This window comes from Panthera tigris, chromosome B4, assembly GCF_018350195.1.
Source record: "Panthera tigris isolate Pti1 chromosome B4, P.tigris_Pti1_mat1.1, whole genome shotgun sequence".
NCBI lineage: Eukaryota > Metazoa > Chordata > Mammalia > Carnivora > Felidae > Panthera > Panthera tigris.
In genome coordinates this window covers 41,483,900-41,545,242 of record NC_056666.1, presented here as the reverse complement: position 1 = coordinate 41,545,242, position 61,343 = coordinate 41,483,900, and the positions used below count along the sequence as shown (strand labels likewise).

At 46.1% G+C, this 61,343-nt stretch overlaps 3 protein-coding genes across 5 annotated transcripts; 2 read left to right on the top strand and 1 right to left on the bottom strand.

Annotated features, from left to right (window-relative positions):
• Nucleotides 1-1,418: 1,418 nt before the first annotated feature.
• C1RL (complement C1r subcomponent like) lies at nucleotides 1,419-14,555 on the top strand. The gene is made up of 6 exons (XM_007089578.3): nucleotides 1,419-1,842; nucleotides 2,332-2,560; nucleotides 8,524-8,713; nucleotides 10,169-10,282; nucleotides 10,420-10,494; nucleotides 13,451-14,555. Exons 1-6 carry the CDS (start codon nucleotides 1,742-1,744, stop codon nucleotides 14,221-14,223), a joined length of 1,482 nt encoding a protein of 493 aa, XP_007089640.3. The 5' UTR covers nucleotides 1,419-1,741; the 3' UTR covers nucleotides 14,224-14,555.
• Nucleotides 14,556-19,019: 4,464 nt separating this feature from the next.
• Nucleotides 19,020-28,849, top strand: C1R (complement C1r). Its single transcript, XM_042991695.1, has 11 exons — nucleotides 19,020-19,154; nucleotides 19,886-20,114; nucleotides 21,673-21,865; nucleotides 22,190-22,336; nucleotides 22,435-22,631; nucleotides 22,920-23,067; nucleotides 23,175-23,296; nucleotides 25,014-25,092; nucleotides 25,448-25,603; nucleotides 27,424-27,498; nucleotides 27,957-28,849. Coding segments are annotated over exons 1-11 (2,127 nt in total). The 5' UTR covers nucleotides 19,020-19,152; the 3' UTR covers nucleotides 28,736-28,849.
• Nucleotides 28,850-49,311: 20,462 nt separating this feature from the next.
• On the bottom strand, nucleotides 49,312-58,694 carry C1S (complement C1s). Of its 3 annotated transcripts, none has more exons than XM_042991694.1 (12): nucleotides 58,520-58,694; nucleotides 57,455-57,643; nucleotides 56,997-57,204; nucleotides 56,688-56,865; nucleotides 55,688-55,813; nucleotides 55,044-55,243; nucleotides 54,679-54,832; nucleotides 54,124-54,239; nucleotides 53,632-53,710; nucleotides 53,009-53,137; nucleotides 51,891-51,965; nucleotides 49,312-50,560 (listed from the first exon to the last, which is right to left on the bottom strand). In XM_042991694.1, the coding sequence occupies exons 2-12, from the start codon at nucleotides 57,475-57,477 to the stop codon at nucleotides 49,761-49,763; spliced, it is 2,088 nt and encodes a 695-aa protein (XP_042847628.1). In that variant the 5' UTR covers nucleotides 57,478-57,643; nucleotides 58,520-58,694; the 3' UTR covers nucleotides 49,312-49,760. The 3 variants fall into 3 exon arrangements, with proteins under 3 accessions (XP_042847628.1, XP_015396332.1, XP_007089642.1); XM_015540846.2 differs by having other exon boundaries at nucleotides 57,455-57,621; XM_007089580.3 differs by having other exon boundaries at nucleotides 57,455-57,566.
• Nucleotides 58,695-61,343: the final 2,649 nt, after the last annotated feature.

Sequence of the window (61,343 nt, the reverse complement as noted above, 5' to 3'; positions counted from 1 at the left end):
GGGACCTGAGTGGTGTGCGTGGGCCCAGAGTAGACGTTCCTTCTGAAATGGGGGTGAGAGGGATTGCCTCCCAAGCTCCCCCTTGGACTGAAGGTGGCAGAGGGATGCTCCAGGAGAGAGGGTAGCCCAGAGGGATGGCGCTCGAGAAGGAGCCTGGTCATGTGGGATGACCCAGGGAGAGCCTGGAAGGAGCTGCTTGTTGCTATCACAGGATTACAAAATATCACAGAGGTATACCATTTTTAGTATGTTTTGTACCTTTAGATTTTTCTCACTCTCTTATTAGATGGCTGTGTTACAGCCCTGTGTGTTTTGTTGCCTGTGTGGGGTAAGGGAAGTATCCTGCAAAAGAAGGGGAAGCAGGAATAGTCAGGTCCCCAAGACTGGTAGCAGAAAAGCACTTGGCAAGGTGATAGTGGGGCTGGAAGAAGGGGAACTTGAGGGTTAATGTGGAAGGGGGAGAGAAGAAGCCGGCTAAGGACCTTCTACCCACAGAGTCAAGTTTCAAGAGCACGGGTAGGCGGCGTGTTAGCCATCAGGGATGGTGAGCCAAGTAGCCACAGTCCCTGCCTTAATGGAGCTAGTAGCTGGCCCAGTGCACTGCTTGGGAGTGTCCCTAAGGGTTTCTGGAGAGTGTCTGGAAAGCAGAGTGGACCAAGAGCACTGGAGTGAGTGAGGAACCATTCTCGGCATACAGCAGCCTTTGCGGCTAGCAGAATGGAGGGGGAAAGGGTAAGTCCAACTATTTGACAAAACCATCATGTGTTATAACTCTGAGCCCCAGAGGTGTGTGGGCATGCCTAGACGGGGCACACACACACAGAGGTGTGCCCTCCACGGGGCTGGAGTCCACGCCCAGCACGGGACCCTGTGCCGGTGCTGCAGATTCACCCCACGTCTGCCTGTCCCCCCCCGCCCCGACCCCTCCGCTTTGGGATCACAGCAGGGCTGCTCTGGGCTGGTTTTGAGGGCGGCAGGGCTCTCCACTGGGCAGCCCTCCCTGGTCAGTGGGAGTTGTGTCCTCCGCATACTGGCCGTCCACATACCTGCCTCTTTTGAGGACAGGAACATTGGCCTCCGCAAGGGCTTCCCGCCCCCTACCAAGCCATGGGTGAGTGTCCCCCCTGGAGGCGCAGGGAGGGCGGCCTCTGCCCCCAGCCATGGCCTCTGGCATCTGTCGAAAGAAGCGTGAGTCTGGGCCTGACCCCAGACCTGCCCCAGCATGACCCCACTGGACAAGCAGCTCCCAGGGGTTGTGGGCAGAATTCAAAAGACAACCTCAGCAAGTGCCCCCACCCATCCTGGATGAGGAGAGAGGAGGAAGGAGTAGCTCCAGTTCATGGGCCACAAACTTTCATTTCTACAAGACGCAGTCTGGTAACATAAATGAGTGGAAAAATCAGGGAGGGAGACATATGGCCATTAAAGGTGACAGCCTTAACTCACAGGGAGCCACCCTACCGTGTGATACATGCATGAGGCAAAAATTAGTTTTAAGTAGTACACAAGAGTCAAGAGTCAGCGCCTTCCCCAGCCCCCGATGTCTTCTGAGGGCAAATGTGGTTTTGGAGAGGTCTTTCCTCTAAATCGTGGTGGGCAAACTATTCCTGAATCAGACAGCAGGTGGCGCGCAACTCAGAGAATTGAAAAAAGAACTGTGGCGAATTACTTAACTCATTTCCAGTAACTTCTCCCTCCTCCCCCACAAGGCCTTCCCCAGCCCCACCTCCTGTTCCCCGGCATGGGCCAAGCCTCCCAGATGTCCAGTTCCAGATGCCTGGTCTCAGAGTGGGGAAATTACCTCTGGAGAAGCCCCCACTCCACAAGCTGCCAAGGCAAGATGTGAGTGTGCCCTTGAAGAGGCCTGGAAGAAAGGGAAGTGGCCCTGGGGTGGGGGAGGGGGAGGCAGACCCAGGGACACACACAGACACACACACAGACACACACACGCACACACGCACACACACACACAGCCAATTAATGCCCAGGGAGCTGGAATTTGCCTGTAGCCTCTAGCAGCCTTCCCCAGCCTTCCTATCCGAGCCAGGAAACTAACATATTAAAATGTCCCTCCCTCCTACCACCATTGCTCCCTCAGATCCCGGGGGGGGGGGGGAGGGGGTTGAAATTTGCTGAATCAGGGAGCAGCCCCCTACTTTGATTGAGACTCGCTAGGGAGATGAGCAATGGTGGAAAACTCACAGTCCAAGCTCAGGCTGGCTAGGAGGCTCGGGGTGAGGAGGGACAATGAGGGAGTGGCCAGCAGGTGCCGGGGCCCCAAGGACTGAGGCCACAGCTCTGTGGCCACATGTTGCTCTCACCCACGCACAGGTGGTGGCTACTCCTCTGGGGAGTCCTCCAGGCTTGCCCCACACAGGGCTCCGTGCTCTTGGCCCAGCAGCTACCCCAGCAGCTGACATCCCCCGGGTATCCAGAGCCATATGTCAAAGGCCAAGAGAGCAGCAGTGACATCGAGGCTCCAGAGGGCTTCGCCGTGAGACTTGTCTTCCAGGACTTTGACCTGGAGCCGTCCCAGGACTGCGGGCAGGACTCTGTCACAGTGAGCTGTGGTGGGGGTCCTGGAGGGACTCTGGGGAGGAAGGCTCCTGGCCTGGAGCCCAGAGGCAGGGGGGTGTGGCTGTGCCCTGAATGGCAAAAGATGGCTGAAGAGTCCAAGTCAGGGGCTCAGGCAGCTTACCTGGGAGGCCAGGATCTGCCCCAGGGCACAGCCTTCAACCAGCGGCCCTGTCCCTGCCCGCGTTACCGTGTGGGCCCCACAGAGCAAAAGAGCAAAAAAGACTTCCCTGCCTTTGGAAGTCGTACAGAGGGACACACAAGTACCGCCAAACTCTGGAGTAAAAGAGCAGGGACTCGCATATCAGTCGTTAAAGATCCATCGAGTATTGGTGGAGTGCAGGCTCTGTCAGATCAGGAGGCTGGGCGTAAATAATCACAAAAGACGAGGTGACTATACAAGTTGCAGAATAAGAACACTCTAGAAATGGCCCCTTATCTTGTCTCTTGGGTTAAATTTTATTCCTATCGAAATAATACCGTGCACATAGTTCTTTTTAAAAATGAGTGTAGTCCAAGGCTTATCAGGAAAACAGCGTCTCCAGCCTTCTTCCCAGCCCCACTGCCCCTCCCGAGGAAGCACCTACAGTTCATGTAGCTGCTCCGTCTGGCATTTACGCCCATATGTATAAATAGCATGCTTATTATGTTACTTTTTTGCATCTGATCACTTAATATCTAACTATAGAAGATGAGGACTCTATTTACCTCTCTTAGACCTTCCACATGTCCCCACCCCCGTCATCCCTGTCAACCACCATTAGCATTTCTAGTTAACTCTCTACTCATTATTTGCATTCTCTTGACTTTAAAACATTCACTTCAGGGGTGCCTGGGTGGCTCAGTCGGTTAAGCATCCGACTTCAGCTCAGGTCATGATCTCATAGTTCATGAGTTTGAGCCCCACCTAGGGCTCTGTGCTGACATCTCAGAGCCTGGAGCCTGCTTCAGATTCTGTGTCTCCCTCTCTCTCTGCCCCTCCCCTGCTCCCGCTCTAACTCTCTCTCTCTCTCTCTCTCAAAAATAAAGAAAACATTAAAACAATTAAAATATTCACTTCTGAGCATATGGTGTACCATAATTCTATGTCCTTGTTTCTCCAACTTTTGGGTCTCCCAGGAGTTGGTAACCACATGGAATTTTAGGGGTTTTCTGTTTGTTTTTGATTTGATTTTTAGTTTGTTTAGTTCTGTCTGTAACTAATCTCCCCAGACTCTTAGCCAGGACAGTAAATATCCTCTCTATATAATCGACACAATCAACCACACATCTCAATCTCTAGTCCTCCTTTGTACTGGTGACATACCCCTGAAGAGCTCTTGGTGATTTATCTCCTCAGTCTGAGTCCCCTGCTGTCTAGAGCCTCAGGCATTCTGGGAGTTCCCTACCATTCCTTCTGGGCATTTCCTTTACGTGTCCTGTGTTGGAACTGAATCCTGTATCATTCTCTTCTTGGTATAGTACCCCATTTGGGGGGATAACATTCTGCTCCAGAAAGAGCAAGAGAAAATAACTTGTAAAGGATCGTACATACCCTGAATGTCTCAGCTCTACCCTCACCATTGATGGACAATTGATTTGGGTTGCTTGCTGGGTTGGAAGTCATTTCCCCTCAGAATTTGGATGATACTGTCTACTTGCTCTAGTGTTGTTAGGCTGGTACAATTATGATTCCTGGTCCTTAGTTCTTTCTCTCCAGAACTTTTGGAACATTTTCCTTATTGCCAATTTTCTAAATTTTCATTCTGATGAGCCTTGATATGAGTCTTTTTCTACTCATTGTACAGATTTTTTTTAACCTAGAGACTTTTTATTATTTTTATTTGTGTTTGTTCACTTTATTTAGTTAGTTAGTTAGTTTCAGGGGTGGCGGGAAAGGGCAGAGGGACAGAGAGAACCTTAAGCAGGCTTCATGCCCAGCATGGAACCCAACATGGAGCCCAATGCAGGACTCAATCTCACAACCGTGAGTTCATGACCTGAGCCAAAATCAAGAGTCAGTCACTTAACCGACTGAGCCACCCAGACACCCCTAATGTAGGGACTTTTTTTTCCTTTTTAAATGTTTATTTATTTTTGAGAGAGAGACAGAGACAGAGTATGAACAGGGGAGGGGCAGAGAAAAAGGAGACACAGAATCCAAAGCAGTCTCCAGTCTCTGAGCTGTCAGCACAGAGCCCGATGTGGGGCTCAAACTCACAAACCATGAGATCATGACCTGAACTGAAGTCAGATGCTTAACTGTCTGAGCTACCCAGGCACCCTCTAATGTAGAGACTTTTCAAATCTAATCCTTCAATTCTGGGAATGTTCTTGTATTTTTTTTTTTTTTTTACTGAAGTATAGTTGTCATACAATGTTATCTTTGTTTCAATTGTACAAAATATTGAATACACAATTCTATACATTGCTCGGTGCTTACCCCAATAAGTGTAGTCACCATCTGTCACCATACAATGTTATTATAATATTATTGATTATTGATTACATTCCTTATGCTGTACTTTTCTTCTCCATCACTTCATCATTTTTTTAAGTTTTTACTTAAATTCCAGTTAGTCAACATGCAGTGTAATATTAGTTTCAGGTGTACAATATAGTGATTCAACACTCAACATACAACACCCTGTGCTCATCACAACAAGTGCCCTCCTTAACCCCCATCACCTATCTCCCCACCCACCAGTCATGTATTATTTGTTAAATAAGTTCCAGATGTCTGCTTTCTGTATTTTCTCTTTCTGGAACTCCTGTGATTAAGTTGTTGTAGATTCTGGACTGATTATTTCGTTTTGTTAATCCATTCTGTTCTGTTTTCCGTCTCTTTTTCTTTTTGTTCCACTTTCTGGGAGATTTCCTCATTTTAAATAACATATTAATTAATTTTTTTCTGCTAACATATTTTTTCACGTCTAAAAGCTCGTTCTTCAAACCGTGCTTTTTATAGAATACTGTTCTTGTCTCATTGAGGCAATATCTACTCCTTTCCCTCTATGGGGATTATTTTTAAATGTTTCTTCTGTTCCTTGTATTATCTCTGCTTCACCCAAGTTCCCTTTTATTGTTCATTTGTTTTGGTCTCTGTTTTTTGTGTTAGAAACCATCCTATAATGTCTGATAATCCTTGGCTGTCCATTCATATTTAAGGGTGAAATACTTGGCTGGCACTGGATTCTCTGTGTGGGTGGCTAAAATTTGTGCAGCGACAGGTTCGGAAATAGAGTTATCAACACGGTGACCTATTTGTGCTATTGGGCGCCTCCCAGATATTAGCTCGCAGAAGTATTTTCCTTGGGGACAGCCGACCTCAGATCAGAATCCTCTGGCCTCCTGCTCAGGGTTGCTAACATTCTGGCAAACAAGCAGAGAAGGGAATCTCATTGTTTGACACGTGGGTTTCCACCTAATCCCTCTGCTCTCAGTCGTGGTTTTCACCTCCTCCGTCAAGTGTGCTGGTGGACCCCAAGTCCAGGCTGTCTGGCTCATGCTCAGGTCATCTGCCAGGATGAGCCAGAGGAGTTGCCCAGATGCACAGCGTGGGCAAAGGGATCCAGAGTTCTGAGGTCTCCCCGCATAGGCTTTCCATCAGCCCTTCCTTCATCCTCATCCTCAGGGTCTCCTGGTTACCCCAGTTTCTGGAACCTCCCTGGGTTGTGTGATGAGAATCTGCCCGCTCTGTGTTGGCTTCTATCCTTGCAGACTCATTGCCATGGTCCATCTCCATTCTATCTTCCAAAGTGTGGACAGCTCTCATCTGCTGTCACGTCGTCCTCTCTCTTTTTTGTCCTTGCTCGCGTAATACCATTTTATCCCTTTGCTGTCACGTTGGTGGGATTTGAGGTGGGAGAGGAGATAAATGCGTGTGTGTAGTGCTTCAGATTTAACTGGCAGTCGGGACTATACTTCCTTCAATTCAGCCTTTGTCCGTTGAGCACCTACCGTGAGCCCTGCTCTTCTCAGTCACGGACAGTTGTGATCTTGGCCTGACTCTTCCCTTGTCAATGAGGGACTTTAAGCTCAGGAATAGGACTCTTCCTTCCTCTCTGCGTCCGGAGCAAAGCACACAGACACCTCAAATGCAGAATTCAACACCCTGTAGTTCAGTTCCGTTTTTACTTGTCAGTGTACTCAGCGAGCCTGTGGGCTCCTCGGTAGCAGAACTGTGTGTTTGTATCTATACCCCCCCCCCAACACCTAGCACGGTGTTCTATTGCCTAGCACATAGAACATAGCCAATAACTCTTTATTAAAGGAATAAATGAGGGGCGCCTGGGTGGCTCAGTTGGTTGAGCGTCCAACTCTTGATTTCAGCTCAGGTCATGATCTCATGGTTCATGAGATTGAGTCCCGCATCGGGCTCCATGCTGTCAGCGTGGAGCCTGCTTGGGATTCTCTCTCTCTTCCTCTCTCTGTCCCTCCCCAGCTCATGTTCTCTCTCTCAAAGTAAATAAATAAACTTAAAAAAATAAATAAAGGACTAAACGAAAGAATGAGTGGAACCCAAGCCTCTGTAGAACACACAACAAAATGAATTTTGAATGAGCAGGTGGCTCCGCGTGCAGATGCTGGACAGCTATCATAGGGCATGATGTTGTCCTGGCTAGAAGAGGCCTTACAGGCCATTTTATAGGAGGTCTCGCTTTATAGGAGGAAACTGAGAGCTGGGGTAGTTAAGAAACCCACCCACCCACCCCACCCCCGCCATGTCACACGGGGAGTTGGAGCAAAGTCTGGAATTTAACACAAGTCTGATGACTCTCAGCCGGGTCATTCTACGTTGCTAGTTAGACTCTTAAGTGACTTTAGTTAACCAACAGCTCGTAAGGAAGGGGAAGAAGAAAACTGGAGCATTTAACAACAAAGTATATCAGTAAAGGACCGTTTTCTAGGGTAAAATGCTTCTTCCCCAAGAGGTAGGTCTCTGAAATAAGGAGATTAGTTTTGTTGATGTTCTAAGGAAGCAAAAGCATTGGGACAAAACTTTTCTTTGTGCCAACTTCCACCCAGCTGCTGTGACCATGAAGAGACAGGCTGGATGGGGTCTTAAGGGAATTCGAGATTCGGAGAGAATGAGGAAGCAGAGAGCTAGCAAGAGCCCAGAGTATGTGTGCCAACATGAAGGCTCAGAAATCAAATGAGCTGACCAGTGAGCAGTGCACCCAGAACAGAGATTAGGCACGAAGCATGGGCCAGGGGGACTCCTTCCAAGGTGCCCTTCCTTGGATTGGGGAACCCACAGGAAGGGATTTGAGCCGGGGGGAGGCAGCCAGAAGGAACAGAAACAGAGACAGCCTGCTCAAAGAACATATTAAGCAACAATAGCCAATGTACACACACCGTGTCCATAGATTTCACACCGTGTCAGTGGCCACAGTTAAGTTTATGGAGTATAGGTGGAGGAACATTCCAAAAGAAGAAGAACAGGAAAGCGAGGAACCCAAGGGGCTCAGTCTTTGCAAAGGGTCTTTGCCTCACAGACGTTGGTCCTAGGAAGTTACCCGAACTGGAAGGTGATGGGAGTGGAGGAGGCTGGATGGGAAGGACTTACGTCTGTATATTTGTTGATTCAAGGCTGTGGCGCTTTATGTACCATGTGGAGCGTCAGAGAGTCAGTGGTGAGCAAAATAGATGTAATTCCTGCCTTCTTAGAATTGAGAATCCAGTGGACTGTTTGGAGAAACCCTGGGGTTCCCAAGGAGCTTCTTGAAAGGAGGTAACTATGGTGGGCTTTGAGGTAATTATGGTAGGTGAAAGAAATGTGCGAGGTATCTGGTCATGGATGAAAGAAACCTGGGCGTCAGTAATGCAACAGAAAGCTACTTGAGGAAATCTCCCCGAGGGACAGCTTCTGGGCCCCAGAGGTGGGCAGACCTTCTAGAATCTACACCCAGGACGTGACCCTGTGGTGCAGATTCACCCCACACCTGCCTGCCCACCCTCCCCTTCCAGATCACAGCCAGTGGGATGGATCCGAACCGGTTCTGTGGGCAGCAGGGCTCCCCGCTCGGCAGCCCCCCTGGTCAGAGGGAGTTTGTGTCCCCAGGGAATCGATTGCGGCTGACTTTCCGAGCACCCGCCTCCTCTCAGGACAGGACTACTGGCCTCCACAGGGGCTTCCTGGCCCTCTACCAAGCTGTGGGTGAGTGTCTGTCCCAGGGGTGCAGCCTCTGCCCACAGCCATGGCCCCTAGTATCCTGAAGTGACAGGTGGAAGCTTGAGTGACTACTGAGGCAGGGACCAGTGATCCCTCCCGGCCCCACCTGTGCCCCAATTCAAAGAGCAGCCGCTGCTCGGTTCCAGCACTTCTTTCCATGCAGACTTCTAGGTCAAATGCGTACAGATCATCTCATCCTTCAAATGAAGCCAAAAATTCCAAATTTTTAAAAAATGTTTATTTATTATGGAGAGACAGAGACAGAGCATGAGCATGGGAGGGGCAGAGAGAGGAGGAGACACAGAATCTGAAGCAGGCTCCAGGCTCCGAGCTGTCAGCACAGAGCCTGACGTGGGGCTCAAACTCACAAATTGTGAGGTCGTGACCTGAGCCAAAGTCAGACGCTTAACCGACTGAGTCACCCAGCCACCCCCAAAATTCCAGATTTTTAAGTGAAATTCTACATTTTCAAATGGTAACTCGGATTTTTTTGAAAAGATAATGCTAGCACATGGTAATTTTTTTAAATAACATAATATGGTGAATAAAACTAATGTAGTACGGTAATAATATAAGAAGTAAGTCTTCCTCTGATCTCTGGCCCTTAGTCCCTGGCTACCCTGTCCAGAAACAACCCTGTTGTCCACTTCCTGGTATCTTTCCAAAGACATCTATGCCATTCAATTATACATATTCTTACAGGGAAGGAAAGGATTGCCTGATGAAACGTCTTAAATGTAGTATTTTTCACACAATAATATGTCTTAAAGATCATCCCATGTACATGTGGTTAGCATTGCCTAATTCTTTTTAATGACCACACAATATTCCTTTGATTGATGCCTGCAGTGTATTTAACCAGCCCTCCACTGATACTTTGCTGCCACAAACATTGCTGCTAAGGGTATCCTTCCTTGTTTATACACCTTGAGCACGTGTATGAAGGTAAATTCTTAGAAGTGTACATGTTAGGTGAAAAAAAACGCTTGCAATTTAAATCTTGGTATTGCTAAATTTCCCTCCAAAGAAGTCTTGCTCATATATACTGACTAGCCATGTCTGAAACTACCTGTTTCCCTATACCCTATTTATCATGGTTATTTTCAAAATTTATCATTTTTTATGTTCATTTCTTTTTGAGAGAGACACATAGACCACGATCAGGGGAGCGGGAGGGGCAGACAGGGAGAGACACAGAATCCGAAGCAGGCTCCAGGCTCTGAGCTGTCAGCACAGAGTCCGACACGGGGCTCGAACTCACAAACCACAAGATCATGACCTGAGCCGAAGTCGAACGCTTAACCGACTGAGCCACCCAGGCACCCCATTTCGGTTGTTCTAAATAAAAGATTGTGTAAGTCAAACTAAAATATGGCCATGGGCCAGAATCGGTCCCGGGGTTGCCAGCTCTAGGTCCTTATGACCACTGTTTTCCTACAGGGGTGAACCACAGTCGGCCCAGTGGGGGCTCTGAGGCCATCAGCATAGCTGAAGACAACTCCTCCAAGATCCAGAACCACTGCCAGGAGCCCTACTATCAGGCAGTGCCGGCAGGTAAGCTCTCACCTGCTGGGGAACTGGCTCCTACTTGCCTCACTCCCACCAAGAGGCCTGAGGCCTTCTGGGTGCCCGCCACCCACACCTCCCAAGGCTGAGCCTGTTTCTTTGCCTCCTGTCTTTTCACTCCTCAGGGGCACTCCCCTGCACAACCCAGGGCCTCTGGAAGGAGACACAGGATAGGGAGGAGCTTCCTCGCTGTGAACCTGGTGAGTAGTGACCTGCCAGCGCCCCTCCGGTGGCCACTTCCCAAAGAAGTCTCAGCTGCACATGGGGCCTGTGGGAGCAGGACACGGGGGTTTAAGCCTTGGGGTAGAAAGGGAGAGATAAAGGCAGAAGTGCAGGGGGAAAGGGGAACCAGGAGGGCCCAGACAAGGAAAGGCAAGGATCTTGTCTCTTTTTCTTCAGGATCAAGAGATAACTGAGAAAGGAGGGGCGGCTGTGTGGCTCAGTCGGTTGGGCATTCAACTTCGGCTCAGGTCCTTATCTCACGGCTCGTGGGTTCGAGCCCCGCGTCAGGCTCTGTACTGATAGCCCAGAGCCTGGAGCCTGCTTCGGACTCTGTGTCTCCCTCTCTCTCTGCCCCTCCCCGGCTCACGCTCTGACTCTCTCTCTCTCTCTCTCTCTCTCTCTCTCTCAAAAATAAAGAAAACATTAAACAAAATTAACGACAACAACAAAAGAGATAACTGAGAAAGGAAAAGCAGGAAGGAAGTTCATCAAGTGGGACAGTACAGGAGAAGAGGGGTCCGCAGAGTGGAAATAAGGGAAACCCGTCTCTTGGGATGGTCTGCTTGAAGCATACATAGACAGGCTCTCTGTCCCCAAAATATCTCCCTACCTAGATGTCACAGTGCCAGAAAGTCCACCATTTTTTTTTAAAGACTCTTTATTAAGATACAATTTATGTAACATAAGATTCACCACCTTCACCGTTTAAAAATTTCCAATGCAATCATTTTTAATACGCTTGCAAGCTCGTGCCACCATTCCCACTAGTTCCAGAACATTTCCATCACCCCAAAAGGAAACCCCGAACCTCCATCTACCCTTCCCCCTCCCGTGGCAACCACTAATCTACTCTCTGTCTCCATGGATTTGCCTGTTCTGAACGTTTTCTATAATGGGAATCCTACAGTATGTGGCCTTTTGCGTCTGGCTTGTTTTACTTAGCATCACGTTTTCAAGGCTCAGCCATGTGGGAACAGGCATCGGGATTCCATTCCTTTTGGTGGCTGAATGGGAGTCCGTTGTCGTGGGGATACCCTGCCTTTTGCTCACCCATGCATCACATGAAAGACATTTGGGCTGTTTCCACATTTTGCCCTTTATGGATCGTGCTGCTATGAGCCTTCGTGGGCACGTTTCTATGTAAACATATGCTTTCTGTTCCCTTGGGTCTATCCCTGTGAGTGGAATTGCTAGGTCCCATCATACTTGTATGTTTAACTTTTTGAGGACTTGCCAGACCGTGTTCTGCTGTGGCTGCCTCATTTTACACACCCACCAGCAAATACAAGGGTTCAAGTTCACCGTTTTTGAAACCCACTTTTTTGAGTCCAAAGCATTGCCTTTCTAACCCAGTCTGAACAAACTTCTCAGGTCTCACTCCTGACCCTCAGAAGGCTCTCGGGCCAGCCTGAGCACTGTTTTGGGGGGTGGGTGGGAGGGCCGGTAATAGTGGAAGATGTTAAAAATGAAGGAAGGTCGGGACGCCTGGCTGGTTCAGTCGGTTAAGGATCCGATTTTGGTTCAGGTCATGATCTCACAGTTTGTGAGTTGGAGTCCCACATCAGGCTCTGTGCTGTGACAGCTCAGAGCCTGGAGCCTGCATCGGACTCCGTGCGTCCCTCTCTCTTTCTCCTTCCCCTGCTTGCACTCTCTCAAAAACTAAATAAACATAAAAATTTTTTTTAAAATGAAAGAAGAATATGCTAACTAATTTGGATGTAAATTAAAAATATATATAATTAAGTATTATGTTGAAAATAAATAAATAAAAATTACAAAAAAAAACTGAAAAAAATAAAATAAAAAAATGAAGGAAGGGCACAGAAAACAAAGACAACAGACGCTGAGGACAACCTCGGCTTGCTGCATGATTGTGCTCAGGCTGGCCCCACCAAGAGTCTAGAGAAGTGGCTTTAAAATAGCTGAGGGACTTGTTGGGAAAAGCACTGGGTGTTGTATGGAAACCAATTTGACAATAAATTATATTTTTAAAATTTTTTTAAAAAAATAGCTGAGGAATGGGTGAAAGCAGTGAAGGGGATCAAGAGTACAGTTCACCCTGATGAGCACTGAGTAATGTGTAGAGTTGTTGGATCACTATATTGTACACGTGAAATTAATTACACTGGAATTAAAATTTTTAATCCCATTATTTTTTTATTATTTTTTTTTTTTAGCGTTTATTTATTTTTGAGACAGAGAGAGACAGAGCATGAACGGGGGAGGGTCAGAGAGAGAGAGGGAGACACAGAATCTGAAACAGGCTCCAGGCTCTGAGCTGTCAGCACAGAGCCCGACACGGGGCTTGAACTCACGAACCGCGAGATCATGACCTGAGCCGAAGTCAGACGCTTAACCGACTGAGCCACCCAGGCGCCCCTTTAATCCCATTATTAAGGTAAAATAAATAAGTGATATTTTTTTGAGAGAGAGAGACCAGGGGAGAGGGGCAGAGGGAGAGAGAGAATCCTACACAGGTTCCACACTGAGTGTGGAGCCCGACACAGGGCTCAGTCCCATGACTCTGGGATCATAACCTGAGCCAAAATCAAGACTGGGATGCTCATCACCCCAAGAGTGATTTTTTTTTTAAGTATCTGTGGAGACAAGAGAGAGAGCACTTCACAGAAGCAGGTCTTTCACAAGTGTATCTTTTTTTTTTTTTAACGTTTATTTATTTTTTGAGAGACAGAGAGAGACAGAGCATGAGCAGGGGAGGGGCAGAGAGAGGGAGTCATGGAATCTGAAGCAGGCTCCAAGCTCTGAGCTGTCAGCACAGAGCCCAACATGGGGCTCGAACTCACGAGCAGTGAGATCCTAACCTGAGCTGAAGTCGGACGGCTTAACCGACTGATTGAGCCACCCAGGCACCCCGTTCAACAAATGTATCCTGATGCAGCTGCTGATGTCACCCGTACCCCTCTTCTTTTCCAGTCTGTGGCCGGCCACTCACCCCCATCGCCCAGAACCAGGAGGCCCTCGATTCCTCCAAAGCCAAGTTGGGCAACTTCCCCTGGCAAGCTTTCACCAGTATCTACGGCCGTGGAGGGGGGGCCCTGCTGGGCGACAGGTGGATCCTCACCGCCGCCCACACCATCTATCCCAAGGACAGCGTCTTTCCCTGGAAGAACCGGAGGGTGGATGTCTTCCTGGGCCACACAAGCCTAGACGAGATGCTGCGGCTGGGAAGTCACCCTGTGCGCCGTGTGGTCGTGCACCCCGACTACCGCCAGAACGAGTCCCACAACTTCAACGGGGACATTGCCCTCCTGGAGCTCCAACACAGCGTCCCCCTCGGGCCCAGCCTCCTCCCGGTCTGTCTCCCCGACAGTGAGACCCTCTACCGCAGCGGCATGTTGGGCTATGTCAGTGGGTTCGGCGTGGAGAGGGGCTGGTTAACCACCGAGCTGAAGTACTCCAGGCTTCCCGTCGCCCCGAGGGCGGCCTGCCAGGCCTGGCTCCAAGAGAAGCAGAGGTCTGAGGTGTTTTCGGACAACATGTTCTGCGCTGGGGATGAGACGAGGCACCAGAGCGTCTGCCAGGGGGACAGTGGTGGCGTCTATGTGGTATGGGATGAGCGCGCCCATCACTGGGTGGCCACGGGCATCGTATCCTGGGGCATCGGGTGCGGCAAGGGCTATGGCTTCTACACCAAAGTGCTCAACTACCTGGACTGGATCAAAGGAGTGATGGGGGGGAAGGACTGACCCTGGGGGCGCTTGAGCAGTGACCCTCAACTCTGGAGGCCCCCACCCCGAAAGGAGAGGGTTGGGAGCTCGGACTGGGCTCGGGGACGGGGATGGGGGCAGAGAATCTCTATTCGAGCTCCTGCTGCCCTATCCCTCATGCGACAGAACTCCTCCTCCTTCCCAAGGCCCCCTCCTCTTCATCCTCTCCCTTCCTTCCAGTTTGCGAGTTTGTGCTCCGCCCAAGGAATCCCTGTACATCTCAGCTGGTTGCCTTTAAACCTCATCTTCTGGGCGCTTGGGTGGCTCAGTCTCTAAACCTCATCTTCTGGGCGCTTGGGTGGCTCAGTCTCTAAACCTCATCTTCTGGGCGCTTGGGTGGCTCAGTCTCTAAACTTCATCTTCTGGGCGCTTGGGTGGCTCAGTCTCTAAACTTCATCTTCTGGGCGCTTGGGTGGCTCAGTCTCTAAACTTCATCTTCTGGGCGCTTGGGTGGCTCAGTCTCTAAACTTCATCTTTTGGGCGCTTGGGTGGCTCAGTCTTTAAACTTCATCTTCTGGGCGCTTGGGTGGCTCAGTCTCTAAACTTCATCTTCTGGGCGCTTGGGTGGCTCAGTCTCTAAACTTCATCTTTTGGGCGCTTGGGTGGCTCAGTCTTTAAACTTCATCTTCTGGGTGCCTGGGTGGCTCAGTCATTAAGTATTGGATTTCAGCTCAGGTCATCATCTCACGGGACTTCATGAGCTCCAGTCCCATATGGGGTGAGCTCCAGCCCCATTTCTCTCTCTCTCTCTCTCTCTCTCTCTCCCTCCTGGGATTCTCTCTCTTTCTCTCTGTCTGCCCCTCGCTCACTTGCGCCCTCTCTCTCCCTCTCAAAAAATAAAATAAAGCCTGGGGGGACTCAGTCGGTTAAGCGTCCGACTTCCGCTCAGGTCATGATCTCACAGTCCTGGAGTTCGAGCCCCGCGTCAGGCTCTGTGCTGACAGCTCGGAGCCTGGAGCCTGCTTCAGATTCTGTGTCTCCCTCTCTCTCTGCCCCTCCCCTGCTCTCTCCCACTCTCTCTCTCTCTCTCTCTCTCAAAAATATATAAAAACATTCAAAAATTTTTTCAATAAATAAAGTAAATAGTAATAATAAACTTCATCTCCTGCTGACATGGCTTCTTCTGTACTCTCCTGGGAGTCTGTCACCTTCTCATCCCCCTGTTCACGTTGAGTATGAGGGATGTGGTCCTAAATGCTTTCATTTCTGAAACATTCCAAAGCCCCTTTCGTGGACCTTCCCGCGTTCAAAGTTTCGGCTTCACCCCTCACCCTATCTCCTAGCTGCAGTTACCGAAGTGAATAGTTCGTTCTGTTTGACATCTGCCGCACACCAGGTGCTTCCCATGTTATTTCATCGACTCCTCACACCAGGTTTGCCATGGATGTGTTACGGGCCACATTTCACAGATAAGGAAACTGAACCCCAGAGAGAGAAAGTGGCTTGCCCCAAACCCCCAGCAGATACCGGACAGCGAAGGCCGTCTGCTTTCTGGTACACCATGATACCTCCTGATTGTCCTCCAGACCTCCTGTATCTCCCCTACCCAGTCCCCACATCCTTACGGACGCCCCCTGGGAGTTCCTGCTTCGGTGGGATGCTCAGCCAACTGAGCCACCCAGGCACCCCAAGAGTGATTTTTTTTTTTTTAATGTCTCTGGAGACAGGAGAGAGAGAGCACTTCACAGAAGCAGGTCTTTAACAAATGCATCGTGATGCACCTGCTCACACTTTCCTGCCGGCCGCACCTCCTGCGGACCCCAAGCTGAGCCCAGCCCGGGGCTGGATGTTTCTACAGACAGCCTCCAGCACCACGGGACACCCCGGTCCAGGCTCCACCTGAGAAGACCAACTCTTTAACTTGTAGTAAGGACTCGAGGTGATTTACAGCGCAAGACCCAAGTAAAGTACAGTTGTTCACATGGAAATAGGAAATTAATGCCAGAACACAGAAGAGAGCCAATGTGCTAACATTGAGGTCAAGTTAGCTATGTGGTTAAAGGTTGAATTGATCTTGAAAAACAGCAGGATGCAAAGTTGTACATACAGGTGGTTACGTCGATTTTTTAAAACCATTTTCAAACCTATAGTATAAAAGACGATTAAAAATAGCCTAAAAGTTTAAAAAAATACCCAAAAATATTAATCAGAAGTTAATTTTGGCTGTTTTGTTTTCCCCTAGTCTTTTGTGTTTGCTAAACTTTGCTAAACTGTATTTAATGAGCATATATTAGTTTTATTTTATTTATTTTTATTATTGAAAAAATGAGGGGTACCTGGGTGACTCAGTCGGTTGAGCATCCAACTTTGGCTCAGGTCATGATCTCACAGTTCATGAGGTCAAGCCCCGCGTCAGGCTCTGTGCTGACAGCTCAGAGCCTGGAACCTGCTTCAGGTTCTGTGTCTCCCTCTCTCTCTGCCCCTTCCCTGCTTGCACTCTGTCTCTCTCTCAAAAATAAATAAACACTAAGGCTATTATAAATGGGAATACATTTCTTTTTCAGGAACTAGAAAAAGAAGAATAGAGAGGTAGCAGAAGGAAGAAAACAACAAAGATTAAAGCAGAAATAAATGAAATACAGACCAAAACAACAACAACAACAAAAAAAAAGATCAGTGAAACTAACAGCTGGTTTTTTGAAAAGATAAAAAAAATTGGGGCCCCTGGGGGGCTCAGTCAGTGAAGCGTCTGACTTCGGCTCAAGTCATGATCTCACGGTTCGTGGGTTCGAGCCCCGTGTTGGGCTTGCCAACCGTCAGTGAGGAGCCCGCTTCAGATCCTCTGTCCCCCCACCCCTGTCCCTCCCCTGCTCATGCTCTCTCTCTCTCAAAAATTAAAATAATTTTTAAAAGATTTTTGTAAAAAATGATGTTTCTCCCAGCCAAGCCAAAAATTATACACCTATATCTATATAGAGCCATCTGTCTAGATCTAGATATATCCACAGAAGGAAACTTACCATAACTTTAGGAAAGAAACTTTTTCCTCCCAGAATCAAATCCTGAGAGGAATGAACAATAAAATAGACCATCTTCGATACCGGTTTTTAGGCCAGGGCAGAAGCAATCTTCATTTGGCTGTTTCTTTCTATCCTTGGTGTAAGTTAGTCAACGGTTCCTTTCAATGGTCGGGCAGTGGGGAGGCAGGGCTGGGACTGAGCTGATGCGCCCCAGGTTTGTCACTTTCCAGTCATGTCGTCTACATCAGGACAGAACTCAGGATCCCTGGGACGGATGGAAGAGCTTCAGTTAAGACTTACCTTCTTGGACCACCGCTCCTTAACCCGTAACCTCTGCTATTCTGCCTCCACTGTGAACACCACACGAGACATACGCACAGCGCTGTCAGCCTGCTGACGCGCAATTCGCTAAGCAAGGTTCCCCGTCTTTCTTGTCTTCTGGTCTGGTCCTTATCCCTCTTCTCTATTTTTTTGCCTTTCCTAACCTGACAAGGTCATGGGTCATGTCAGGGATTAAGTCATGGATCAGCCCCGCCATCAGATCCATTCCTCAGCTCTGACGTACAGGCCTGCTGGAGGAACCCTCCACACCTTGGTTGACCTTGCATCTTCCCTGTGCCGGCTCTCTAAGTACATTCAATGATGACTTGGCCACTGCCTAATGGGAAACTGCCCCATCTTTGTGAGTCCTTGCTATCCGTTGCCTGGGAAAGTGCCTGGCACATTAAAATAGGTAAGTCCATACATGGAGGAATGAGTGGGTGTAGGTGGAGCGGGTAGGTACAGGGATGGAGGGATTAATCTCATTGGAGAAACAAGCGGGATACACTCCGAAGGTCTAAAAACTCAGATGACTGCTCTGCCTGAGCTGCCCTATAAAATATGGTGCCATATTGGTATTTTGGTTTTGCCACATACGGTATTTGAGCCATGGCGAGTTGAGAAAGAAAGGCTTCCACAGAGAGCATACTTTTAAATTAGGAGACTATGCCCTGGAGCACAGGAAAGATAAGAGCCCCCCACCCCCCCACCCCCAGCCCCGCCCCAGGGCCTGGCTTTCTCTCAGAAAAGGCCAAGTCACTGTTGGTCCACAGCCACTCTGTTGTTTGGCTAGCCCTAGGCAGCCATGACTCTCAGGGGCTCCAACACTTGACCAGATGCCCAGGAGAAGAGATGTCACTACCCCCACTCAGCTTCCCTTGCCTCTCTAAAAGCCAACTTCACTGGCAGGCCTGAGCTCATTGAAGTGGGGAGGACGCATCTTAAAAGAGTCCCTAGTGTTGCTTTAGGGTCACCCTGACACAACAAGCCCTGTTCAGTGTTTGTCATTCAAGGGTGAGTAGGCCAGGGCCCCAATGCAAACAAACTCCATTCTCTTCTGTCCACTCCTGCAATGCCCTCTTCTACCTCGTTGTTCTTGGACATGAAAATCCTAGCCATTCCTGGACCAGGGCCTTTGGGTGACTAAGGGCAGGACGAACCAGATTGATGGAACAGGCGATGCAGAAAAGAGAGTCTCCCTCAACAGCGATTTCCACTGCCTTTGGTGTAGGAACCTTGTAAAGACAATGGCGGTCCCTGAAGAAAATGAAAATTCAGATCAGATTTAGAAACCAAGAGGTCTGGGTTTTCCAAACCAAAGGCTGTCTCCACTGGAGAAACCCAGGCCCGTCTCCCTAGCCCTTCCCCAGATCGGCCAGCAGGTGGCGCCACCATCAGGGATTTCAAAACCAAAACTCTACTCAACTGGAAACAGACTTTTTTCTCATTTTGTTTATGCAAATAGTTCATTCCCTACAACATTCCTCCGGGAATGGTTCCCACCCCCCTTCCCCTCCACGCTCATTCCCTCCCCCTTCCCTCCTCTGCATGACCGCTGTCTCCCTCAACGCAGAGTGGATGAAGACGCTGTCAGGAGAGTCTAGGATCCAAAAACAGGCCTGGAGAAATGTGAGTAAGGCGGATGGGGACCCAGGGAAGGAGGGAGGGAGAAGCCAGAAGGGAGAATCCTGGGCAACTCTGCTCCCAAATTTATTCAGGGAGACAGGAACACCCTTCCCCTCCCCGTATATCTTACCTTATGCCAGTATGCACACGCGGGCACACGCAAACACATACCTTCCATCCCTCCTCATGAGGACAAAAGGAGACCTTACACACGTGAGGTGATGGCCACGCTCTCTTCTTCCTCCCAGCTCATAGCCCGGGAGCAGCAAGATGGGGAGACCCACTCTGCCCAGGAGGGGTGCGCTCTGTGTGTGACTCCATATTCTATAGGCCGTTTCTCCCAGAGGCCTTTGCTGGCCCTTGGGAGCCATATCAGAGAGCCATGACTGGAAACCCTCACCCTCAGTTAACTGGTCCCAAGCCAGCCCTATTCCGGGAAGGGGAGGGGAGTGTTGCGAGAGGGCAGGGGAGGAGGATGGGGAGAGAGGACAGGGAGTATGATGAACCTTTGGACTGCACATTGCCCTGGGGGAGGAATACCCAATGCAGCGGCTGCAGAGACCAGCCTCCCCTCTTCACCCACCCCCACCGAGAACATCTCTATGAGGTCTAGAATGGCCAGAGTGGAAAATGCCGAGCGGTATGACCATCCCAGCCCCCACCCCAGTCACTGCCAAAATGGCAAGGGTGCTGCACCCCTCCAGCCCTACAGACACCTACTTTCTTTTCGGCAGGTGGCTCTTATACCTCCTGGTGATGATCCTGTTCTGTAGGGTGGAAGGCTCCATCCCCATTTCTCAGAAGCTCTTTGGGGAGGTGACTTCTCCTCTGTACCCCAAGCCTTACCCCAACAACTTTGAGAAAACCACTGTGATCACGGTGCCCACCGGATTCAGGGTGAAGCTCGTCTTCTGGCAGTTTGACCTGGAGCCTTCTGAAGGCTGTTTCTATGACTATGTCAAGGTATGGGATCGGGTTGGGAGGGCAGAGGGAGAGCTGGGTGTCTCTGGAAACTGAGGACTTGTGTTCTAACCACCCTGGATAGTATTCCTCACACATGGACAGAGCCCTAGCCCTTCAAGAGCTGATGGCCAAGTGGAGCTCTGAGAGTCAGGTGACACCCTGGATGTTGTGGGGGGGGGGGGTCCACTGGATTTAGAGGCCCTCAGTGAGCACTGAAGGGAGAAACATGGAGGAAGGAATGTACAGGTCCCACTTCCAGGAAATGTACTGTCCATAAGAGTCAGAAAAACCTTCCACATCTGCTGACTTTCTGGGAGTCTTTGGAAAACAGCTGTGCCTCAGTTTCCCTGTTTCCATGTAGAATATCACCATGGCTGCCTGCCTAAACAGGAACATGGGGAAGAGAAAAGTATGCAGTAGTAGCTGAAACATAGCCCTCAGCAAAGTCAATGGGCTCAGGCTCCTCACCTTTGAAACAACCAAGAAGGCCTTCCAAGTCTCAACTTTCTATATCCAATAAAAATGAGATTCAAGGTTCAGGATCCAAGTAGAGCCTACACACATCCGATAAATACCATTCCCAGGAGGGTAACCATCTGGAGGCTATGAGAGAATGATCGGAAAATGATACATCTTCCTAACCCAGAGGACTTGAGAAGTTTGCAGGGTTGGGGGGGAAGGGTCTCCAGGGTAGGGATAGAGAGGGATGGGGTGGGGGCAGGATGTCTTCCACTTTTGAGGGGTTAAGGAACCTGTGAAGAAAGAGATAAGGTGGGGGGGGAGCGCCTGGGTGGCTCAGTCGGTTAAGCATCTGACTCAGTTTCAGCTCAGGTCATGATCTCATGGGTTCGTGAGGTCAAGCCCCGAGTCGGGCTCTGCATTGACAGCATGGAGACTGCTTGGAATTCTCTCTCCCACTCTCTGCCCCTCCCCCACTTGTGTACACTCTCTCTCAATTTCTCTCTCTCTCTCTCAAAATAAATAAATAAACTTAAAAAAAATTTTTTTTACGAAAGGAAATTTAAGGGAATCTAGGCGATGCTTGCCGATATGAAGGCTGGAGAGGCTCACTCTCAGCTGAGTCTATCAGGAAGCATGAGGGATATGAATGGTTTGCATAAGGTGAGGTGGAATAACTAGACAGAAAATAAAGCAGACCTGTCGGGCTCTCGGAATGAAGGAATGCTGAAGACTTGGGTAGAGACAACCAGGATTCCAGTGGAAGACGAGCACGGGAGGTGGTGGAAATGAAGAAAGGCCTGAAACGTGCTGGGGGACGTAGAACAAGGAAGAGATGATGTACCAGGCACAGGGTGACATGCAAGGAGTTACCCACTGGGAGACTCAGATGCACCATGGAAGTCCCGCCAGGGTGGGGAGAAGTTCACAACAGCCAGAGCCCGGCAGGCAGAAACCAGGCAGAGGCTGTTCCACCGGTAGAGTGGAACTCTTTGGGACACTCGCTCTTTGGGACAAGAGGAGGACCTTCACTGACCTTCCTCATGGGACGTGTCTCCTCAACAGCTCCTCTTCCCGCCCCTTCTCCTTCCTCCACCAGATCTCTGCTGACAAGAAAACTCTGGGGAGGTTCTGTGGGCAACTGGGTTCTCCACTGGGCAACCCCCCAGAAGCAAAGGAATTTATGTCTGAAGGGAACAAGATGCTGCTGACCTTCCACACGGACTTCTCCAATGAGGAGAATGGCACCATTATGTTCTACAAGGGCTTCCTGGCCTACTACCAAGCTGTGGGTGAGTGGTCCCTGGGTGCCTTTTTTCCTGGCCTTAGTCATATGGACTAGGGACCAGAAAAGGGGAATCTTGAATCCAAAGGAGTAGGAAGCCTGTCCTTCCTTCCTTTTCCCCTCAAGAGAGCTTTGTCCAAAAGGGGCCTGCCAACCTGGGTTCTGTCACCATTGGGGGATTTCCAGAAGACATTATTAGACAGGCCTGGAAGTCCAGGTGGCCAAGAGATGACTTTGTCTTTCGGCCTCTGGTGAGTGATCTCTCTGAGAGCAAAGCCATTACAGAAATCCCCGGCAGGAATTTAACCTCTCCTTCTGGAATCTCTTCCAGACCTCGATGAATGTGCCGCCCAGCGCAACTCGGTTGAGAAGAATCTCCAGCCCCAGTGCCAGCACCTGTGTCATAACTATCCTGGTGGCTACTTCTGTTCCTGCCGTCCAGGCTATGAGCTTCAGAAGGATGGGCATTCCTGCCAGGGTGAGGTTGGGGCGCTGTGGGAGGGAGGCAGGGACGGAGCAAGGGCTTGCTGGCCAGCCAGAGTCTCTGGTGACCCCCGCCTGGCTCTGCTCCCACAGCCGAGTGCAGCAGTGAGCTATACACGGAGCCATCCGGCTACGTCTCCAGCCTGGAGTACCCCAAGCCCTACCCCCCTGACCTGCGCTGCAACTATAGCATCCGGGTAGAGCGCGGCCTCACCCTCCACCTCAAATTCCTGGAACCTTTCGAGATCGATGACCACCAGCAAGTGCACTGCCCCTATGACCAGCTACAGGTACAGCCGTCCTACTCCCTGAGAGACCCCCTTCCTCTCCTTCCCCTCTTCACCCGGCACCCCTCACCCCTGCTTCCCGCTAGATCCTCTGGCCAATCGGGACAGGAATGACCAACGTCACACATGGGCTAGGCAAGTTCCCACACAACTGGGTGTGGATCCTAGGGATCCCTTTCCCCCTCCAGCTGAAAGCATACACAAAAAGCAGACTTCCCACCACCGCCGCCCTCCTGGCTCTGTGGGGAAATGTCTGAATTAGAGAGATGGCCCTCACCTCTTCCCCACCAGATCTATGCCAGTGGGAAGAATATCGGCGAGTTCTGTGGGAAGCAAAGACCCGCTGACTTTGACAGCAGCAGCAATGCCGTGGATCTGCTGTTCTTCACGGATGACTCGGGGGACAGCCGAGGCTGGAAGCTGCATTATACGACTGAAAGTAAGATTTCCCAGGGGCCTCTCCCATTAGGCAGCACTGGGGCAGAATCAGATGGGTAGAAGAGACAGTGGCTCTGACATGAATATGTCCTCTGGTCTCCCCAACAGTCATCAAGTGCCCCCAGCCCAAGACCCTAGACAAGTTCACCATCATCCAGGACCTGCAGCCTCAATACCAGTTCCGTGACTATTTCATTGTCACCTGCAAACAGGGCTACCAGCTTGTGGAGGTAAGAGCCCGAGACTGAGGGAAAACAGCTGGCCCAGCCTTCCAGGGGCAATTCACACGGGTAGCTCAGCGCCCCCCGCCCCCATCAGATTTAGGCTCAGTCCCGATTGGACTCACAGATGCTTGAGCTGGAAGGGTCACCTGGTCTACCAGTTCTCAAACCTGACTATACGCTGGGAACACTTGGAATTTTATGAATACTGATGTCTGGGTACCCTGTAAGAGACTGATTCCATTGACCTGGAGATTGATTCTTCAGCCTGGCACCTAGGGCACCAGGATCACTCGAAGCTAACGTGCAGCCAAGTTTATGAACTACTAACCTTGCGCAGTAACGGTAGAATTAGGACCTGAAAAGGCAGGGTGGAGTACAAGGAGTGACTCGCTCAGCATCACAGATTTTGTACAGGAGGGACTGGAACCAAATCTCCCGCCTCTTGCCCCAGGGCTTTTTTATGTACGATGAGGTTCTCAGCCTGGGCCCACCACCCTGTTCTCAGCTTTGCGGGTGCAGTAAAGAACGTGGTTTTATTGGTTAATCTCACAAAATCCGGTAAAGTAAAATGCGGTTCTGAAAGACATGAAAGTTAGAGTGACCCCTGGGCAGGGGCACGGGACTGGACATCCCATCTTTGTTCAATAGATCCACTTGGAAGACCTCATCAGAATCAGAGAGAAGATCTTTGGTATGCCCTCAAATAGTAGTTAATTCATTCAGCAAACATTTTATGTGCTTACCGAGGGTCAGGAGGTGTTCTAGATGCAGGAGGTCAGTAAAAAGAAACGCGCATATTCACGAGAGCCTTCATGCAGCCTACCTATGAATGTTGCATCAAGCTGAGCTAGCCAGACGAGTTGCTCTTTACCCCTGGATGTCTCCAGCTACATCACGAGGACTGGCTGTCCCAGGCCCAGAAGACTGGAGACTCCCGTACTCTTTGCTCACGTTACAACCCTCCCTGTCTTCTGCTGCCGCCACCCTTACCTTGGCATGTGTGACTCACATCATAGAATTTAAAGCAAGCCACACAGCTTGTCTCCCGTTATTTGCATTTCACTCAAACATCCTTGTTCTCGTACGCACTCTCTTGCAATCTTTTCCAGGGCTAACTCTCTGGGATGGTTGTTGGCCTTAATAAAACTCATTCATAGGGTCCGGTTAATTTTCAACTCAGAGGGTGCCATTTTCTTGCTTTGTGCCTGCTATCTACTCAACTACTATAGCACCTGGCACGCATCAGTATCTCAAGCACCCTGGAAAGTGGCTGGGCCCTTGCCCTTCAGAAAACTGCGGTCTAGGAGAAAGGAAGTGATGCAGGCCGAGACCGGTGGGTACTCCAAAGGAGGAGAAACATGGTTCTACTTCAGGGCACGGTGTTTTGTTCCAACGCAGAAAACACCCAGCCAGTCTTGCTGTTTTTTTAATCTAAACCTGTGGAGTCCAAATGGGCCTCTGTGGAAAAAGGCAAGAGTCTAGAGAGAGGATTATTGGGCCTGACAATGAGTCCTTGCTCTGACTTGCTGCTTGTGACTCGGGGCTCCCCTCTGTAGCCCTGGTCTGAGAAGGACAAAGGAGCCGCACCCACAGAGGTTCTGAGGTCTGCGAGTTTGAGATGTTCTTGCACTGGCTGCTGCTCTGGGGTGGGAAAGGCGGGAAGGGAACCGCAGTGCCTTCTTGTACTAATGACACAGCTACCTCTGTCCCTCTTCTCACACAGGGAAACCAGGTGCTGCTCTCCTTCACCGCTGTCTGTCAGGACGACGGCACATGGCACCGTGCCATGCCCAGATGCAAGAGTAAGTCACAACTCAGGAGTATCTGCCCCTACTCCCACCCCCTGGCCATGGGGACCTGGGATGTGAAAGGAAGAGGGGGCCTGGGCTAAGCCTCTCCCCAAAGGACTTTCCCCCCCACTTGTCCTCTGAAGCCTATGGCCCACAGCAGGAACCAGTCGGCCTTCCGCTCAGCTGTATGGGGGGCTGTACCCAGAACTGAATTTCACTCCAACCAGTTCCCATCCGTCATAAGTTCCCCCCACTGACCGTATTGCCCTGAGGTTCTCAGCTTGTTCTGTGGGCAGACAACTCGTGGTCCCTCCGCTGAAGTTCCAGTACGTTCTCAGCTCTCATACGGCCCTGTGTTCTCTCCAAGTCAAGGACTGTGGGAAGCCCCAAAGCCTGACTAACGGGGACTTCAATTACACCACCGCAAAGGGGGTGAACACCTACCAGGCCCGTATCCAGTACTACTGCCGGGAGCCATATTACAAGATGCAGACCAGAGGAGGCATCAGTGAAACCGAGCGAGGTAGGGACCCATGCAAATGGCAGCCTCCTCCCTTCCATCTTCTCGGGACATCTTCCGAGATTTCTTCCAACATAACCCCTCGAGAATGGATGCATATTACGGTACCTTCCCAGGACACTGGCTTCAGGGGCCTAAAGTACGATGCCAAGAGGCATCTAGTAGGGTTGAATAAGGAGGCACCTGAGCCGATACAAAGAAAATCTCAAATCTCATAAACGGTCCGCTCCTTCTCACCACAAGCATCATCATTCCCACCCGCGCAAGCAGCGTCATCATCCCGACCTCCGTCACCATCATTTCCACCACCACCAACCCCACCACCTCCAACACCCCCTCAGGCTACTATGTTGCAACTTTTTTGCATTTAGATTTACTAAATGACTCTCAAACTTATCTTCCAAACTTTTCTTTAAAATAAATCAGGAGTGCCTGGGTGGCTCAGTCAGTTAAACATCCGACTTCTGCTCAGGTCATGATCTTCCAGTTTGTGAGTTCAAGCCCCATGTCAGACTCTGGGATGACAGCTCGGAGCTTGGAGCCTGCTTGGGTTCGGGGTCTCCCTCTCTCCCTGCCCCTCCCCTGCTCACACTCTGTCTCTGTCTCTGTCTCTGTCTCTCTCTCAAAACTCTCTCTCAATAACCATTAAAATAAATAAAATAAAATAAAATAAAATAAAATAAAATAAAATAAAATAAATCACATCCTAGGAGCGCCTGGGTGGCTCAGTCAGTTAAGCGTCAAACTCTTGATTTTGGCTCAGGTCATGATCCACAGTTTGTGAGTTCCAGTCCCGCATTGGGCTCCGCGCTATCAGCATGGAGCCTGCTACGGATTCTCTCTCCCCTCCTCTCTCTCTGCTCCTCCCTCACTCGTTCTGTCTCTCTCTCTCTCAAAATAAATAAACTTTTTAAAAATAAAATAACATAAAATAAATGACATGCTTTGTAGGTTAGAAACATCCAAAAAAAGAAACAATCTTATATTGAAATTATATAGTATTATTAAAGAGCTGGGCTTTGAAGTCAGACAATCCTTAGTTTGCATCTTGGTTCTGTAACCTAGAAATTATGTGACCTTGTGCAAACTATTTCAGCTCATTTTCCTCCTCCAAAAAAAAGGAGGATAATGCATCCCCGAAAGTGTCACTGTGGTGCTTCAAGGAGATAATGTCAAGAAAGTGCTTAGCAACAGGTACGGTACTCCGTCAGCCATCAGAAAATGTAGCCGCATGGGGCGCCTGGGTGGCGCAGTCGGTTAAGCGTCCGACTTCAGCCAGGTCACGATCTCGCGGTCCCGTGAGTTCGAGCCCCGCGTCAGGCTCTGGGCTGATGGCTCGGAGCCTGGAGCCTGTTTCCGATTCTGTGTCTCCCTCTCTCTCTGCCCCTCCCCTGTTCATGCTCTGTCTCTCTCTGTCCCAAAAATAAATAAAAAACGTTGAAAAAAAAAATTAAAAAAAAAAAGAAAGAAAGAAAATGTAGCCGCCATTATTATCTACAAGGCCACTTCCAAGGTGCAGTCACTGACAAGATGTTCAAATGTTCCTTCCGGTTTTTATGTCTACCTTCACAAGCAGGGAGCTCATCAAACGTACAGTTAATGTTCTGATTTTTTTCACCGAATGTCAACACCAAAAAAATATACGTAGGGAGCCTCCCAACACTTGTGATATTCCATCCTTATGTATTTCAACCTTCCCTTTGTCCGTGTTGGTGCCGGATCTCCCCTCTCCCCATCTAGCGCGCTCTGTGCTTACTGGCCTCTGCGAGCTGCTTCTCCTGCCCACCGTCTCCCAGCCTGCTCATCGCCCCCTCTTTCCACAGGGGCCTATACCTGCACCGCCGAGGGCATTTGGAAGAATGAAAAGGAAGGACAAAAGATTCCTCGGTGTTTGCCAGGTGAGTGGAAGCCCTCTGGGGCCATTCCCAGTGCCTTTGGCAACCCTGCGGGGCCTCAGGAAGAGCCTGCACAGAGCACGGAGACAAAGTGAATGGAGAGACACTCCAGCTTGAGGTCAAAAATAGGAGCAGTAAAGGGGAAAGGAAAGGAGAAGGCCCAGGAGAAACGGACAGAGGGACCCAGGCAACTGGACTCGGTCCTGACATTCCCGCTTTTTCCCTGAGCAGATTGGGAATCGGGGAGTTAAAAAGAGCAAGAAAACCCCCAGGAAGAAATAAACCAGAGCCAGGAGGAGAGGCAAAGGCCAAAGACTCCGGGGGAGGGTGGGAATGGGAGAACAAAGAGGAAACGCCCCGGAGCCAGAAAAAAAGGCCTCAGGGGGGAACTGCCTGATCACAGAAGGAAAGAGGACGGGCCAGACTGACTTGAACTTGCCTTCTCTGTCTCTCCTCTCCAGTGTGTGGGAAACCCGTCAATCCCGTGGAACAGAAGCAGCGCATCATTGGAGGGCAAAGAGCCAAGCTGGGCAACTTCCCCTGGCAGGCATACACCAATATCTATGGGCCGGGCGGGGGGGCCCTGCTGGGCGACCGCTGGATCCTCACAGCTGCCCACACCCTCTACCCCAAGGACTACAACGGGGAAAATAACGCCACCAGGGATGTGTTCCTGGGCCACGTAAACGTGGAAGAGATCACAAAACTAGCAAACCACCCTGTCCGCAGGGTCAGCATTCACCCAGACTACCGCCAGGACGAGTCTAACAATTTTGAGGCGGACATCGCCCTCTTGGAGCTGGAAAATAGTGTCACCCTGGGGCCCAACCTCCTCCCCATCTGCCTCCCTGACAACGAGACCTTCTATGACAGGGGCCTCATGGGCTACGTCAGTGGCTTTGGGATAATGGAGGAGAGGCTTTCCTATGACCTCAAGTTTATCCGTCTGCCCGTAGGTAGGCGAGAGGCGTGTGAGAGCTGGCTCCGGAAAAAAAATAGGAACGATGTGTTTTCTCAAAACATGTTCTGTGCCGGGGACCCGTCTCTAAAGCAGGATGCCTGTCAGGGCGATAGCGGAGGGGTCTTTGCAGTGAAGGATGAGGACAATGATCGCTGGGTGGCCACGGGCATCGTATCCTGGGGCATCGGGTGTGGCAGGGGCTATGGCTTCTACACCAAATTACTCAACTACGTGGACTGGATCAAGAAGGAGATGGGGGAGGGGGAGGGAGAGGGCTGAGCCCACAATTCACTAGGTCAAAATCCAGACAGCAGTGCGTTAAAAAAAAAAAATGATCTGACCAGTTATTGATAACCACTAAGAATCCATATTAAAATCACTGATGCAGAAAGACATTGTGTGAAATAAATGCTCTTTTCTATAATCCCATCCCTGAAACAACCCAAAAGTCACCTTTATTTCCTCCAAGGATTGCAGAAGATGTATTCCACAATCTCTAGTTATCATTGTCCTCTTCTGTCATTATACCCTTGGGCAATTGAAACTCTTTCCAAAGAAAATTTTATGAGAAATGCCAGTGTGCAGAATGAGTTAAAAGTAGTATTTAACCAATATAAAAATATTTAATAAGATCATATTTAAAATACTTAAGGGGCACCTCGGTGGCCCAGTCGGTTAAGCATCGGACTTTAGCACAGGTCATGATCCTGCACTTCCAGGGTTCGAGCCCCGCGTCAGGCTCTATGCTGACAGCTCGGAGCCTGGAGCCTGCTTCGGATTCTGTGTCTCCCTCTCTCTCTGCCCCTCCCCTGCTCACACTCTGTCTCTCTGTCTCCCAAAAATAAATAAACAGTAAGAAAAAAATTTTTTAATACTTACTTAAGAAGACAATCAGAATCAAAAATGTTTATGCACACATTTACAATTAGGGTTCTAGATAACAATTTATTTCTAATTTTGTTTTGATTATATAAGAAGAAAATCCTGATTTCCCCACACATGTAGTTGCAAATATAACAGTTTTTTTTTAAAGCTCCCTTTCCAGGGGGCCCCGGGTGGCTCTGTCGGTTAGTGTCAGATTCCTGATTACAGCTCAGGTCACGATTCCAGGACTGTGGGATTGAGTCCCCCTTCAAGCTCCACATTGAGTCGGGCTCCCGGTGGAAGCGGAGCATGGAACCTGCTTGGGATTCTCACCCTCTCTCCTTCTGCCCCTCTCCCTCCCTCACGTGTTTCTTTCCTCTCTCTCTCTCAAATAAAAAAATAAAAATTAACAAATAAGAAACATTCTTTAAAAAATAAATTAGGGGCGCCTGGGTGGCGCAGTCTGTTAAGCGTCCGACTTCAGCCAGGTCACGATCTCGCGGTCCGTGAGTTCGAGCCCCGCGTCAGGCTCTGGGCTGATGGCTCGGAGCCTGGAGCCTGTTTCCGATTCTGTGTCTCCCTCTCTCTCTGCCCCTCCCCCGTTCATGCTCTGTCTCTCTCTGTCCCAAAAATAAATAAAAAACGTTGAAAAAAAAAAATTTTTAAAAAAAATAAATTAAAAAAATAAGCAAATAAAAGCTCCCTTTACGATTTCTACGTGTTTCTTTTTTTGTTTTTTTATTTATTTATTTTTAATGTTTATTTATTTTGAGAGAGAGAGAGAGAGAGCATGAGCGGGGGAGGAGCAGAGAGAAAGGGAGGCAGAATCTGAAGAAGATTCCAAGCTCCAAGCTGTCAGCACAGAGCCCAACAGGGGTTTGAACCCACAAACCGTGAGATCATGACCTGAGCTAAAGTCAGATGCTTAACCAAGTGAGCTACCCAGGTGCCCGTTGGTTTTTTTAAAGATTTTATTTTTACATAATCTCTGCACACAATGTAGGGCTCGAACTCACAACTCTGAGATCAAGAATCACATGCTCTACTGACCAAGCCCGTCAGACGCCCCTCTAAGTATCTCTTAAGGGAGGAGTGGTAATGAGGGCCACCTGGGTGGCTCAGTTAAGTGTCAGTCCCACTTTAGCTCAGGTCATGACCCCACAGTTCGTGAGTTCAAGCCCCACCTTGGGCTCTGCTGACAGTTCAGAACCTTGAGCCTGCTTCAGATTCTGTGTCTCCAACTCTCTCTGCCCCTCCCCTCACGTCCTGTCTGTCAGTCTCTCTCTCTCTCTCTAAAATAAGTAAACATTTAAAAAAATTTTTTAATAAATAAACATTAAAAAAATTTTTTTTAAAGAAGTGATATGACATTTTTGTTTCCAAGTTGAAAGATTAACAATATTTTTAGTGGTGCCTGGATGGCTCAGTCAGTTAAGCACCCGACTTCAGCTCAGGTCATGATCTCACAGTCCATGAGTTCGAGCCCCGCGTCAGGCTCTGTGTCAACAGCTCAGAGGCTGGAGGTTGCTTCTGATTGTGTCACCCTCTCCCTCTGCCCCTCCCCCACTCCCACTCTCTCTCTCAAAAATAAAATAAAAACATAAAAAGGAAATTTTTTTAAAAAACAATATTTTTAGATAACTTGTATTACTTAAGACACATTTTTTTAATGTTTATTTATTTTTGAGAGAGAGAGACAGCACAGGCGGTAGAGGGACAGAGAGAAAGGGAGACACAGAATCGGAAGCAGGCTCCAGGATCTGAGCTGTCAGCACAGATCCCAATGTGGGACTCGAACTCAAAAACGGTGAGATCATGACCTGAGCCAAAGTCAGACGCTCAACCGACTGAGACACCCAGGCATCCCAAGACAGACTTAAAGGTCAGGGAAGAACCTGAAACTGAGAATAAGCATTGTAAGTATTCATAATAGAATGTTATTAAGATGTTATTGCACAACTGACTCTTCTGGACTTGTTTGAACAGCTTTACATGAACTGACACACACAGGCCTGAATTTTAAAAAGCAGTGCAGAGTTAAAACTTTCCCGAGTAGTGAGAATTTTTAAGTCCAAATGAAGGTCCACAATCCCTTATCTGACACCCTCAGGGCCACCTGCCTTTCAATATTCCAGATTTTACAGATTTCAGAAATGTAGCAGACTGTTACGTCATGCCCCCAGCAGGGTCTAGGGCAACAATCTGCAACAAGAAAAGGGAATCATTCTTCTGAAAAACATTTGAATATTGTCAGCGTATGAGATAGGCAAAGACTCTAAATAGTTACCCATCAGGTCAGGTTTTGCCACTAAATAACTTTTGGTGCCAAATTATTTAAACACTTTCAGGTTTTAAGAGCCCTTTAGAGGAGTGCGTGGGTGCCTCGGTGGGTTAAGCATCTGACTTCAGCTCAGGTCCTGATCTCACAGTTCATGAGTTCGAGCCCCATGTTGAGCTCTATGCTGACAGCTCAGAGCCTGGCACCTGCCTCAGATTCCGTCTCCCTCTCTCTGCCCCTCCCCTGCACTCCCTCACTCCCTCTCTCTCTCTCTCTCTCAAAAATATATAAACATTTAAAAAATATTTTTTAAAAAGAGCACTTTAGATGTCAGGATTGCAGACTTGTAGAGGCAGATATGACAGGAAAACACGTTTTCACACGGTCTACACAAAAGCATACATGGGGGGTATGCAGTGTTTGAGGAGCACACATTAATTGCAGTCACCGAGTATTTTTCAGAAGCCAAGTGCCTGCAGGATCCCAATGGAGATGGCAGTGGAGTGGGTGGGGTGGAAGAGGCGGAGGTAGTGAGAACAAAACCTGAAACAAAAATGAAAACTTTGAACTGTATCATTTCTAAGGTTCCTGGCAAATGTAAGATTCTGAGTCCTTTGTCCTTACTGTAATCATCAAAGGTCGTCCCAGCAGAGTCCAGGGACTGCTCTGACCTTCCTGGTTCCCACTCCCCTCACCCAAAGTCAGGTGCGGCTTGTCCTTCAGGTGTGCAGAGTTAAAAAAATAAATGCATAAATAAGGATAAAAGCAAAAAGTCTGTTCTATGAACAGACGTCAGAAAAGGAAATACAAATTAAGATTAAGCTGTGGGGCTTAAGCTAACTCATAAAAAGGAAAAGCGTTAAGACACCATTTTTTAAATGTTTACTTATTTATTTGTTTATTTTGAGAGAGAGACAGAGGGACAGAGAGCAAGACCAAGCAGGGGAGGGGCCGAGAGGGAGGGAGAGAGAATTCCAAGCAGGCTCCGCACTGTCAACACAGAGCCCAACTCGGGGCTCGAGCCCCCAAACCGTGAGATCATCAACTGAGCCTAAACCAAGAGCTGAACACGTAACTGACTGAGCCACCCAGGTGCCCCAACCCACCATATTTTTAGCTTTAAGCTTTTTAGAGATAATATACTATGTTGGTGAAGATGTGGAGATAACAGTCACTCATGCATTGCTTATTGGAATGTGGTCCACACCCTGTAAAGAACAACTTGGCAACATGTTATCAAAACCACAAGTGCACATGCCTTTGACCCAGCGATTCTACTTCTAGGAATTTTTCCCACAGGTATTCTCACATGTGAAATACATGACGTATGGACAAGGTTAGTCATTGCAGTGCTGTTTATGACAGCAAAGTATTAGAATCCTGGATTCTGAAAGGTCTAGCCGCAAAGTTCCAAGCATATCATGGAATATCCAAATAATGAAATACAATGTAGCATTCAATCTCCAAGATAAATGAAAAAGTAAAAAGCAGGACAGGGTGTATAAAATACTATTTGTACAAAAAGAGGAGAGGGTATATATCACTTTTGTACCTATAAAATATTGCCGGAAAGATATGCAAGAAACAATGGTGATCTCTCGGAGAGGACAGGAGTAAAAAGAAAAGTTTTCACTGTGTACTCTGATCTTTCCAATTTTAAGCCATGTAGATGCTTTAGTCAAAAAGTAAAGAGATGATGCTCTATTAAAATATTTTTTAATTAAAAAAAAAAACTTTTAAAGGGGTAACCTTCAGGGTGCCTGGGTGGCTCAGTCACTTAAGCGTCCAACTTTTGATCTCATCTCAGGTCTTGATCTCAGGGTTGTGAGTTCAAGCCTCACGCGGGGCACCATGGCTGAGCGTGGAGCCTCTTTTAAAAAAAACAGCGGGTGGGGCGCCTGGGTGGCTCAGTCGGTTAAGCCGCCGACTTCGGCTCAGGTCATGATCTCTCGGTCCGTGAGTTCAAGCCCCGCGTCGGGCTCTGTGCTGACAGCTCAGAGCCTGGAGCCTGTTTCAGATTCTGTGTCTCCCTCTCTCTGACCCTCCCCCGTTCATGCTCTGTCTCTCTCTGTCTCAAAAATATATAAACGTTAAAAAAAAAATTTTTTTTTAAAACGGCGGGGGTAACCTCATTGGGAAGGTGGACATTTGGCAAAGAATGAAGGAAGTTAGATATTCAGAGATCTAGGGAAAAAGTATTCCAGGAAGAGGAAAGAGCCAGTGCAAAGGTCCTGAGACAAGAACATGCTTGAACCATTAGAGAATTGCCAAGGCAGTCAATGCAGAGTAATACGAATTCATATTTTCAAAAGCTTGCTCTGACCGCTGAATTGAGATCAGATTCCAGGTGGGAAAGAGCATAAAAGGGAACCGGTTAGGAAGCAATTATGATAATCCAGGCAAGAAGTGAAGGTCGCTCAGACCAAGTGCTAGCAGCGGAGGTGATTTAAAGTCATCATATTATTGGGGAACCTGGGTGGCTCAGTCAGTTGAGTGTCTGACTTTGGCTCAGGTCAGGATCTCACGGTTCCTGAGTTTGAGCCCGGCGTTGGGCTCTGCGCTGACAGGTCAGAGCCTGGAGCCCGCTTCACATTCTGTTTCCCTCTCTCTCTGCCCCTCCCCCACTCATGCTCTGTCCCTCTCTCCATCTCTCTCTGTCTCTCTCTCAAAAATAAATAAACATTAAAAAAATAAAAAATAAATAAAGTCATCACATTACGGATAAAATTTGCGGGAGGAGCCAGAAGATTTCCTGATGGAGTAAATACTGGAGAAAGCTGGATGAGGAAAAGAAAGAAGTCAAATAGATACAGAAGATGACAAGAGCAGGTCTGATGAAAAACATGAGGAGATCCATCTTGCACATGTCGACATTAGATGCCTATTGGATTAGGGTCAAGACGGAGTAACAGGGATTAAATTTACCTTCCTCCTGAAACAAACAACAGCAACAATGGCAAAAAAACATCAAATATATGACACGATAGTTCTCCAGACATTAAATTTCAGGGGACAAAAGACAATGATCCCTGAGAGACTGAGCCCTACCATTGCCCCAGCTTAGCTCTTGGAGAGAGTTTCCAAGCTGAGGTACTGGAAGGTGAAAACCAGGTCGTGCTTAGTTGACTCCCTGAGTTGAGCCAAAAGTGAAGGGAGACCAAGGCCACTCAAGTTCACAGAACTGAGGATCAGAAAGGAGAAAGCCACAAAGAACGCCAGAGATCCACGAAAGCTCCCTACCAGTATTCACCCATAAGTGAGGAAATTACTCAAGGATGGAGAATAAAGCTGTATGACACGATCGGATGAAACAGTACCAGGCGATCAGCAGGGCTGGGAACAGTGCTGGATCCTGCCAGCCAAAATGAATTCACGGGGCATTGTGCAGGGCATGTGAAAGGGTCTTGCCTCAGTGGTAGGGAACAATTAGCCTTCGATTAAATGCTGCTGCAGTCCTGTCTAACAAATGTTAAAAGCAAGACCCCAAAGGATCAAACTGTTTCCAAGTAACTTAACTGAGTCCCAGAGCAAAGCTCCAGAATATTTATAGAATTACAAAAATATCCAGCACCCAACAAGATAAAATTTACAATGTCTGGCAACCAATCAAAGAACATGAGGCATACAAAGAAGCAGGAAAATATGACCCGTAATGAGAAGAAAAAGCATCAAAACCAAGCAAAAACTGACAGCTGTAAGAATTAGCAGACTGGGAGGTTAAAACAATTGCTATGACTTCATCTTCTGTATTCAGAAAGTTAAATAAATGTCTGTTAGACACCCAACAAAATATGCTGAATACGCTGTTTGATGTATACATTTGGAGTTGAGGGAACAGCTCTAAACTAAAAATGTCAAGTTTGGAGTTACTGGGAGGTATATAGATGGGTATTGAAAGCCACAAGGTTGAATGAAACCACCAAGGGAGTGAAGATAGAGAAAAGAACCAGTGCTTATGCCTTGAGGCATGTCATTATAAAAAGTCTGGGAGAACAGGAAAAATCAGCAAAGAAGGCTCAGAAGTTGTGACTGTTACAGAATAAATGTGAATCTCAAAATGCACATGTTGAAGCCCTAACTCCCAATATGTTGGTATTTGGAGGTGGGGCCCTTCGGAGGTAATTAGGTTTAGATAAGGTCATGAGGGTAGGAAAAGAAGAGGAAAGTCTCTCTCTGCACATAGGCACCAAGAAAAAGCCATGTGAGCCCACAGTGTGGCGGCTGACTGCAAGGCAGGAGGAAGGACCTCACCAAAAGGGAATCTGCCAGCACCTTGATCTTGGACTTTCCAGCTTCCAGGACCGTGAGATATAAACACTCATCGTTTAAGCCACCCAGTCTATAATATTTCATCATAGCAGCCTGATTGAACTAAGATAGTGACCGCTGAAGTAGGAGGAAAACTGTAGAGTGCAGAATTTTGAACCCAAGGAAAGAAAGTGCATCCAGGCAAAGGACTGATCAATTGATTGACTTAGCAAACGTCGTTTCTGGGTCAAGATGAAGACTGAGGATTGATCCTGGGATAGAGCAATGCCAAGGCCACTGGAGAGCCAGCAAAGCACAGTTTGGTGGAATGGTGGGGGGGGTGGGGGTGCGGGGCGGGAAGTCAAACTGGAGTTGGAGTTGGAAAGCAAGTGGAAGAGGAGGAACTGGAGACAAAGAGTATAATCAGTTGTTTTAAGAAATTTGCTGCAAAAGGGAACAAAGAAACAGGGCAGGCAAGCTATTGGAAGAACTGCAGTAAGAGAAGGGTGGCTTTTTTTTGATTAGAGAAAGAACAGCATGTCTATATGTTGATGGGAGTTACACGATAGAGGGAAAATGATGGTGATCAATGGAGGTAGGCGAGAGATAGAATCTGGTTGGAAGCATGGCTATGTTATTTTGCCTGTAACAGACAGGCAAGCAGAGTATAAGAAGCTGGTATTTCAGTAGGTGTGGTGACAGAAATGTGTAGTTCTTCCAATTCTTCACTTGGTGAAGTAGAAAACAGGGTCATCTGCTGAGAGTGTGAATGGGAGGTTGAGGAGAGAAAAGAAGGAATGAAAAGTCATCAAGGAGAGTGGGAGAGAGAACGGATTAGGGAATTTTGATTGCCGGGGAGCATTAAGGGTCCACTTGAGATTCATGGTCACGGATTAAAATGAGATAGCTGTTCTCACTGTTGTGAGACCATTGTATGAGTTCGGTTGTATGTCTTCGGCCAGCCACTATCAGCTGCACCAATACAAGGCATAGAGGGGTTCCTTTTTGCCACGTGAATATATTGAAACCACAGAAGGGCACGGGAGTCCAAGTTGTATGTGAAAGAGTTATTATATTGAATTTAAGCTGGGTAAAGAGGAGACTAAGTATGGAGCGGGTAATGGGGAGTAAATAGGCAGTAGGACTGATGTATTAGTGTTCTGGTATTGTGGGATATAGGAATTGACCTGGAAAAATAGGAGGTGGTGGCAAAAGAGTGGGATGTGTGAAGTCAGGATGATAGGAGAGGTTGCAGTTATTGGGAATGAAAAGGTCTATCTAGGCATGACCATGGGAATGTGTGGCTGAGATAAAGTGGAAGATAAAGGTGTTAGAGAAGAAGATTTGTAGAACTACAAGGCTAAAGCTTTAGAGGGATCACCTATCTATACACTGAAATTGATAAAAACTATGACAGGAATAGTGTTAGCATGACAGTGAGTCAGTTACCACAGTCACTGAGAAATGAGAGGAATGACCCAGGTTCCAGGAATGACCACAACAATGTGTAGGTATAGATGATACAGTCTGATGATACGGACATGAGCTTCAAAACTAAGAGGCCAGGAGAAAAGCATGGTCTGTACATGATAAGGGGGCTCAAGGAAGGCAGTGACACAATGCCAGCCCTGGAACGGAGGCTGGTGAAGAAAAATACAGTCACCAACTGAGTAAGCCGCAAGAGGTACAGTAGTTCAGGGAGTTCACTCTTGTGTCAAGGGGGCTGGCCTCTTTCTACCCATGGTAACTTGACAAGTTTCTTAACCTCTCTCAGCCTCAGTTTCTTTGTCTAATAGTATCTCATACCAATTTTATACAATAGTATCTCATACAAATATCGAACAGTTAAATGAGAAAATACAGGTAACAGGCCTAACACAGTGTCGGCCATATTGTAAGCTGTACTAGGAAGATGTCCTCCTGGCACTTTGCTGCTTTAACTTCCACAACCAGAGGGCGAGGTCTTTCTTTGTGACTGTGATCTTAGAATCATGCTTTTTACCCCTTTACTTTCTCAACACAACTTTCACTCAGTCTGATGTAGCGCAAAGGTACAGAAACAAGGATGTGGTATGATTTCTAGGGTCCCGGGAAAATTTTAAGCCCCCCAACTTCAAGTAATCCCTCCCATTTCTGACTGATGACTGAAATGTCATTAACAAGGAGCAAATGTCCTTCAACATTTAGATACAGGTCAACCTGATGAGTTGACTTCTATCTATTTGCACCAAAGAATGGTAGTGAGGACAGCACAGGATGACCAAAGGGGAACAAGCAGCCAAGGACCAGGAAAGGAGGTTGGAAAGGGCTCACAGCCACCCATGACAAACTAACACAATGCCATAAATTGCTAGGGAAATTTTTTTTTAATTTTTTAAAGTGTATTTATTTATTTTTGAGAGAGAGAGACAGGGAGAGTGAGTAAGGGAGGGGCAGAGAGAGAGGGAGAGAAAGAGAATCCCAAGCAGGCTCTGCATTGTCAGCACAGACCCTGATGTGGGGCTCGAACTCCCAAACTGAGTTCATGACCTGAGCCAAAACCAAGAGTCGGATGCTTAACCGACAGAGCCACCCAGGCACCCACCCCCCCAAAATTTTTTTTAATGTTTATTTATTTTTGAGAGAAAGAGAGAAAGAGAGACAGAGCACAAGCAGGGGAGGGCAAAGAGAGAGGAAGACACAGAATCCAAAGCAGGCTCCAGACTCCCAGCTGTCAGCCCAGAGCCGGGCACTTGGCTCAAACTCACAGACCATGAGATCATGACCTGAGCCGAAGTCGGATGCTTAACCAACTGAGCCACCCAGGCGCCCCCCCCCCAATTTTTTTTTCATTAATTTGTGTCACAAGTAGAGAACGTCAATCACACACCCCCAAATTAGAAGCAGAGTTCACCTAGACCCAAGCTAAATGATTATTGTTTTCCGAAATCTCTCTTAGGGTATCTCTGGCCAGCCTCTAAGGTTCAGCTCTTCCCCACACTCACCACCTCTGCTTGGTTCCATGAGAAGACCAGAGTCTTTCCTTTGGGATTTCTTGGGGACATTGGTCTCTTGTGATCCCAGGATTCTCTTTCTCTTTTATTTTGTGTTTTCTCTCAAACATCTACTCAAGGAATTTTTGCTTTTTACCCTGGCTTCTATAAATTTTTATTCTAAAAATTCTTTTTTGTTTCCTGTTGGAAACCTTAGATTCTTCTCGGTTTGGGGGCACCTGGGTGGCTTAGTCGGTTAAGTGTCCAACTTCCACTCAGGTCATGATCTCGCAGTTCATGAGTTCAAGTCCCACGTCAGGCTCTGTGCTGACAGCTCAGAGCCTGGAGCCTGCTTCAGATTCCATGTATCTCTCTCTCTCTGTTCCTTCCCCACTCACACTCTGTCTCTCTCTCAAAAACAAATAAAGACTTTAAAAAAAATTTTTTTTAATTCTTCTTTCTTTTTATCCAGGGAGATCAAGAAACATTTTTATTTTACCCATGAATAGATGGATACCCAGAAAAACCTGAGCATATTATGCCAAAAATATTTCACCAGTCAGTCCCAAGCAGTGAAGACAAAAGAAATAATTTGCTTCCACACTAAACATAAAGGGAGATAGAGATTGCAAACAGCCTATTTAGAGGTCAGACAGAATGAAGTGATTAAAATTAGAACCAGTGCCTTACTGGCAGTCATTGGTATTCTGTGTCCTTTGTATTCCCTTGTAGTAAAACAAGAGATTTTAAAAACAGAAACTACACCCCGGGAAACAAGACCCATTAGGGGACTCTCACTTTAAATTTATGCTCTCCCCTTTTGGATTCTCCCACTGTGGCTCCTGTTGCCACAGTTCCACTGTCCCCCATCATTTATCTAGTCGCCCTCTTTCTCTGGCTGAAGGGTGGGCACGCCTGAAATTCAATTCCCTTGGCCCCCTGGCACAACTGAGAAAATCTGGATCTTTCAAAATTGTCTTCTTGTTTTCACTGAAAAGGAAAATAAAAAAGAAAAGAGTGTGACTATAAAGGGGTAGCATAAAGGAATTCTTTGTGGTGATGGAATAGTTCTGTATCTTGATTGCAGTAGTGATTATGAATCTCCACAAGTGACCACTTTATAATTTTATAACCTCACACAAGACTATCCACACACATTGTACCAACAGAAGTTTCCTGGTTTTGACATTGTGCTATAGTTACAAAGAATGTAACCATTAGAGGAAATCAATGAGGGGCACACAGGATCTCACTGGGTTACCTTTGCAACTTCCTGTGAATCCATATTTCAAACAAAAATGATTTTTTAAACATCACGTAAAAAATGACACAGTTCGTGGATTTGAGCAAAATAAATAAAGTTTCTCTACCCACTTTCAACAACAGATCATCCCTTCAGAAAATCAATAAGGAAATACTAGATCATATGGATCCAAAAAACATTTACGGAAGAACCCATAGAACAGCAGCAGAATACACATTCATCCCAAGCATACACGGAACATTCTCCAGGATAGGTCACACGTTAGGTCACAAAACAAGTCTTAATAAATTTAGGAAGATTAAAATCATATTAAGCATCTTTCCTGACCACAATGGTATGAAACTACAAATCAATGACAAGAAGAAAACTGGAAAATTCATTGGTTCTTGAATATAACCAATGAGTCAAAGGATAAATCAAACCAGAAATCAAAAAACATCTTGAGACTAATGAAAACGGAAATACACTGGCGCCTGAGTGGCTCAGTTAAGCCTCTGACTCAACTTCGGCTCAAGTCATGATCTCAGAGTATATGAAATCAAGCCCCCATGTGGGGCTCTGTGCTGACAGCAGGAAACCTGCTTGGGATTCTCTATCTCCCTCTCTCTCTGTGCCTCCCTCACGCTCTCTCTTTCTCAAAATTAATAAAGACACTTAAAAAATAAAACAAAATGGAAATACACTGTGCCAAAACTTATGGCATGCGACAAAAGCAGTTCTAAGAGGGAGTTCACAGTGATAAATGCCTACATTAAGAAACAAGAAACGTCTCAAATAAACAACCTAACTTTATACCTCAACGAACTAGAAAAAGAACAAACTAAGCCTGAAGTTAGTTGAAGGAAGAAAATAACAAAGATTAGAGCAGAAATAAATGGAGACTAAAAAGATAATAGAAAATGAAACTAAGGGGCGCCTGGGTGGCTCAGTCGGTTGGGCGTCCTACTTCAGCTCAGGTCATGATCTCACGGTCCATGAGTTCGAGCTGCACATCGGGATCTGTGCTGACAGCTCAGAGCCTGGAGCCTGCTTCAGATATTGTGTCTCTCTCTCTCTGACCCTCCCCCGTTCATGCTCTGTCTCTCTCTGTCTCAAAAATAAATAAACATTTAAAAAAATTTTAAAAAGAAAATGAAACTAGGAGCTGGTTTTTTGAAAGGATAAACAAAACAAACAAACCTTTAGTTAGATTTACCAAGAAAAAGAGAGAGAACTCAAATAAATAAAATTATAAATGAAAGAGGAAACATTACAACTGATACCACACAGATACAAAGGATCATAACAGACTACTGTGAACAACATATGGCAATAAATTGGACAACCTAAAAAGAAATGCATAAATTCCTACAAACGTACAATCTACCAAGACTGAATCATGAATACAAAATGTGAACAGACCGATTACTAGTAAAGAGATTGAATTGGCAATCAAAAACCTTCCAACAAACAAAAGTCCCAGGACCAGAAGGCTTCACCAATGAATTCTACCAAATATTTAAAGAAAATTAACACCAATACTTCTCAAACTTTTCCTTTTTGAGGGAACACTTTCAAACTCATTTTATGAAGCCAGCATCACCCTGATACCAAAGCCAGACAAGACACTACAAGAAAAGTTCAGACCAAAATCCCTGATGAAGAAAAATACAAAAATCCTCAAAAAAATAATCAACATTAAAAGGATTATACAGCATGATCAAGTGGGCTTCATTCCAAGGATGCAAGGATGGGTCGGCATCCACAAATCAGTGTAACACACCACATTAACAAAACAAAGGATAAAAATCATATAAGCATCTCAATAGGTTCAGAAAAAGCATTGACAAAATTCAACATCATTGCATGATAAATACCTCTCAAACTGGATATAGAGGGAATGTACCTCAAAACAAATAAGGCCATATGCAACAAGTCCATAGCTAACATCATACTAAACAGTGAAAATCTGAAAATTTTTCCTGTTTTTTTTATTTTTTTAATGTTTATTTGTTTTTTTGAGTATTATATATTTTTTTATTTTATTTAAATCCAAGTTAGTTAATGTATAGTGTAACGATGATTTCAGGGGTAGAATTTAGCAATTCATCACTTACATATGACACCCAGTGCTCCCAACAAGTGCCCTCCTTAATGCCCAACACCCATTTAGCCCATCCCCCCCACCATCACCTCTCCAGCAACCCTCAGTTTGTTCTCTGTATTTAAGAGTCTCTTATAGTTTGCCTTCCTCTCTTTTTATCTTATTTTTCTTCCCCTTCCCCTATGTTCATCTGTTTTGTTTCTTAAATTCCACATATGAGTGGAAATCATATGATATTTATCTTTCTCTGCCTGACTTTTTTTGCTTAGCATAATACACTCTAGTTCCATTCATATTGTTGCAAAGGGCAAGATTTCATTCTTTTTGATCACTGAGTATTTTTCATTGTGTATATATATATATATATATATATATACCACATTTTCTTTATCTATTCATCAGGGCAAAGGGCAAGATTTCATTCTTTTTGATCACTGAGTATTTTTCATTGTGTGTATATATATATATATATATATATATATATATACCACATTTTCTTTATCTATTCATCAGTTGATGGACATTTGGGCTCTTTCCATAACTTGGCTATTGTGGATAGTGCTGCTATAAACATTAGGGTGCATGTACCTCTTCAAAACAGCACTCCTGTATCCATTGGATAAATACCTAGTAGTGCAATTGCTGGGTTGTAGGGTAGTTCTATTTTTAATTTTTTAAGGAACCTCCATGTGTTTTTTCAGAGTGTCTGTACCAGTTTGCATTCCCACTAGCAGTGTAAGAGGGGTCCCGTTTTCCACATTCTCGCCAACATCTGTTGTTTCCTGAGTTGTTAATTTTAGTCATTCTGACAGGTGTGAGGTGGTATCTCATTGAGGTTTTGATTTGTATTTCCCTGATGATGAGTGATTTCAGCATCTTTTCAGGTGTCTGTTAGCCATCTGGATGCTTTCTTTGGAAAACAATCTATTCATGTCTTCTGCCTATTTCTTCATGGGTTATTTGCTTTTTGGGTATTGAGTTTGATAAGTTCTTTATAGATTTTGAATACTAACCCTTAATCTGATATGTCATGTGCAAATATCTTCTCCCATTCTGTCAGTTGTCTTTTAGTTTTGTTGATTGTAGAGGTTTTTTTTGAGAGACAGAGAGAGAGCGTATGAGCACATGCCCATGGGAGAGGGGCAGAGAGAAAGGGAGACAGAGGATCTGAAGCAGGCTCCCTGCTGACAGCAGAGAGCCCAACGCAGGGCTCAAACTCACAAACCATGAGATCATGACCTGAGCCAAAGTTGGATGCTTAACCAACTGAGCCACCCAGGCTCTCCTGAATGCTTTTCCTCTAAAATAAGGAACAAGACAAAGATGCCCACTCTCACCACTTTTATTCAACATAGTACCAGAAGTCCTAACCAGAGTTATTAGTCAAGAAAAAGATATAAAATGAATTTATATTGGAAAAGAAGTAAAATTGTCTCTATTTGCAGATGACATGAAAACATATAGAAAAACCCTTAAAATCCGACCAAAATAAAACTGTTAGAACTAATAGATAAGTTCAGTAAAGTTGCAGGATATAAAATAAATACACAAAAATTACTCGTGTTTCTATACACTAACAACAAATTATCAGAAATTAAGAAAACAATCTTATTTACAGTAGCCTCAAAAAGAATAAAATATTTAGGAATAAATTTAACCAAGAAAGTGAAAGACCTATACACTGAAAACTATAAAACACTGATGAAAGAAAATGAAGAAGATACAAATAAATGGACTAGAAGAATTAATATTGTTAAAATGTTCCTACTACCTAAAGCCATCTATAGACTGAGTGCAATCCCTATCAAAATTTCAATGGCATTTTTCACAGAACAGAAAAAAAATCCTAAAATTTGTATGAAGCCACAAAAGACCCTGTGTATCCAAAGCAATCTTGAGAAAGAAGGGCAAAGTTGGAGGCACCCAAGGAGGCAGTTCCTGGTTTCAAACTATATTACAAAGCTATAATAATTAAAACAGTATGGTATTGGCATAAACACAGACACACAGATCAATGGCAAAAAGTAGAGAACCTAAAAATAAACCCACATGGATGGCCAACTAATCTTGTAAAAAGGAGCCAAAAATTGGGGCGCTTGCGTGGTTCAGTTGGTTGGGCATCTGACTTTGGCTCAGGTCATGATCTCACAGTTCATGAGTTTGAGCCCCACATTGGGCTCTGTGCTGACAGCTCAGAGCCTGGAGCCTGCCTTGAATTCTGTGTCTCCCTCTCTCTCTGCCCCTCCCCTGCTCACACTGTATCTCTCTCTCTCCTTCAAAAATAAACATTAAAAAAAATTTTTAATAAATAAATAAAATGGAGCCAAAAACATACAATGGGAAAAGGATAGTCTCTTCAACAGATGGTGTTGGGAAAACTGGATTGCCATATGCAAAACAATAAAACTAGACCATTATCGGGGCGCCTGGGTGGCTCAGTCAGTTGGGCGTCCGACTTCAGCTTAGGTCATGATCTCATGGTCCATGAGTTCGAGCCCCGCGTAGGGCTCTGTGCTGACAGCCCAGAGCCTAGAGCCTGTTTCAGATTCTGTGTCTCCCTCTCTCTCTGACCCTCCCCTATTCATGTTCTGTCTCTCTCTGTCTCAAAATAAATGTTAAAAAAAAAAAATTAAAAAAAAAAAAACTAGACCATTATCTTACACCATACACCAAAATTAACTGAAAAAAAAGTCTTTAATCCTAAGGACTTAAACATGAGACCTAAAACCATAAACCACCTAGAAGAAAACATAGAAGGTTAGCTCTTTGACATTGGTCTTGGCAATGACTTTTTTTACTTGACACCAAAAGCAAAGGCAACAAAAGCAAAAATAAGCAAGGAGGACTACACCAAACTAAAAATCTTCTGCTCAGGAAAAGAATCCATCAATAAAATTAAAAAGAAAACGATAGAATGGAAGAAAGTATTTGCAAACCACATATCCAATAAGGGGTTAATATCCCAAAAGCACAAGAACAACTACAACTCAGTGGCAAAAAGGGAAATAACTCAATTTTAAAATGGGAAAAGGACCTGAATAGACATTTTTCAGAAGACATACCAATGACCAACAGGTGCATTAAAAAGTGCTCGGTGTCACTAATCATCAGGGAGATGCAAATCAAAACCACAATTAAATATCACCACACATCTATTAGGATAGCTATTTAAAAAAAAAAAAAGATAACATGCTGGCAAAGATGTGGAGAAAAGGGAACACTTGTACACTGTTGTTGAGAATGTAAACTGCTACAGTCACCATGGAAAACAGTATGGAGATTTCTCAGGGAATTAAAAATAAAAATACGGGGGTGCCTGCCTGACTCAGTCAGTAGACAGTGCATTTCTCAATCTCGGAGTGGTAAGTTCGAGCTCAACATGGGTGTAGAAATTACTTAAAAATAAACATATTTTTTAACAAATAAAAAATAAAAATACATATGATCCAGCAATCCCTCCTCAGGATATATATTCAAGAGAAACCAAACTATTATCTCAAAGAGATGTCTGTACTTCAATGTTCTTTGCAGCATTAATCACAATAACCAAGATATGGAACAACCTAAGTGTCAAGAGATGAATGGATCAAGAAAATATGGTGTCTATTACATACAATGGAATATTATTCAGTTTTTAGGAAAAGGAAATCCTGTCATTTGTGACAACATGGACAAATCTGGAGGGCATTATGCTAAGTGAAATAAGCCAGACAGAGAAAGGCAAATACCGCATGGTATGGCTTATATGTGGAATCTTAAAAAAATTAATTAATTAATTAATTAAGTCAAACTCATAGAAACAGAATAGAAAAGTGGTCGCCAGGGGGGCGCCTGGGTGGCTCAGTCGGTTGAGCGTCCGACTTCGGCTCAGGTCACGATCTCGCAGTCTGTGAGTTCGAGCCCCGTGTCGGGCTCTGGGCTGACAGCTCGGAACCTGGAGCCTGCTTCCGATTCTGTGTCTCCCTCTCTCTCTGCCCCTCCCCCGTTCATGCTCTGTCTCTCTCTGTCTCAAAAATAAAAAAGAAAAAAATTTAAAAAACGTTAAAAAAAAAAAAAAAAGAAAAGTGGTCGCCAGGGGTGAGGTGTAGGGGAAAGAGGGAGAGTTTGGAAAAAGGTAAAAGCTTTCAGTTATAAGATGAATAAAGTCTGAGATTCTAATGTATAACGTGGTGACTATAGCTGGTAACACTATACTGTATAATTAAAATGTGCTAAGAGAGTAGAACTTAAAGTGTTCTCACCCCCCAAAAAATATTTATAAGGGTAAATATGTGAGGCGATGAATTAATTAATGTGACGGTGGGGGGAGGGGGACCTTTCACAGCATACATGTATATGAAATCATCACATTGTATACCTTAAATATTTTACAATTTTGTCAATTATACCTCAATAAAGTTGAAAAAATAGTTTTCTCGTATTTTTAGTTTAAAAAAAACCAGGTATGCGGGAAGTATAAAGTCACATCTCCACAGAAGAAATTGCTGATTCTAGGAATCATACTAAAAGCAAATTTAGAGGGTCTCAAAATTCCACGAGCACCTTCTGGGCTAGCCCGGTTTCAACTAGGTTCCTTCCATCAAGTCCTCTTGGACTCTGGGCACCTTCTAGTCTCCCTGGCGTTAGAAACTGATCCACCAGTCCATTTTCTTCTGACCAAAGTGTGACCATTGACCTGCTTTTATTTTTTTAAATTTTTTTAATGTTTATTTATTTTTGAAGGAGAGAGAGAGAGACAGAGTGTGAGTGGGGGAGGGGCAGAGAGAGAGGGAGACACAGAATCAGAAGCAGGCTCCGGGCTCTGAGCTGTCAGCACAGAGCCTGATGCGGGGCTCGAACCCACAAACTGTGAGATCATGACCTGAGCCGAAGTCGGACGCTCAACCAACTGAGCCACCCAGGCACCCCTGACCTTTTAAAAAGTTGTCTTTTCCTGGGGCTCCTATGTGGCTCAGTCGGTGAAGCATCTGACTTTGGCTCAGGTCATGATCTCACAGTTCGTGGGCTCCAGCCCCACATCAGTCTCTGTGCTGACAGCTCAGAGCCCGGAACCTGCTTCGGATTCTGTGTCTCCCTCTCTCTCTGCCCCTCCCCCACTCACACTCTGTCTCTCTCTGTCTCCCAACAAAATTAAAAAAAAAAAAACCTTTCTTTAAGTTGTCTTTTCCTGAGTTTCAGGTGAAGCAGACATATATCATTCCCAAGTGACATGTGAGGCAGTCTGATTGATACCCTTTAAATCACAGTGCATGATTCTCTAGGCCTTGGTGACGAGTCCTTCCTGGCTCTAAAGTCTCTGAGGATGATGCATTTAGAACCCCTCTCTGCCATACACCCAAAGTAATGATCTTGTAGTAAAGTGAACCATGCAAAAACCATAACCATCCTACTGCATAAGGCAGCAACAATGAGGGAATTCTGCCCAGATGAGGCAATGAAGGAATACCCCAGCTCATTAGCAAGGGAAAAACCCAAATAGACTGATGATTCTGGCCTGGATGGACTTTCTTTGTCTGTTATTTGTTGGATTCCAGGCTACCTGTTTTCCCCTATTATTTCAATTATTTCTCCTTTGATTCTTCAGACCTTCAGTCACAATTCTGGTTACTTCAACATGTGTTAACCTCCAGTCTAAGGTCAGCTGTTGAATTTAGCCCTTTTGGTCTATGAAAAACGAAAGTCCTTTCTTGATGGGCCCCAAATACACACCTTTTGTGTAAAACACACACACACACACACACACACACACACACACACTTTTTGTGTAAAAACAAAACCAAAAAACTGGTCTCCTAAAAACCTCACGTCCCATCAAACAGACCAGAGTCTTCCTGAACTCCTACTCTTACTCGCAGTCTGTGGCTTTCATAAGACACCCAGTTAGGGCAACTGCCACCCTAAGACAGGCCTCCTGTCCACAGTTTTAAAAATACTAGTCTCAGGGGTGCCTGGGTGGCTCAGTCGGTTAGGTGTCCGACTTGGGCTCAGGTCATGATCTCACGGTTTGTGGGTTCGAGCCCCGTGTCGGGCTCCGTGCTGACGGCTCAGGGCTCTGAGCCCACTTCGGATTCTTTGTCTCCCTCTCTCTCTGCCCCTCCCCCACTCGCACTCTGTCTCTGTATCACTCAAAAACAAATAAACATTAAAAAAAAAATACTAGTCTCAATTGTGTGGTTGTTTTTCATTCCTAATCCATCTTGTGGGGAGGAGGAAGGTTGTGTTGTTTCTGTTTTTGTTTTTAATTTCCACTCCCTTGTAAAAGAATAGGAGGGAGAGGCTTTGGGTCCATCCATCCTCACCAGAATTTTCAGCTATAATGTCATGGCACAGAGTTTAATCCAGAGAAGGCATTGTTGCCTGACTGACAACTGATCAAAGCCAGGAGGAAAGCAGATAAGAGCGTGTTCAATTTCTTCTTTTCTTCTTTATTAAGCCATAATATTGTATTATGCCAAAAAATATTGTATTATACAAATGAGTATTAAAGGAAAATTAATTTTCAGAGACACAAATAATTCATACCTCAAAATTTTATACTTAAAGATCTTAAACAGCCAATTCTAACTGTCATTTGTGGACTTCTGCATGAGGTTCAGGTTTGTTTCATAAATTTCAGGGGCGCCTGGGTGGCTCAGTTGGTTGAGCCTCCGACTTCAGCTCAGGTCATGATCTCGCGGTCCATGAGTTCGAGCCCCGCGTCAGGCTCTGGGCTGATGGCTCAGAGCCTGGAGCCTGCTTCTGATTCTGTGTCTCCCTCTCTCTCTGCCCCTCCCCCGTTCATGCTCTGTCTCTCTCTGTCTCAAAAATAAATAAAACGTTAAAAAAAAATTTTTTTTTAATTTCTCTCTCTGCCCCTCCCCCGTTCATGCTCTGTCTCTCTCTGTCTCAAAAATAAATAAAACGTTAAAAAAAATTTTTTTTTTTAAATTTCAAACGCACCTTATGGTACCTTGTACTGATGACATTCGTGCTGACCCACAATATCCAATAAATCTCAATTGGAAGAGAGAAGAAAATCTGAATTGCCTTTTCATGACAATTAAATATTAGCTACTAGATGACTGAATTTCCATGACACAACAGCCCTTTCCTCACCCTTCTCTGGGGCTGAGGTCCTGATGCGGAATAAGTCAAGTCAGCCAAAACTGAGTTTCAAACATGATTTATTACAAGTAGATAGTAGACACTGAGTATGATAAGGTAAGTGGAACTTCAAACGGTAAAGGGGAAACAAAAAATCAAGGGTATGCCCAACAATAAATTTCACAATCAGAACCGTAACTCCAGGCAATCATCAGGAGGGGGGAGAGGGGACTCACTAGGGAATAGCGTGAGATAGGAGCATCCTTCTCGTGTTGTTATCCATAGTTGGGATTCAAGGGAGAGGACCCCCACAGATTCAGACCACACCGAATGGCCAGCACAGTGTAATGTTCAAACACTCCTGCCAGCCAAGTACCCCAACAATCAAGTTCTATTTAAATCACACTCCCAGGTCTTTTTTCAGTCATAGTGAAATCGTGGGAATATTGAGAGGAACAGAAAGCAAATGGATTGGTCATAGCCCTTGAAGAAGCTGGTGGTCTATGTATGGATTAGTCCACACTGGGGGGACTATTTTCCTGCATTGTCTTCTTTATCCAGTCAATGTAGTTCTTTACTCGTGTGTAGATTCCATAGGTTCCACACTGAGGGCCCCAGGACACCAGACCAGCTACATAGAATTTGGGGGTCTCTACACTGGGGATCTGTACAGCAAAAGCTCCGCCACTGTCCCCTTCACAGCTATCAACACCCTTCTGTCCTCCAGCACAGATCATGTTATTAGTGAAAACGAAGGCATTTATATCCAGTTTAAGATTTTCCCCTTTCACCTCCCGGCACCTTTCTAAGGGAGCAATGGGTAACTTTGCTCCTCTGAGCTGGCGCACATGATCTTTTTTCTCCGTTCGGCCCCAGCCTGAGATCAGTCCCAGGTCTCCTACTGAGGGATTGTATTCTGAGGAGGTACCTGGCAGGCAGATAGGGGAGACAGTGGGTCCCATTTTCACGGGCTCTTTCAGCTGCACAAGTGCAATGTCATTGTCAAAATTCTTCCGTGACTCTGGGTCATCCAACAATTCCCAACCCGGATGAATAATCACACGCTCAGCAGTAAGCATCTTGGTTTTTGTCAGATCTGAGCGGAGTACTGAGGTGGACCCAACGTACATTCCTGGGTTATGGTTTCTCTCCACGACGTGGGCGGCTGTCAGCACCCAGTACTCATCGATGAGAGCCCCACCAGCCCGTGGGTCTGAAAAGAAGACTTGCCAGGGGAAATTTTGAATATCTGCAACAGATCCTCCAAATATCCTCTGTCTTCCTACAAAGGGCTTACTGGGAACACCACAGACTAGGAAAGAACAAGAACAAGGTGGAGAGGGAATAAGAAATAAATTATTGGCCTCCTACAGATCCTCCAACTACTCAAAAACTTGCCGGGCTTCACAATTCTCTAGCACAATAGGGCCAACCCTCCATTTGGTCAACCATCTGAGTATCTGACTCATCCTGAATGTAATCACCAAACATCTCACTTTTCCAAAGCCAGGAAGGCTCGTGGGAGAGAGTCTGGTGTGTAAACTGAGGAGTCCAAATGAGCTAGTGCCTCACACTATGAAAACAGCCCTCTAGAGGTACACTTCATCCTAGGTTCAGCACATGGGGACAGCGGCCCAACTGGAGGCAGTGCTGGGAAATTCTTTCCTCATACAGATGATGGAGGAGGCAAGCGTTCTACCTCCTTCTGACGCCCAGACCAAATGCTTATCGCCTTCTGTACCGAAGTCCTAACTGCAGCCGAGGCCCTCCTAGTAATCCATGGAGGTAGGGCAAAGAGAGGGTTCTCTTCTTTCATCACTCATTTCAATTCTCCATTGATTCCAGGCCTGAATATTTTGCCATTACCGAATGCAACTACCACTGAATTTTATTCCAGACCAAGTCAGTTTACCTAAATCCCTCAGTAGTCAGCCTGAGTGGACTCTGAGTTGAGCATAATATCAGGCTTTGGACTCAGACAGACCTGGGTTCAAAGTCTACTGCTGCCTGTTACTAACTCTGTGACCTTGTATTCAGTTCACTCATCTCTGAAACGGAACTAGTAACACCTCAAAGGGTTGTTGCAAGGCCTGGAATGAGATAATAAATGCGATTAATTAGCTCAGTCCCTAGCTCTCAATAACACTGTTGTTACTACAGGATCATCAGTATTGTTCTGGCTTTGCCTGAAAGCCTTCTTCTATTCAACTCTGATCTGTCTGCAATTCTTCCTTTCTTTTATTCCTCTATACCGTGTTGCCATATAGACTTTTACATAATTACTGAGCTATTTAGCCGGTCTTGTTTCTGCATGTGGAATCCTCACTCTCAATTTTCGGGCCCTGTTTTTAGCAATTCTTTATCCCCTTATTGCATCTACTTTACCGAATCTAACTGGCCCTCCCTCTGCCACCAACTGTCACTGGCTGATTTTCTATTTCCTGTCAGTTGGCCTGAGTCAGGGCGGTGGAGGAATTCCCCAAGGCCCTGGCGGGCCCACAGCCCAGTGTTATCTCCACCTCCCTGGGCTAGACCCAGAGTGTTAAGTCCTTTCCCAAAAAGACTGCAGCTACTTTCAGAGAGTGGGCCCCCTCACCTCCACCTATGTCTGTGGTCTCTCCCCAACCCTGAGCCCTGATTACCTGGAACACATTTTGGCAGCTCGGTGCCCAGCAACTCATTCACCCAGCTCCCGTTGCCAGCACAGTGATACTCCCCTGGAATAGCACAAGGGACACAGGACACACTCACCACCACATCTTCTCTCTTCCATCCCCCCCTTCCATTCAGAGCCTCCGCAACTCTGGCGTTTGAGGAGGGAATCGAATCAAATCAACTAGAACAGAATGTTGAGAACACCCTCGAAACAATCCTTCTGTCCTCTATTCTGCCAAAGGAGGGAAAGGAAGAGTCCCCAAAGCAGAAAGAGGGTTACGGTAGAGATTGGAAAAATGCTTCCAGTGGGAAAATAAATTCAATTAAAAGCAACAAAGTGGTACATATTATGTCTTAACCCATCTTTCATCTAGTACTGCCAAGTCCCCTGCATCAAGAAAGCCAGGCATTTGGGGGCGCCTGGGTGGCTCAGTCGGTTGAGCATCTGACTCTGGATTTTGGCTCAGGTCATGATCTCACAGTTCATGAGTGTGAGCCCCTCATCAGGCACTGCACTGACAATGCAGAGCCTGCTTCAAATTCTCTCTCTCCCTTTCTCTCTCTCTGCCCCTCCCCTGCTTGTGCTCTCCCTCTTTCAAAATAAATAAATACATAAACATTAAATATATATATATATATTTACATATATGTATGTATATACATATACATACGTATATGTATATATATACATATACGTGTGTGTATATATATATAATATGTGTGTGTGTGTGTGTGTGTGTGTATATATATACTTTTTTTTTTTTTTAAGCAGTCATTTGGTATGGTGACTTGACACTGGAAGCATTACTCCCATAGGTTCTACATTAAATAATTGGCCAAAAGCTGGATAACCACATGAATATGGATATCATAGGGGGAATTCCTGCCACAGTTGTGAAACCGAGCTAGGTGACCTCTTTGATTCTCTACAGATGATCCTATATCCCCATAGGAAAACTGCATCACTAGACCAAGCCAAGAGAATAAATAAAGTCTATCCCATCTCCTTCATTTCTCTCCAAATTCTCTCCAACCCAGAAAGAGTGCGCTATTCACTCTCCAACTCTCACTCTTTCTCCTCTTTTCCCTAGTCAAAGAAACCTACCACTTTCTTCATTTTCCATGTAGTAATATGGCTCCTCACAAGTATAGCGAATGACAGAACCAAATAAAGTATCTTCTGGATCTTCGACTGTACCATGCTGAATGGGTTCAGGAATTCCACAGTCCACAGCTATCAGAGGAAGGCAGGAGAGTGATGGTCAGGAAAACCACTTCCTTCCAGAAGGAGTCATTGGAGCCAGTTCCATCCTCCAGGCCATGTTCCTCACTCCTTCCCCACCCGCACATCCATAAGGACACCTGGGCTGAATCTCCCCAGATCACTGAGTCCTGCCAAATCAGATAGCCCCTTGAAAGCTATAAGGAGTTGTAGCTTCTCAGTGGTTGGTGGAGGCCCCTGCAGAAGCCAGGAATGGACCTTGTTGGTGCTACTAAGTCTACCAACCCCACAGCCTCTTTCTTTGAAAGAAGCCTGCTAATCTGGCCAGTCTAGGACCAGAACTGGGCTGGCAATTAATTGGCTGGCTTCTCTTCAAAAAATCCAACCCACTCTCTCACAAGCCTAAGAGGAAAACATGAATTTGAATCTTGATGAACCCATCTTTCAATTCCCTTGGAAAGGAAAAAAAAAAAAAAAAAAAGGTCCCATTTTAAAGAGATACATACGTTGACATTTCAGTTTGGAATTACTCCACTTTCCATCACTTTGACAAGTAGAATAGAAAGATCTCGAGCCAACACTTCCCTGGAGAATAATACACATCACCATTAATTTATAAGGAGAGATATGAGAACCCAAAATCAAGAATGGAATCTATCTCTGGCCTTGGATCAATGAGGAGTCCTGACCATAAGAAGTTTGGGGACATCTTATCTTAGCAGAATGACCCAAAGCACCCAGGAGTGGAGGCTAAAAGACAACTTTGTCCCAACATATCAGAATCCCTTCCTCAAGAAGACTGAAGGCAGAAGGAGAATGTCAATCTGGCCAAGGAGCTCCATGACTTACAAGGAAGGACTAAAGATCCTGCAGTATTCTGTTTATGGAAAAGGGGTTATACCTTGCTCAAACAAGGACATTCAGTAAACCATTAGATAATTCCAGTATGCTCATCCTGACTTAGAGATTAGGGAGAAGCCCCTAAATTTGTACTTTACCTGTACGACTTCAAACCCTTCCAGGCAGGTTATCCTCACCACATCTTTGAACACATATTTTGCTTTCTCAGGCTCCCAAACAGAATGGTCAGTGACGTCTTTGGGACAAGGGATTGCTTGGAAAGAACAGGGGGAATCAAATTACCAAATAGTTGGAGAATCTCTATTCTATTTACATCACCTTCACACTTTCTAAAATCATTCAGTCATCCTTAGTTCTGATGCTTAACATTCCAATGCAGATGTCTAAAACAATATGGCCTTACCTACTCCAAAAAGAGTTATTAAGGCAGTTTCATCCTCCCAGCTGTGTTAGTACATACTAACAAACCACCCCACGTTGTACATACTAACCACTCCACGTCATCTGCACCCACAAGCCCAGTTGAAGGATTCCTAGAGGTCCAGGCATTTCTAATGACCACTGACAGATTTAGATCTTGCTGAAGAAGTGACGTATCTCAGGTGAACTATCCATACAACCATCTACCTGTTTGGATTTTACATTGTCTGGGGACTTTGGTAGCACCAAAGACCAACTTATAGGTTACTCACGATCTCCATGGTAACGAAGTTTCCAGCCCCTTTTTTGCTCTGTTTGGTCAGTTTGGAAGATGATATTAAGAGCATTGCTCCTGGTTTCAATATTTAGTGGCCCAGGGAATCCATTACCACAGTAAGGACCAAATTTCTTGTCTCTTGCAACAAACTGAAAAGAAACAAAATGGTGAAATCAGAAGAGAGAAAGAACTAAAAGATACAGGTAGGTAAAATGGAGGGACAAAAGTAAAGAAAGTAATAAAAGTAACATAAAATAAGAAGGAGAAGAAGAAAAGAAGGGGCAGAAGGAAAGACAATTTGTCTTTGGGGAGAAATTGATCTGTGTGAGTTGGGAGGAAAACTAATCATTCATCACTCACAACTAAACTGTCAGGGCAATGGCCCCCTGAATCAGCTGGTTCCACATCAAAATCTTCTCTCCGCACAGTCACGACCACTTGGTATCCCTCCTCCAAGAGGACCTGATATTCACACCTTGAATTCTCTGGGTATGGATTGGGATAATTGGGACTTGTGATCTCCCCAATCAGTGCCGTGAATACATCCCCACTGCAATTGACTATGGGAGAAACAGAGAAAAGGGCAATCAAATATAGGGTCAAGGAAAGGAGTTCCTGCTCCATTCTGTGACTCTTCTCATGAACTTACCATCCCTAACTGGAGCCCCCATGCCACAATTACATACCCCATGCAAATCAGTAGAGATACCCAATGCCTACTCAGTTTCCATCACATTGCATATGATAAAGCCTTTCATGGTTATGAACAGCCCCAGGTAGACTGTTTACAGGCATCTATTTCTCCTCTCCAATTCATTAACTTGACCCTGTAGGCTTGTCTTCCTCCACTCTTGGGGCTCCTCCACAGCTTATGGGTAACTAAAGATAGGTGCCAAAGCAAGGCTGAGGCTAGTCAAAATTAGAAAGGCCAACAAAGATCTAACTGAAGCCTCAAACCATTCCAAACCCCAGGGAACACGCACCCCTCTTGATGCCAAGCTCACCTCCACAATTCTTCATATCATCATGGAGGAAGTATTCTGGAGGGCAGGAGCAGTAATAACCACCCATGAAGTTGTTGCAGAAGTGGCTACAAGGGGCATTGGCAAAGTCTGTGCACTCGTTTACATCTAGAAAAAGCAGAGAAAGACTGAGGTCAAGGACAGAGACTTAGAAGGAAGAATGAGTTTAAACCCAACCCTACAAGGGTAAGAAAGGGTAGGAACAGCCTGTTACTTAAATAAATGAGGGAGTCACCTTTCAGGATGGTATTATTCTGTGTTACTCTCCTGAAATATGATTCGAGAGTTGTGCCCTGCCATTGCACAGCTATAAGGGAGCTCTCAATGCCAGAGACCGTTGGCCTTTCTCACAGAGCATTTCAGCTCCAGAGACAACACTCTATAGGCTCAACATGATGAAATGTCTACTTCAGGGAGGAGCAATTAGTACACTTATCACTTTATAGGATTTGGGCACTTGCGTTAAATCTAAACAACAGTTCAGCCTTATGAGATGTTCTAACTTCACTTTAACCTGGAGTTAGGTACAGAAGCACCCAGAATTTGAAGGTTTGTTTGCCATTGGATGGGTTTGAATACCACGCATTCTTCGTGTGATTCTTGGCAAGTTACTTAACTTTCCTAGTCTTCTCTTTCCTTATCTTTAAGTGGAGATCATAATACCCACCTTGAAGAGTTGAGGTGAAGCTTAAGTTAATATAGGTAAAATTCCTGGATTTTAAAATTCCTGGGTTTTAAAATCCCAGTTTATAGTGGTTCTCAATAAATCACTATTTATTACCTATTTTTACCATTATCATCATCACCCCTAAGATACCACGTGTTTGAATTTCACAAAGGCAATTCCTGGAAAGACAGACCCAAATCAAGTCAACGCCTCTTAAGAGTTACAAACAGGATCCTTATTTGCTGAATTGCTGTTTGTTCTGCTTCTAATCTTTTAGCTGGACCCATGAGGCACATAAAGAGGGGTGAGCCTTACCTACAGCGACATAGTAGGCAGCAAACCCAGTGAAACGTTCTTCATTGGAGAAGTCTGACTTAAAGATCACCCGGAGTTTATGGTACGGGATTTGGAACTCTTCCACGATGGGAGAGTTGGGACTCTTGCTGGTCCTCTGCCCACAGAGTTTCCCTTCTTCAAAGTCTCCTGACATTATCTAAGAGAAGAATCAAAAGGAAGCTGAGAAAGGGTAATATTTTGGCATGGAGGTCAGAAAATGGGACAGAGGGAATAGAACATTCCACCACCACCCCCAGCCCTATCCTTTATGCGCTTATTATAATATACCTGCACTGAGTCATATGCGCAGTTCTCCGACAGCTCTATGTCCAGATGGGTGAAGTAGAGGTGGATCCCATACCCTTCAGGAACTTCTATATCCCAAGATTTCTCTACCTCATTGGGGTATGCCTGAGGATAGTTAGGGGACAGGATCTCCCCATACATAGTAGGCTCGGCGTAAACGGATGCCAAAAGGGAAAACAAGAAGACGCACCTGAAAGAAAAGACATACAGAGACGTGGGTGACCCAGGTACTGGCAGACTAGTGAAGTGCTCTAGCATTTGTCATGGGCAGAAGGGAGGGGAAAGGAAGAGGGCAAGAGCACGTGGAGAATCTCGTTGGAATAAAGCAAAAAGGCCTAGGCTGAACCAAAACCTGGGCTTCAGAGCCGAGCTGTCTTCTTGAGAAGATAAAGGGAATAGAGCCCATGTACGTACATCTCTGTAGACTCGTGATCGCTTACCGCATCTCTGGCAATTTGTTCATCCCTGGTGAACGGCGGTGCGCCTCTTGGTCCTGGCTCTCTGCACCTCTGGACTTTGGAGCAAAGGGGTGGCAGGCCCGGCTGTATTTGTCTAACAAACACAGGCACCTTCTTTGGTGGTGGAGTCACCTGGGGTTCAGTGTCACCTTCGTGACAATAACACACAAGCTAAACAAAGCCGCACACTGATCACTGCATGAGGCCTGTCCTCTCCCCGCCTCCCTGGTTCTACTTCAATTCATTTTCTAGACTAAAACTAGAGCTAATCCTTCTCCCATTGCTTCTCAGGATCTTCTCCCAGTTTTTCTCCAAAAGAATAAGAATTTCTCCCAATTTTCTTCCTTCCCTGTTGCCCTCCTTCACCCCTACTCCCCACCCCTGCCCCCTCTCTATCAGCCTCTCTCCTGCCCTCACAAAACAATATCCCCGTTTCCACTCAGGCTTTCAGGCGTCTTTCCCCATCATGACTATCCATCTAAGACATTTCTCCCTCCTCTTTTGGCAAAGATCCCCCTTATCACTTCACGCCAGCTCTCTTTACTATGTTTACTGTCGCACATATTTCTCTTGGTGCTCCCGATGACCACTGATGGAGGAAAGAGCTTCTTTTACTAGGGGAAGGCAGTGACCTTAGGAGAAGTGGTCTGACACAGGGTTGGGTGGGAAATGAGAGAAGGGCAGCTGAATGACCAGAAACACAAAAGGAAGGAAAGGTATTCCCTCAATTTCCTATGTTAATTTTCCAGGGTTTGGGTTTGTTTGTTTGTTTGTTTGTTTTCCCTTTACTAAAAAGAGGAGATCTCTTTCCAAAGTTAAGAGGCTTGCCAAAAATGTTTCTAACCCTAAAAACAGTGGTAAGTAGTGGGGTGGCGGTGGGGGGAGGGGGGGCCAACCTAAGAGAAATAGGTTGCCTCTCTTCTGCCTTCTTTTATTCTGCTCCTTCCAGCACCCCCCCATCTTTGCCCACAACCTTCCTATGTGAAGTTTTCTGCCTTTCTTTTTTCTTCCATCAAAGCTCTGCTCTTCCGTTTTTAAGGTTTTTACCTTCAGCAGCTGATGGGAGCAAGTGGGTCAGTCCCCTCTCTCGTGCCAGCAGGCATGCTGGGCGACCCTGCCGACTCGCAGGGAGAGCAGCTCAGGGCCTGGACGCTCCCTCTGCAGGAACCTCTGCCGGCCTCCCTGTCCTGGTTCTGTTCATATGATTCTCTACCCCAGTGTGCATGTCTGAAATTCCCTGATCTAAACAAATGGGGGGCTGGGAGACCAGGACATAGGGAAAGGGTAACTCAGCCTTGATCTTGGAGCTCCCTCTGCTTTTGAAACAAGAACTGCATACTCCGGTCAGGACTGAGGTCCCTGCATCTGGGGCTCCAGAGGGAGAAAGGAGGAGAGGGAAATTCCACCGATTGCCCAACGTTCTTTTTCAGCCAAAGGGTGTGTTAACAGAGTTTTCACAGAAGTCAGGTGACTTGTAGGAAAAGGAGGGGATTAATATGGTGGGGGAAAAGCCAAACCCAGAAGGTCCAACCCTCCAACTGTGTATGAATCATGACTTAAGGGAGAGTACTTACCAAAAATGCCTCTCATCGCTGCCCTTAAAGCAAATTTAATGGTTAGATAATGACTTAGACCTAGACCCGAGCTGGTGTGGGATGATGCTCTTCCTCTTCCTAAAATCCCCGCCAAGCATCGAAATCCTATCCACCAATCAAGCCCCAGTTCAGATACAGTCCAGTCTCTTATCCATAACCCTTGGGTCCCAACGGGTTTCAAAATTCAGAATTTTACAGATTTTAGAAAGGCAGTGCAGGACATGGCCCCAATGTTAGGTAACACCTTCTCCCCCCCACTCCCCTCGAGGGGCTGGGACAATGCTCCATTATCAAACATTAATATTTCTGCAGCTAAACATATTGATCTTCACAGTAAGCGGAATAACTAAAATTATATAACTTGGTTATAATTAAATATTATATTTATACATTCCTTATAGTTATAAATTACCTTACATCGGTTCAGGTCAGGTGTTGCCACCAAAGAGGTTTTGGTGTCAAACTTGAAAACAAGCAAACAAACAAACAACAACACACACACACACACACACACACACACAAACACAAAAAGGCTTTTGTAATTCAAAGTTGCAGCTAAGGGACCAAGGGAGGCGGGGCTGTACGATTCCTCCACAAAGCCTTCCCTGATCTCTCACCTCCTCTTTGTGTCCCTTTTTACTTCCTACCCCTATTTGGTAACTGCATTCCAGTGAATCTACACCTTATCGAAGGAAGATGCTCCCTTCTTTTACACACTACTAGGAATAAACACTTGCCAGTTAAACTGTGATATATCATTGATTATAAGATGAATCTTGATTTCAGGAGCATTCAAATGTTGGGGGAAACCACGTGCCTTGAAATCGATTGCACTGGGCCTGGAATCAAAGGACAGGTCCAGGACCGGTTCATTACCTAACTTCTCAGCTTCTTCAAGTATAAAACAGAGAGAGATAACATCAATTCTGCCTACCTTACATGGCTGTCAGAAGACTCTAATGAAACAGTGAAAGAGGGGCGCCTGGGTGGCTCAGTCGGTTAAGCGTCCAACTTCAGCTCAGGTCATGATCTCACGGTGATGATCTGTGCTGACGGTTCAGAGCCCGAAGCCTGCTTCACAGCATGCATCAGCACACGGCGAGAAAAAGAGAGCATCTTACCAAATTGTCCAGGATTCCTTCCCCTTTTCCTTCTGAATTCAACACTCAACAGAAAAGTTAGTGACTCTCTCCTACTCTTCCGTGTTTTGACTTCTCCTTTTCAATTTTGCCATCCAACTAGATTATTTTATTTTCCCCTCTAAATCTCAAGACACATGTGAGGACATCTCTGGGCCCTGCTACCTTCCCTGGGTCAGCAAGAGGTCAAGCCAAGGACTCTTACAGTGACAGGGGACATGTTACATAATCTGCTCAGTATCCTGGGGAGTCACAAAAACGATGGTGCTTATCGCCATCCTCAGGGCCATCTGAACCCCAGCTGAGGTGACAATGCTAATATACAAACCACAAATTTAGAACCTTCCGTGTTAGTATTAAATGTAACTAACACACATGGGTATAAACATGAAAAGGACATTTTATCTTGATTGATTGATTGATTGATTGATTCAAGTGGAGTTTTTTTAAGTTTATTTATTTTTGAGAAAGAGAGAGGGAGGGAGGGGCAGAGAGAGAGGGAGACAGAGAATTCGAAGGAGGCTCCACACAGTCAGTACAGAGCCCAACAAGGGGCTTAATCTCGCTAACCATGAGATCATGACCTGGGCCAAAATCAAGACTCAAATGCTTCATCGACTGAGCTACCCAAGCAGCACAAACATGAGAAGTATATTTTAGGTTATAAGCACTAGCGCTACTCAGAATCCTAACTATCATATTATCATATTCACAATGTTAGGGTCTCTGAGGGGCTGAATAATACCATCCCTCTTTCCATTCCAAGTTCTAGAGAGATGCAGAAATAAAACAAAAGCAGCAAACGGAGCCCAAAGTAATATCTCTAATAGCAATAAATGCCAAGATCGAGCAAGTAGCCTAGCGTAAAAGCCAAATAGTGGCTAACTGACTGCCAGAGTTAGAATTACCCTTCTAGGGGAGCCTGGGTGGCTCAGGCAGTTAAGCATCCGACCCTTGGTTTTGGCTCACGTCGTGATCTCACGGTTGGTGGATTCAAGTTCCACACTGGGCTGTGCGCTGACAGTGTGGAACCCACCTGGGATTCTCTCTCTCTCTCTGCCCCTCCCTCCCCCCAAAATAAATAAGCTTTAAAAAAAAAAAAAAAAGAATTACCCTTCTAGACACAGACAATGCTAG

Excerpts from the sequence above, each read along its gene's own strand:
- C1S (XM_042991694.1), bottom strand. The coding sequence starts at position 57,477 with ATGAACAAATTGCCAGAGATGCG. Across the intron at positions 55,814-56,687 it reads TGCCTACTATGTCGCTGTAG|ATGTAAACGAGTGCACAGAC; the intron begins GTAAGGCTCACC and ends TGCTTTTTCTAG. Across the intron at positions 50,561-51,890 it reads GCTGCCAAAATGTGTTCCAG|TCTGTGGTGTTCCCAGTAAG; the intron begins GTAATCAGGGCT and ends GTTCTTTCCTAG.
- C1RL (XM_007089578.3), top strand. The coding sequence starts at position 1,742 with ATGGGCCAAGCCTCCCAGATGTCCAGTTCCAGATGCCTGGTCTCAGAG. Across the intron at positions 1,843-2,331 it reads ACAAGCTGCCAAGGCAAGAT|GTGGTGGCTACTCCTCTGGG; the intron begins GTGAGTGTGCCC and ends ACCCACGCACAG. Across the intron at positions 10,495-13,450 it reads GCTTCCTCGCTGTGAACCTG|TCTGTGGCCGGCCACTCACC; the intron begins GTGAGTAGTGAC and ends CTTCTTTTCCAG.
- C1R (XM_042991695.1), top strand. Across the intron at positions 23,068-23,174 it reads GCTGCATTATACGACTGAAA|TCATCAAGTGCCCCCAGCCC; the intron begins GTAAGATTTCCC and ends TCTCCCCAACAG. Across the intron at positions 23,297-25,013 it reads AGGGCTACCAGCTTGTGGAG|GGAAACCAGGTGCTGCTCTC; the intron begins GTAAGAGCCCGA and ends CTTCTCACACAG.